At 34.3% G+C, this 72,089-nt stretch overlaps 4 protein-coding genes across 5 annotated transcripts; 2 read left to right on the top strand and 2 right to left on the bottom strand.

The window, feature by feature from the left end:
* Positions 1 to 6,559: 6,559 nt before the first annotated feature.
* On the bottom strand, positions 6,560 to 16,521 carry eEF1gamma (elongation factor 1-gamma). Its single transcript, XM_088265163.1, has 9 exons — positions 16,485 to 16,521; positions 16,212 to 16,361; positions 16,022 to 16,088; positions 14,215 to 14,357; positions 12,915 to 13,055; positions 10,122 to 10,283; positions 8,647 to 8,774; positions 7,750 to 7,919; positions 6,560 to 7,146 (listed from the first exon to the last, which is right to left on the bottom strand). Exons 1-9 carry the CDS (start codon positions 16,494 to 16,496, stop codon positions 6,866 to 6,868), a joined length of 1,254 nt encoding a protein of 417 aa, XP_088121289.1. The 5' UTR covers positions 16,497 to 16,521; the 3' UTR covers positions 6,560 to 6,865.
* A 1,275-nt stretch (positions 16,522 to 17,796) lies between these two features.
* On the top strand, positions 17,797 to 40,259 carry LOC148306403 (calcineurin subunit B type 2). Of its 2 annotated transcripts, XM_088265036.1 has the most exons (5): positions 17,837 to 18,173; positions 18,420 to 18,459; positions 18,916 to 18,951; positions 31,629 to 31,927; positions 36,054 to 36,369. In XM_088265036.1, exons 1-5 carry the CDS (start codon positions 18,171 to 18,173, stop codon positions 36,222 to 36,224), a joined length of 549 nt encoding a protein of 182 aa, XP_088121162.1. In that variant the 5' UTR covers positions 17,837 to 18,170; the 3' UTR covers positions 36,225 to 36,369. The 2 variants fall into 2 exon arrangements, with proteins under 2 accessions (XP_088121163.1, XP_088121162.1); XM_088265037.1 differs by lacking the exon at positions 18,916 to 18,951 and having other exon boundaries at positions 17,797 to 18,173; positions 36,054 to 40,259.
* Positions 40,260 to 40,904: 645 nt separating this feature from the next.
* Positions 40,905 to 42,404, bottom strand: mRpL14 (mitochondrial ribosomal protein L14). Its single transcript, XM_088265039.1, has 3 exons — positions 42,288 to 42,404; positions 41,913 to 42,107; positions 40,905 to 41,245 (listed from the first exon to the last, which is right to left on the bottom strand). The coding sequence occupies exons 2-3, from the start codon at positions 42,103 to 42,105 to the stop codon at positions 40,977 to 40,979; spliced, it is 462 nt and encodes a 153-aa protein (XP_088121165.1). The 5' UTR covers positions 42,106 to 42,107; positions 42,288 to 42,404; the 3' UTR covers positions 40,905 to 40,976.
* Positions 42,405 to 44,473: 2,069 nt separating this feature from the next.
* Positions 44,474 to 58,495, top strand: Sym (symplekin scaffold protein). Its single transcript, XM_088265124.1, has 13 exons — positions 44,474 to 44,674; positions 44,798 to 44,991; positions 46,228 to 46,423; positions 46,657 to 46,850; positions 46,928 to 48,429; positions 49,391 to 49,642; positions 50,654 to 50,845; positions 51,651 to 51,757; positions 51,853 to 51,958; positions 52,948 to 53,066; positions 53,151 to 53,297; positions 55,226 to 55,444; positions 58,143 to 58,495. Exons 1-13 carry the CDS (start codon positions 44,624 to 44,626, stop codon positions 58,236 to 58,238), a joined length of 3,375 nt encoding a protein of 1,124 aa, XP_088121250.1. The 5' UTR covers positions 44,474 to 44,623; the 3' UTR covers positions 58,239 to 58,495.
* Positions 58,496 to 72,089: the final 13,594 nt, after the last annotated feature.

The following is a 72,089-nucleotide window of genomic DNA, read 5'->3' as shown; positions in this document are numbered from 1 at the left end:
TTAAAAAAAATAATTAAACATTACCTTTTCTTCAAAATCGCACTTTCTGCCCTATAGTGGGTAGTTATTAAGTTAAAAATTTGCCGTTTTTGCTGGGATATAGTACATTTTCTGGGTATTCCGAAAACACGCACAACTGAAAATGGACGATTTTTGATTTATGACGTTCTTAAAAGGAATGAGCGATATATAAAACACAGAAGCACATCAAACAAAACTTGACACTTACCTCTTTTGGTAAAAATAACTTTGATTATTGTGCAATAAAGTTATACAGCTCTTTATTTTTAAAAGAAAGCTGATGTCTGATTTTTCATGAAGTTTCAGGAATTAATTCTTCTCAACTTTTTTTCTTCAAAGCTTTTAAAAATGGCTGAAACTCATTTGCATATGTATATGATGACAGGCGCTGTATCGTAGGTAGGTAGACAGACGCTCGACTGCGAAACTGGCGTCGCGGGTTCGATTCCAATCAATATTTATTTTCAATTAGTCTGGGTTTTTGTGATGTGTCTTTTCACATCTACCTTCCCTATCGTTACTATCCAACCTGCTTTTTACTTATAACCCTTATCCGCACCCAAGGGTGCATAGGGCACTGCATCGAATTGACGCAGTGTTTTCTTGATCATTACTTACATGAAGGTAAGATGATCACTCTTGCGCTTCAGGAACCAGTCCAGGGTAATATTAAATAAATATTACAGTGTAAAAATCACTAATATTTATTTTCACCCCCCTGGGAATCGAACCCGGGACCTCGACCACGGTAGCTAAACACGATGACCATTACACCACGGAGGCGGACATCCGACCTGCAGACAAGCTTTAAAATAGATGCTTTGCGGGTGCCTTGAAAAAACCTGAATGTACGAACGAACAGATTGGAGTATGAAAGGTAGCTTTCAATATCCGAAAACGTTGGTATGTGTAGGACTGACTTAAGGGGTAATTTTCCAAATTTCGTTTCACACTACGCCCATGAGAGTTCAATGCACCGGCGCGCACGCGCGCTCCCTACAACCGCCCTTCCGCGCCCGCGGGGCGCTACAGGTCCAACCAACCAACCCTTGCGAGCTGTAGTCGGAGCTGCGACCCGAGAAGGCCAAATCATATTTATTGTAACTGCAGACAGTTGGTAGAATTCCACATTGAATTGTTGGGTAATATATCCAAAATAAAACACGGTTTTTGTTGGATTGAATTCTACATTTATTTATGTATATTTTAATACGTGACGCGTTTCGTCTTCTTAGGGCATTATCAAACACTCCTAAGTTTGACAATGTCCTAAGAAGACGAAACGCGTCACGTGTTAAAATATACATACTTAAATAAATGTAGAATTCAATCCAACAAAAACCGTGTTTTATTTTGGATATATTACCCAACAAGGCCAAATCAGACGTCACAACTCATCATCACTCACTATTGAAAGCTTTTAAATGTAAATTCACAGTAAAATCAGGATACAATTTTATATTGTTTCACATTTTCAATATTTTTTGCAACTTAGTTTTAAAAAAATGCTTAGCAGGAGCAGATCTATCAGGAAGCCTAGATGCTTCTGTATCAGATCTGGGCATGCGGTGGGACAGCTTTCAATATATCATCACTCACTCAGAGATCCAATCCACCTCATTAGCTATGCAAGACGGAGCACGACCATTTTGCTCAAATTAATGTACAAATCCACCTCCGCCTTCGTAGTGGTCAGTGCGCTCGGCTACCGTACTGGAGGTCCAGGGTTCGATTCCCAGGGGGGTCAAATAAATATAAGTGATTTTTTCACTGTAATATTTATTCAATATTACCCTGGACTGATACCTGAAACGGAGGACTGATCACCTTTCCTTCATGTGTTAACGATCAAGATAACCGTATGCTACCGTGTTTTGTTTCGAATGGCATTTTTTTGTTAAAATAAATCTTAAATTACGATTTAAAAAAACTCTCGAAATCAACTAATATTAAGCGTTTATTTTATTAAATATTGAAAACATGGATTATTTTTTGGTAATTTATTTTAACTTATATGTATTATATTTAATTATTTTTAGTCTTTGATGATGCGTACAAAGTCGAGGCGATTCTTTTAACTCAAACTTTCGTTCAATCATTGTGACATTATTTTTTAAATATCGACAGCCCTCAACTCACTTTTTGCAGGTTAATGGTATATTTCTTTCAGGTTTTTTCCGAAACTTTGAAGTTTTATAGAATTCTCTATGATTACAGGTGAAAGAATTGGCGCTATTCCATTTTTCAGGATTTTCAAAACGCTCTTTTAAAGCTTTTGGCGACAAAGAAAGATATTACATTATTTCCAAGTTTTCAAAAGTAGTAAGTTGGAACACTTCCATTCTCGTGTAGGATGGACACCTTTAACCCACTTGTGGGACGCACGACCTTTTACATGTTATGTTAGACCTCGTTTAACGCTGTTTCATATCACGCGATATAATTGGGATTCCTCAAAATCATGCACGATTTGTTGCTTTAATACTCGCATGCAGACTTGCAGCGCGTTAAGGTGGAGACTGACCGGAGCATTTCGTCGTAGCATAACACGTTACGATGCGAGCATTCAGGCAGTCAGTACTCCTAGATATGTTGATCAATCTCGTGACACAGAACATAAGAGTTTACAATAGTGATCTATGTTGGATTGAGGAAAGCTTTTATTTAGCAGAGACCCATTTATTTGTATGCAAGATCCGAACCCGGATGATATTCACATACTGAGAAACGCCTGATAACATAATATTTTTTATATAGCTTATAATTAACCAGTTATTTTTATTTTTTATAATTAACCAGACTATGGCAGGTATTAAGCCCTGTAAATACTGAAACTTCCATTTTGTTTTTCATCTTCTTTTCAAGAATTAAACAATAAATATGGGAGTCGAACACTGCAATATATCGTTCCGAACATTTTTTATTTGTTGCCGACGGATGCTGAGGTCAAAATAAAATATGGAACAAAGGCAAAATAAAGGAATGGGTGAATGAATGATCAAAAGTTAATTTTACGAAAATTGTAAAATTTTTATATTCTAAATTTTTCTCTTTTTTGTGTATATTAGGTTAAAATGGTTAAAAACAATGAAAAATGTATTCAAAAAGAACTCCACCGACAAGACACACAATGTGGCTTGGTGGGTCTCTGCAATTTTTTTTAAATATCGTAGTCATAGAGGAGAAAGTGACCAAGTGCATTTCTTACAAAAACGTGATCATTGACTATTTGATATCTTACTAGTTTAATATTGCCCTGAAAAAAATCCCAAAGGATTTTAAACTTGAAAGTATAATATGTTGACTTGTTAAAAATGACTAACTGCCTTGATGTTTATTTTCTTGCCAAGCAAAAGTGACTTAAATGAACATTTTACGTTTTGTTAGTTGGTCACTTTCTCCTGTACGACTACGATATGTTTAAAATTGTGATTTAAATAAATGTATACAATTTGTGTTAATAAAAAAAAAAAAAATCTATGTTAACATGTCAAAATGTAAAAATAACTTCTGATAAATAATGTGGAGAAAATCAAGATTTGTGAACAAGTATTTGGACACACTCAACACGTTGTAAATATATTTTTGCACTTGCATCTGTGACGTAACAACCGTTGTCTCGCATACGCGTTTCGCAAAAGTATTCTACAATCGAGGGTACCCTTTCGAACGCATTGGATATTTAAAGCTGTTCGATTCTTATGATGCTATAATCAAATACGAAACGACTTTTAGTTAAATAATTTGAAAACTGACGAAACAATCATTATCTGTCGCCACCGCGTTCCGTGTTTCGCCCTCTCGCCCTTTGTTGAGAGACTGCTAACTAAAAGAGACGATAAGCTCCTACTTAAAAAAGTGGTATGACTTCGTCAGGAATGACGATGTGAGGAAGAATAACTCAACATCCCCTCATACTGGAAGTCCTGAAGAGGAGAAGGTGGACATGATTGGGACATGTCCTTAGAATGCCACCTGAGAGCATCAACCCCTCATGTCTCTTCTTCCAACCCCGAGGATTCCGGCGCCCCGGAAGGCCGCTGACGACCATTCACCGACTATACTCAGCAAAACTTCGAAACGCCGGACTGACCTGGGAGGAAGCCAAGGAGATGGCGCGTGACAGAGTGACTTGGAGACGTCTCGTGTTGTAAATATGCTCTACCTAGGGAGCGAACATGGAAAGAAGAAGAAGAATAAAAACAAGTCTGTATGTATGATACATATTTTAAAAGGAATAACCCGCAAAGCCTTTACATTTAGAGGCTTTGCGGCTTGTCTGCAGGTAGGATCATAAGGATTGGAAAGTAAATGTGAAAAATATATCACACCCAGAACAATTACTTTAGCGACGTCCTTCAAATCCTTTGTCGCATTTACCTTAATTATCAGGAATCGTATCCAATCTTCTTTCTTTCAAAGGTCTTGAATTTGGGGAATAAGAAGAAGTCAAAAGGAGCCAGATCAAGTGAGTAGGGTGGGTGAGGAAAAACAGTGAAGAAGCGTTGTTGTTTCATCAGCTTAAGCTCAGGTTCAGCTTCGGTTTCAGAACAGGAGTTTTTGGCAAAATACTTGGGGTAGGATCCTTTGTTTAATATTTTGCTATTGTCGATAAGACTTCCGCCTCCGTAGTGTAATGGTCAGCACGCTCGGCTATCGTTCTGGAGGTCCCGGGTTCGATTCGCAGGGGGGGTCGAATAAATATAATTGATTTTTTCACTCTAATATTTATTCAATATCACCCTGGACTGGTACCTGAAGCGGAGGGCTGATCACCTTTTCTTTGTGTGTTAACAATCAAGATACCACTGTGTTTGTATAATGCAGTGCCCTATGCACTATTGGGGTGAATAGCACGGATAAGGGTTTGAATTGAAAATTGAAATTGTCGATAATGTCCCGCCAGCTAGGCAGTTAGCAGTGATACTTTTCATTTCTGGTTTTTGGTCAAATACATCCAAGTTGCGGAAATGAATCTCGGTCTGTCATACGTCATGTCGTTACGTGTTTTCATTACTTTTGTTTACAATTATTCATGGCGGTTCATGGTGAATTGAACTTTCTATAACCCTTTCCACTCGGACCATTTTTTCTCATAACTGATCAGCTACTCCGATAAAACAAATGCGACGTTTTTCTACCATTAAAATAAATATTTCGGTTCCCTAATTTTGGGACACTCTGTCTGGCAATTCGTATGACCATGTTAATTAAGATAACTGTATTTATCTGAAATATTTTTTGGTAGAATATAGAATATATTTTTTGGGTGATAGAGAAATCAGTGATTAAAGTTATACCTGCTCCGGGTCAGACATTGTGGCCCACGGAGCTGCCTACTAGAATCATACGTGCCAGAATGTCTGGCCTACAGAGTGGTAAGAGTTAATGTCAACAGGTTAGCAATTCTCGCTATATCTATGATCGTCAGGTTGCCATTTTCCATTTTCTCATTGTTTGGGAGAAATGCTTAACCGGTTAACTGCCAAAAGCGTCTTAAGACGCATAATTTTCTGTGATCGGAGCACCGCTCATAGAAAAATTATGTCTTAAGACGCGCCGTTTTAAATGAGCTTTTACTAAAGAAAATCAATTATTTAAAATGTACAAATATATTGAATGCATAGTGACATCTATTGAGAATATCTTAGCATACTTAGAATTGAAACAGAATTTGTTTTTACCACTTTTAACGTAAATTAAAGAGAACTTTGTCGTCGGATCAACTAATGGCGCTCAGGGTTGTCCAATAATCCCCGTCACTGCCGAATCTGATGACAGTGATTTTAGTGTCGATTCTGATAATTTTCAATTTTTTAAAATCATAGTGTGTGTGTATACTTTTAATATTAAACTAACATAAACAATTACTTTTGACATAGAATTTAGATTTCTTATTATCTATGACAAATTTTGTGACAACCCTGCACCATGAGCAATTAATTTTATGATTACGGATAAATGACTGCACGACTGACTCTTCATTTATTTGGTAAGTTTTATAAATAAACGTTATTACACTTTCAATAACGATATGTTTAGAAGGTTTTATTTTTGTGGTAAAATTCGCGCCTGGCTACCGCCATACATGTACCTACCGGCAGTTAACGGGTTAAAAGCGTCTTTTACATAGTGTTGGTAAAGAGCGAGACGCTTATAAGCGTTCTATTTTCTTACACCTCCGCCTACATAGTGTAATGGACAGCATGCTCGGTTACCGTTCTGGGGCTTATATGATGCAGTGCCCTATGCACCATCGGGTGCGGATTAGGGTTTGGAGATAAAGATTTGCTTACTTTCGGTAAAGCGCAAGAGACCCCAAAAACTTGTACAGATTGAAATTGGGTTTGTGGTTACCTGTGATTAGCATACCACCTTTATTAGTGAACTTATTAGGATCCGGCTTGATAAAAAAACTGCCTGACAACAATGTGTTAAAATACCGGGGGTCAGTCATGTGCATTTGTGAAGAGATTTGTGTGTCTGCACCTAGTATAAATCTTTCGTCACAAGAACAAGTCAATAAAATAAAACACAATTTAAGAAAACATTTTTATTTAATAATAATTTGAATAAATGAACAATTCAAAGTTAGAAAGAATAAAAAATATTTTCTCATTAAAGCAAATCGTTAGTAAAAAAACGTAAACTACATTGAAAGTGTTATAGATCCGGCCGTATTGACGTATTGAGTGAAATCGGGATGAAATAAACGTTCGTCTTAAATATGGGAAGGGAGAGATGATGAAAAAATGCTCGACAATGAGAATTGAGAGTTAAATTAAAAATTTCAATACAGAAAAACCTATAACTTCAAATGTAGAGAAAGTGCGTGTGACGATGTTTACTTGAAGATTTTCCCCTGGTTGAACTTCCTGCCCTGCTTGTCGGTGCCGAGCCAGGAGAAGTACTGCTCCACCAGCTTCTTGGTCTCCGGCTTGGAGAAGTCCATCTTGGTCCACTGGTAGGACTCGTAGTCGGTCTGCCAGTCGGGGCTGAGGCTGAAGGCCAGCTCCTGCCCGCGCCACACCCACACGCCCGAGATGGAGTTGTTGTTGTCCTCGCCGAATATGCAGCAGGATGCGAACGCGTTCTTGTTCAGTTTCTCCAGGCGTTGGAACATTCCTGCATTCACACAAATCACAATTATATACTAAAAACGCATGTCTAATGCGCAAAGGCAAATAGCCGCAACTTAAAAACAGTAGTTTTGAGATACACAATTTTATTCTTCCTTCCCTTCTAACCTTTATTTGCACCCAATAGTGCATAAGGCACTGCATCGTATAGAAGCAGTGTTATCTCGATCATTAAATACACAAAGGAAAGGTGATCAGCCTTCCAATCCAGGGTAATATTAAATAAAATTCAGAGTGAAAAATCACTTACATTTATTTGACTCCCCCTGGGAATCGAACACTACGGAGGCGGACAAACTAGTATAAACGATTTTATAGTTAACATAAAATTATGCTTTTTGCCAAAACATATAAAATTAATACAATTTTGCAGCTATTATATATAATGAATATCTCGGTAAAGGAAAGAGATAGAGCAAAATCTGTGATTGTATATGATAGAGGCCAGCTATAAGAATGCTTTGAGCCGTGTTACACCAAACATCCACAAGTTGTGTTACGGCTAGTTGAATACTGGGCTTTTTTAGAGGTCTTTTTTTAATACTGGGCGCTAAAAGAAGGCTGAAGAAGATGTAGTAATGTAATTTACCTGAAACCAGGTTACAGCTCATGAAGACCTTGGCAAGCTCGTCGTTGTATTTGTATTCAGCGAACCAGATGGAGAAATTTTCTGGGTCAAACTTCTCAAAGAAATACGGGATGGAGACTGTCTCTGCTTCGTTGGAGTAAACCTTCTTGAAATCATCCATGACAAAGGTTCTGTAAATAAGTACAAACTTGATTAGTTACAACTTATTTGAATAAATAAAATAAAAGCTTTTTAATGAGAATAACACACACATTGATGGCAAATCCCAAACCTACCCTGCCAGTTATTTGGCAGAAAAGGCACAATCTATTTCTTAACTCGGTAGTGTAAAGGCAAAGGGGCATATCTGTCTCAGATCAAATTTTACAGGAGAGCAAAAACAAACTTGCGAAATTAAATAACTCGTTTGATTATGAAATACACCATTTTAGACATTTTGTGTAACAAACTTAGAAAATGAAAAATTTGACAGATATACCCCTTTGCCATTACACTATCGAACTATTATAAATACTTGTTTATTTCACTGACTATATGAAAGCAAGGTCATCACTTGTGCGTTTCAGGTGAGTGTTAAATAAATATTAGAGTGAAAATTCTAATTCAGTATAAGCAAACCTTTTTAAAGCTGTATTTTTACGAGGAAATTTTGCAAATGCCATGGTTCTATAAACAAATTATGCAAAATAAAGAGTAAAATGATTGGTTTTTCTTATTTTTATAAACACAAATAGAATCCTAAAAATCTTTAAATTATATCGCTCACTCCTTTCAAGAACATCATAAATCAAAAAACTTGATTTTTCAGGAGAACGTTTTTAAAGTTTAAAAATATAATACAATGTTTTCAAAATAAATATCAAGCCACTATTTTTATGGAAAATAATTTAAAATTACCCCTTGGGTAAGTGGCTGAAGGGATCCTTTGTTGGTGGCTCGGCGGCGAGGGCTTCTTCACTGGCGTCCATGGGTTCAGGTTCAGGTTTTTCTTCTTTCTTGACTGCGGGTGCCTTTTCCTTCTTTTCCTGTGAAAAAAAAACATAATTATGTGCTAACTAAACATTTTAAAATAATATAATTTATATTTGAAGCACTAACATTGTGATTTTCCATTTTATGATTAAAATGTAACTTTGTTTTGAAATCACTATAAAATATATATTTATAGTGATTTTAAAATCAATTACATTTTAATTATATATATTTTAAAATAAGTTATAAATTAAAAGTTTTGTTTTAAACTTTCATATCATATTATTATAAATGCCATTAAACTAATACATTTACTCACGCATCAAATATGTATAAAACTTGATAAATACAACAATGAAAAAATTCAAATACTTCTTCTTCTCCTAACCATTATCCGCACCCAATGGTGCATAGGGCACTGCATCGTATAGAAGTAGTGTTATCTTGATCGTTAAATACACAAAGAAAAGGTGATCAGCCTTCTGCTTCGGGTACCAGTCCAGAGCCATATTAAATAAATATTAGACTGAAAAATCACTATTATTTATTTTGACCCTCTTGGGAATCGAACCATGGACCTCCAGCATGGTAACCTAGCGTGCTGACGATTACACTATGGAGGCGGTGAAGTAAATATCAAATATGTACTTAACTGGAAATAAAAATACATTTTCTTCGGCTACCCAACAATATAACTTTCAAACAGTATAGCAGAGTGCTTGCGATGATTTTAAAGCTCTCAAACTATGAAATCGGTTGGCAAAATAACTTTTTATTACACCAATATTAATTTCAAATATCCATGAGGTCAATTCATATGAGCGAAAATGTGTAAGTTGCTATTTATACTTTCTAATACAAAAATACTGAGCGAAAATGGGCATGATATTGAATATGCATCAGTTGGCATTATGGGGTATTCCTACTCTATAAAAAGACTCGACTATTCTCTATTCATTCCTCCAATTTATTTTCTGATATACAAAGCTGGTTTTTGAAAGAAACCGTTAAAATTACTTGCTGGCATTTTTTGTGCACAGTAATACATACATTAAAATCTCTATATAACGGACTAAGGACGCTTGTCCACTACCCAGAATTCCGTGTAATAGTACCGTCCGGTTAGCGGTAGCGTTTTAAAACGACGATTAACTTGGATTGGCTTGTGCTTTTGTCCATCTTTCTTCGGATCGGAGCTCTTGATCGGTGCGTGATCACGGTGCGCGTAAATTACATCACGCTAAACTGTCGTAATCGCTTTTATTTTGTAAAAAAAACGACTGCTGGACGGTAAAATTCTATGTAGTGCATAAGCGCTCTTGCTAGGTAAGTTTATTAACCAAAAATATCCTTAATAGGTCAACGAGGTCATTAGTTCATCGTGAGACAGGAATACAAACCTTCTTGGGCTTGGCTGCTGCGGACGGTGTGCAGACGATGGCCTTCTCGCAGAGCTTGGCGTCCTTTCCCAAGACGGCGCGGAACTGTGGCTGGTTTAGTAGCGTCACAAACCACCTGTTGACGTTGGTGAATGGCTGCCTCGCAGATGGTTCCATAACATTCTTTAAAAAAAATAAAATGCAATTAAAAAAATACATTATCTTCAAATCAATTTCAATTCAATTCAATTTATTTATTTCAATTAATGTATACATTACCAACTATAAAAAATTTAAATCGTATACATTAAAATAAAATATATGCGAGAACTATTGCTAAAGGTGTAGAAGAATCCCGCTTCGGAAAACTCCTTCAGACATGGAACAGATCAATATCCAATGAGATATTGTTCAACATAGCGGTAGCTCTTCCTACAGGCATAACCAACGCCAGGTTGGTCCGGTGTATAGGAATGTGAAACAATCTATGTCGACGCTGTCTTAGGTAACTATCGGGAACATACAGACCAATGTTCCCGATAATTTCAGGATTATCGATCATGCCGCGCAACAATCTTCTAGTCTCTGAACTATTGTAGCCAAGCATACTCTGAAGAAACTCGGTCAGGTAGAGCCAAGGATAATAGCCGTACTCTCTCATGTAGAGATACCTCAGAAACTTCTTTTGGACTTTCTCTACCATAAGAGAGTACTTAAGCTCGTGTGGCCCCCAAATCATCGAGCCACTCTCGAGTCTACTTCGCACCAAGGAGTTATAAAGAGTTCTCAGCACGCGGGTATTTTGGAAAACCCTGGCAGTACGCTGAACAAATCCTAGCATTTTCAATGCATTACCACTGACTGCCTCTATGTGATCGTGAAATGTCAGGGTGCTCACAAACCTAACGCCCAGGTCCCTAACATTCTTAACATCTTCTCCTTCCCATGCCACTCCTATCAAAGGTTGGTGACCATTTCCTTAACTCTATCCACGCGGCTCGCATAACCGTTTGTGTTTTTACAAAACATTCCCCACACGCGGCTGACATAACCGTTTGTGTTTTCACTTAGGTCCAAGTTTCGAACCTCAGTTCAACTTGGAGGGATTTTTTCATGGTGTGGAACTTTGGATAAAATAATACGTCAATCCTTGGCCTTATGACATCTGTTGAAATATCTGACTAATAATTTGTAGCATCGCAAGGATAAATAAAATAACAGATCCCTGATTTTTCTTGCGGTCGGTCGGTATATAGTCCGCGCCATAATCATGCCCCATATCTGTCTCACTCTCGACGCTACGCATCGCCAGTGGGTAAGAGTGACACACAATGCGTGCTTTGATTTATTTATGTTCTTATTTGTTTATATTACGATATATTTCAAGAATAATGTGACACAAGTGTATTATAGAGTACCAAAAAGGCACAATGAATCCCATTGAACGTTTTTGTTTAGGAAAATAAATCGTTTCTTAACTAAATACATGATAAAAGTAATCATTTTAAAAACGGCTAAATACCGCCGCGTACGGGCGTCTCTCAGGAACAAAGTTGACGCAGTTAAAAGGTTAAACTCTATATGATCCTGGGCAAGCCTGATGAGGGTTGCTGCCTCCGGTATTCCAAACCACTGTCAAATATTTTTGACCCATGATGTTCTTTTATGTCCCAAGCCCCATCTGCCCTCTACCTTTCCCTCTACTAAAAGCTGTGGAAGGGCGTATTTTTCTCCATGGAATATGTGGCCCAATTATGTGATTTTTCATTTTTTGACAGTGGTTAGGAGTTCACAGATCTTAGCAGATCTCATCATCACTAACACCATCATACATTATCACTAACACCAAAATGGCAGATCTGAATCACAAATAACTCTTTACCTACGGTTAGCAGTCTTTGGCATCTTTAAATTAGCATTACCCCAACATGGGTTTGGTACGCAGTTTGTGCAGCATAAAGCGCGGCACCCTTATTTCAAAATTCAATTTCTCAGAACCTAGTCTCGATATTTTAATGTTTTATGGCTTAAAACTGCTTATTTTTCATACTATTACCATGTGCGGATATAGTTTAAAAAAAAATATCTTTTCATCCGGTTACATGATAAAATGGGGCTATGTTGATCTTGGCTCTCTGACGTAATTCTACAAAATATATCTGCATCTCACTCGCGTCACATATAATAGTAACCTGAGCGCTTGTGTTTGAGAGTGAGAGATGCAAGACGTATATTTTTATATTGTTTCACATTTTCAATAAATTTCGCAACTTAGTTTTAAAAAAAATTGCTTAGCAAGAGCAGATCTGTCAGAAAGCCTAGATGCTTCTGTATCAGATCTAGGCTTGCGGTGGGACAGCTTTCGATATAGATGCAAGACATAGATGAAGAATAGTATGGAAGTCTCGTTGTTTACTGAGCTTATGACATGTCATAGGTTGGTTAAATGATCACTTTATACACATGTAACATGTTGAAATGTTAAAATATGAAAATAACTAATAAATAAGTGGAGAAACTGAGATTTGTGAACAAGGATTCGGACATACCCAAAAAAATATCATAATTATTTATTATTATTAAATATGTCATACTTCATTATCAAAAAGGTTTATTATTCATTTACAAATCAATAATTACAATAAAAAATTAGGCTCTTTGGAAAAGATTTAATAATTGGAAATGCAAACTGATTTAAATGTGACAAACAGGTTATTTGTAGTACATTATATTCATGAACCATACCAAATGAATGATCTAAGCTAGATGAGGGTAGGAAGGATTTCATGAATCCCTTATAGGATATGAACCAACCTGGCAAACATGAAGAAGGGTGCAGAAGACGCTGATGTCAGCGAGGGTGATCCTCTCTCCCACCAGGAAGGTGCGGGTCAGCAGATGCTTGTTCAGGTACTTCAGGGCAGTGGTGATGTCTTGCTTTGCCCTCTCCACGGCCTGTCCGCATACAATATAAACCAAAATTAATAAAACATAGTACATAACTAACGTATACTAATGTGTAAAGGCAACTAGCCATAACTTAAGTTGCGGCTGCTTGGCGTAACACGGCCCAAAGCATTCTTATATAACTAGCCTCTATCATATACAATCAAAGATTTTGCTGTATCTCTTTCCTTTACCGAGATATTCACTATCCAAATAGCCGCAACATTGTGTTAATTTGATACATGCGTTGGTAAAAACAGTAGAAAATAGCAGAATACCGCCTGCGCAAAGCGCCCGGGTGGCATACCGGAGGTCCCGGGTTCGATTCCCAGGGGATTCCAAATAAATAAAAGTGATTTTTTTCACTGTAAAATTTATTCAATACTACCCTGGACTGGTACCTGAAGCGAAAGGCTGATCACCTTTCCCTCATGTGTTAACGATCAAGATAACACTGCATTTATATTATGCAGTGCCCTATGCACCATTGGGTGCAGATAAGGGTTTGAAGAAGTTGGCAAAACTTAAGTTAACTTTAAACATCACTTGAAGTTAACTTTAAACTCGTTTATCTCAAAACTACTGTTTTTAACTTGCGGTTATTTGCCTTTGCACATTAGTATAGTCATCTTTAGTATCTTATGACAGTAATGATGCATATCTTCTTCTTTAGCTTTTCGTCCCCAACTGCTGGAAATAGGAGTCCTCCTTAATCCTTCCATTTTTTCGGTCTGCTAATTTCTACCCCCACAGTGGCTATGTAATCGAACCATCTTTTTTTGAGATCTTCAGACGCCTCTATTATTCTCCCTTATACAGGCTTCGACATATCCCACCTTGTGGGATCCTGTCTTGCAACATGTCCCATCCATTGCCACTTGAGTCTTGCTATGCCATCCGTGATATCCTCTATTCAGATTCTGTTACTAATTTATTATTTTATCTCCCAGGCTTAAACCAAGCATGGGTTTTTCTATGGATTGCTGTGCACATTTGAGTTTTAATGCCTGTAGGAACACAAATATACTGAGAGGTGAATACCGATTGTGCTTTTGTGAGTTTTCTGCTAGGAAAGAGACCCTTTACGTGACGCAGATCCCAACTAGGATACGAGTACTTAGAGCAGCATGGAGAAAAAGGTGATTTTAAAGTAAATGAGTTAACTTACGTCCTTGTTGAACGGCATGATGCCGAGAAGTGGAAAGACCCACGCGCAGGAGGCGGGCAGGACCTCTCCGTCGGCCCAGCCCATCCACTGCAGGACCTGCGCACTGCTGAGAGCATCCGTGCCCCGCAGAGCCGCATTGCTCACTGATCAACAAAACATCGTCATATTACAACCATTCTCATCGTTGGTCAGATGAGGAAAAGTTACTTTCTACACAAATTTATCAATAGATGGAGTGCTAACTGAGATACAAAAGCTGTTGTTTATATAAACCAGTGATTCCCAAAGTGGTCTATATCGACCCCCAGGGGTCTATGACAACTTGCAAGGGGTCTATGTTTTAATTTGAATTTAAAATATAAATGTATAAAACCTAACATGTGTGGTTCAAAGTGAGTAACACTACATATACCGGCTGTCAAAAATACATTTGAAGTTAATGAATTTGATAAAAATCAATATCAGGTAAGGCAAGGGGTCTACGAGATAAAAGAGTTTGGGAACCTCTGATATAAACTAAAGGAATAAGAATTTAGGCAAAATGGGTATTCAATAATTTCATTTTAATTAAGTTTAAATTAGTAAATACCACTATTTATTAAAATCTACTGTGACACGTGTTTCGATGCATTGCGCATCATTTTCAAACACCGTATGTGAAGCTAATTCAAAATTTTAGAGTTGGGTCCTTGGGACGTTGAAGATTGAAGAGGGGGTAGGAGCTCTTTCTTATTACTATTTATTTAATTTTTATTATTATTTTTTATTTCTTATCGGTGGAAATATAGATAATACGGGGGAGAGGCTTTAGTCGTAGTAAAATGGATATTCAATAATGGACAGAGTGGTGAATGTTAACTTTCCGAGAGTACAATAATTGATATCTGACTTTCTATAGGGAATGGGTTCATTTTACATGAAAATAATACAACGCTTATTTGCATTGTATTTGCTCACTTTAGGTAGAGCTCGAAAGACACCAAAAAACATTGTGCGGATCGGAATTGGGTTTGCAGTTACTTGTGATTGGTATACTGAGGGTCGGGCGGCAGACTGTCCGAGTATAATTAGGGTCGGGGTTGATGAAAAAATTGCCCGACAACAATGTATAAATATCCTGAATAACCGAATTGTAAATGGGTGAAACACAGGAAAGGCACCGTAGAACGGGGCTACTTGAACTTTGATGTGTTACTTGAGCCCAGTACAAAAATAAATATTTAGATTGTTATCGATCGAAGTATCGTGACAATAAGTGTCACCTGTCAGGGAAACAATGAATCACGTCAATACGTTCATTATTGTAGACCAAATACACATTTCATTTCTTTTTTGTACTGGGCTCAAGTAACACTTCAAAGTTCAAGTAGCCCCGTTCTACGGTATGTCATGTTTAAAATTAGACTGGCTATAAAATATCCATTAGAAGATACCAACACACAGTGGGAACCACAATTGTAAAAACAATAATGTAACAACAAAAACGTAGGTACAAATTCATAATATTGTCGGGTCCGCAGCATACAAACACACAACACTTTTGTTTTTTAAGAAAATATGTGGGGTGTAAGTATGTAAATAACATTGAATTAGCCATCAAAATAAAAAGAGGTATTGATGCATAAATACACTGTAGAATTGTATTTATTTAATTATTTTCGGTGAGTGAGTAATAGATACAACAGGTAACGAGATAACGTAACATAAAATAAAAGCCAGAAGACTGGCTTTCAGGTGATTTGACAGCTAGTCGTTCTTGCACTGGTAAAGTCGATAGATAAATGTCAAACTGACAAAAATAACTCACCGTAATAGGCAATAGCATTGCTCTCCGTCAACAGAACTTTCCCGTCGGCGGATTCAAAAGCTGGGACCTGAAATAAATCACACGTCACATGAGTACCCTCCAGATGTCAAAATAAATAACCTTAAACCGACCGGCGACAATTGCGCAATAAATTCCAAACAAGCGCCTTAAAAAAATATACGAATCTCACCTTTCCTGTCGGGAATTTTTTGAGGAAAGCGTCAGTCTTGTTTGTTTTCCCAAAGACGAAATCCGGCTGGACTTTTACGTTGGCTCCGGCATACTGTGCGGCGATCAGTGCCTTGAATGCACGGAAATTGTCCGGGTACGTGTATAAAGTCTAGAAAAATACGGATATCATATTAAAGAAAAACTTTAGAGTTATAAAAAATTACCTACGAATTTAAGAAAATTATATCGATTATAAGGATAAATCGAGAAAATTTAAACAAATATCACTCACTCCAGCCGCCATTATCGGATTTTTACGTGGAAGAGAGACAGAAACGTCAAAAACTATACCATACGTAAAAAATCACCAGCTGTAATTTTTAAAGTTTTTATTCAATACAATAAGTATCTACACATACCTTCAACTTATTTTTGGAGAAGTTTGAAATTTTCATCAGGAATCGGGAAGTTTAAGCTCATGAGCCATTTTTAATGAGTGGATGTAAATTTGTTTGAAATTTTATATTGACAAAATGCATGCTTTACTGATATTATTACCACCAGTCACATCATTTATATATAATTTCATCGCTAGACGAAAAAAAGATAAGTTTAGTTTAAATTAATGTAATGTTTAAAAATTATTGTACATTGTAGGTATAAGTACTAAGCTTTCTTAGTAAACAGTAAAGAGATTCGAAATCGGATTTTATTGCTTTGTTTTTTAAATGTGATAGGTATAATAATAACATATTCAAATATCATGTCTTAAGTTCCAGGTTTATCGTCATTCTTATTTTTCTTCTTCTAAACCTTATCCGCATCTAACAGGGCATAGGGCAATGCATCGTATTGACGCTGTGTTATCTTCATCGTTACTTACATGAAGGGAAGGTGATTACTCATGCGCTTTAGAGATCAGTCCAGGGTAATATCAAATAAATATTATAATGTAAAATTACTAATATTCATTTTTACCCACCCCTGGGGATCGAACCCGGGGATCCAGCACCATATCTAAACGCGCTAACCATTACACCACGGAGGCAGACATTGTTATAGGTGATTATAATATTTTTTGATTTTGATCTATAACTGTTGGTGGTTTTTATGATTTAATCCAATGTAACTCATATTTTTAAAAAAAATAGGCAGGTTACAAAAAATAAAGCTTTGAGAACGTAAAACCTGTTCTATTTGAAAAACATATTGTCAAATGTTGTATTGAAGGCTGTCTCAAGTATAATTTTAAACCTACCAATATTATAACAATCTTTGAAAAGCAATAAATTCTAAAAACCAAAAACGTTTTTCAATAAACAGAAAGGATAATTAAAAGTGACGACAATCGAATTATGTTTTTAAATGCGAGTATAAAAATCAAAACCTTTGATTCGTAGCTCGAAACAAAGGAATCACAATAGATTTTTGTAACAATTTATGTTATTTTAATACCTACGCACATACCAAGTACTTTCTGCTTTAAATCACTGGGTAGGCACTCAAACAATTTTTGTAAGTGTGTTATTTTATTTTTATCATTCTATTTGGACCCAATTCCGGGGCTACTTAGCTTGCTATCTCTTGTTTTGCAAAGTATTTCCAATGTAAAAGAAAGAGACAAAACTTCTACTTCTGATAACAGGTTTTGATATGGCCAGTGCTATTTCAATGTTCATCGCTGCGAATGAATTTACTTTTAGTAATTTGTATGATTTTCTTCTGATTTTAAAGGTTGATTCGTTATATTGACCATAATAATCGGAGATTTTATTAAAAGTGTAGTGTATCATCATTGGCAAGACGCTATTGTTTTAATTTTGTTGAGCAATAAACTCAGATCAACATATTTTATCGATTACTTTGAGTGCACCCAGTTGTATTTCGGCGAAGACCCATAAAATTATTTTGACATTCATGATCTAAATTAGTGTTTGCCCCAGGTGATATTTCGAAAGCCCGCATTGAAAAATAAAACATGGTAAATATGTACTTTTCACGTATCCCTGAATCAAATATGTTTTACAAGGCGTTCAAATATAAAAACTTTGTAAAATTTTGAAGTTTACGGCCCATCTGGGCCATGTAAATATGATTGTTGCTGCCAGGCTGCTTGTCTATTTTAAAATTGGATTCGAGCGTGCAGTAATAATCATTTTTACCCGAAAATATCTCTTTATTACATTAGTAATTCATTAGTGACGATCATTCCTACTTTATTTTTCAGGGCAATGAGACATCAATTCCTATGGAGTTATGCTCCAATTGTACGTATTCACTGTTTTTATTAATCAAATTATATATTTTAAGATTTTACTCTATATTTTGTGATACTTTCATCCAGTTCCGTTTTATGACATTCAAGGTCTTAGACACCTTTCAGAAGAGCTAATGTAAAATAGGGCAGACCCTGCCTTCCTAACATAATAAATACTTACCTACCTGGTAATGACTTTATGAAATGTTCGTTTTTACCCTTTTTAGACTCTTTTTGACTTACTAATGCACAATGCTGCATCTGCTATAATAAGTATTGCACTTGATCTTCTTTTGGTGATTAATCAACTGCCCCTTCCCATGTTCCACTTCTCTACAACTGTTTGAATCCATTTTTTGATGTTGCCTAACCGGCCCTTGTTAATAATGATTTTTGAAATATAATATGTGTTTTTTCAAGTTATTTTTACTGAAAAACAAATGTGATTGGATTATTTGTTTTTCAGCAAGACTGAATTGCATTGATTTGAAAGCGGAGAACTGTAAGTGGCAGTGACTGCTATTAAAATATACATGAATGTTAGTTGTGTATGGCTTTTGTTTGGGAAAACATCATGATTTTATACTTCTTGTCTCCAATTCCTCTGATTACACCGCCCCACTAATTACAGTGATAAAATATTATAAAAATCAAATTAATATGAGTATAATTTTTCGGTCATTCAATTTTAAAATACCGTAATCAAAATATAATCATCGAGTCGTTATTTTTGTGGTTTTTGTAACATAATATCTTTAAAATATCAGTTTTACAAAATCTAAATGGAAGCATTTTCTTCTTGATTTTTTACCAATCCGTAACTTTCTGTGAAACATGCGAAAAATATTTGTTTTTATCAATATCTCAACAGAGACGAAGGAGTCCTTGAGATAGGAATACGAAAGTCTTAACATTCCCTTGTAGGGTTGAATTCAGTATTATGTACAAAGATTTGAACGCATTTTAAATGTCGATTTTAGCTCGACATTATTTTGCACAGTTAAAAAAATTAAAAACAAAAAGAAATTAAATACTCTACAATGTTTTAATTTGGAACTAATATTAGGCACCTTTTTGTTTCTTTTGTAAATCAATTAAGCAATTGGTAAGATGTAAAAAATAATAATTAAGGAATGGGTTTATTTTGTTCATGGAATTATAACCCAAAGTTATCATCATTGTAATTTTTTTATTGAAATTAATTTAAAAAAAAAAATATTGAAAAAATTTGTTCAAACCACACAAGTATTAGTAATTGATGACTGGTACGGGAACGATTACTACACATTATACCCTACACAAAGTTAAACATATGTAAATCGTATTATTAAAGGGTCATAGTGTAAACAGTATGTTTGAATTCCGTATATTAGCCTCTCTGCTCTATCGGTGTATAAAATCATGGTGCGTTCTGACATGGCCTTAGATTGCATATTGATGCATCTTACATTAGATGTCACCTAACCCACCTCCCGTGTGTCAATGTACATAATATATATCAATGTTTAGTAGTACCACACACTATGTGAATAATTAGGAGATCGTGTACATAAGTGTCCCATATTATGTAGTGTTTCCGTGCTCGTAGTAGTGTTAGCTGGACTGCTTATGAGGACATTAAGCCCTACATAACCATAGACAAATCCTTGCACTTATACATGATGTCAATATATTATATTACCCTAGGAATATGCTTGAATATTATTTGAATTGCAAATAATATGGGTGTGCTTAGACTTAATGCTCCGGCTAGCGAAAAATATGTGTTAATATATTGTAATTTAGTTATTATCTTCGTTGAGGATCAGAAGCCCCTGAAATCTTTAATTTTATACATTGGTGTTTGAGGTCTATTAATATATTGTATCCTCCATTTGACGAACTTAAGATTAGAGGTACTTACTTTACTTTACTTTGAGTGTGGCGCTGGCTTCTTCTTCACCCATGTGGGTTGTCTTATGGTATTATAGTCTTGGCTCCAGTGTTGCTAGCCAGTCCACTGCTTTCGGAGTCGCCTCATTGATATCCCCAAGGTCACCAACAAAACCTTTGAGCCGGCATTCCTGCACCATGTGTCTTATGGTCTGCTCATCTCCACATTAAATGGGGATTGAAGGTCATAGCCCATCAAACGGCGCGGCATCCTCACTGCTCAGGAATTACATCTTTCTGGCACGTTGATTTTCGATTCTTCTTCTTCTTATCAGCATCTAATGGTGCATAGGCCACTGCATCAGATTGACGCAATGTCAACTTGATCTTTGATTATAGAAAGGTAATGTGATCAATCCTGCGCTGAAGGGTGATATTGAATAAGGACTAGAGCAACAAAATCTCTTATATTTGATGTCAAATCAAGGAATTTCGGGAATCGAACCCGGGACATAAGCGTTCTGTATGCTGTTCATTAGCTTGTTGCAAGGCGAAAAGGGTGATATGGGTGCGTTGTTATACAAAAGTATGTAAAAAGACATATGTTTTTATACGGAAATAGGAAATGAAGCCATTAATCACACAATACTAAAGTTTATTTTGATTAAAAAAAAAACAAAAAATCTTTTTGCTTGAAAATAATATAAATGTAGATATATTTTGTATTAAAATGGTACATTACCTACGAAAACCACAATTTGTGGTGCAAAGTGCCGCAAGCGATGCTCGTCCTAAAGCATTAAGTGGTTAATGGACTGGTGATTTAATGGATTTCAGATTTAATGTATTTTGAGTTTAACGAACAAGGTTTCCCGTCCGTGGAAATGAAAACTCTTAATTGAGTATTTAATAAAAATAGATTTTTAAGAAAAAAATAAATTCTTTTTTTTTTAACAAAAATAGGTTGATTGTTTTGTTTAATTGAAGCGCATTGTTTCACTGATGAATTGCCAACATAGCTTTTTTTGCAAAATGAGGATTTTCTTGATATATCGCAGGATTTGTTAAAAATGTTAAATCTTAAATACATACTTTTTTTTGGAGAAATCATTTTCAATATTTGATATTCAGATAGTGGATGTTGTTTTGGTATAAAAATAGGGATCGAAACCACAAGAAAAGATAAAAATATAAAATATTTTGAAAGACTATTCAAATTAAAAATAAAAGACAAACACTTATGTATAAAATTTGGTTTTGAGGTTTTATCGTCGCCATTATAACGAAAGGTATTATATAATTAGAAATGTCAACATATTTTTTTTGTATATTTAATATAAATAAATAATCGACTTAAATTTATATTATACCATGGTAAATTAACAGTATGGATCCAAGATGCAAAGAAATTAAAAAAGAAGTATGAACATAATATATTTTTGTTGAAGAAATCTTTCATATTTAATTATACCATAATGTGTATAGTAAGAAAGTTTACATGTTTACGGTTTCTTTAATTTATGTTCTTGTCGTAAAATTTTCCAGTTTTAAATGTTTTTATATGACCGAGTTTGTAAATTTATTTTATTAATAATTTGTAAACATAATTGAATTTAAAACTTCATAAATTCATGTTCTTGGGGCTGTGGTTCCAAAAAAGGGAAAAAGATGTGTTCAAGTTATTATAATATTTTCGTCGCTCCTAGACTTTTGGGTGATAAATCATATTACATATTTGTTTGAAAATGAAGATCTAAACTAGAAAAAGAGGCATTCTTTTTTGCTTACTTAATAGAGAATACTTAAACAAGTTTTTGTTGTCTATATCAAAGTACATAATGATGCATAAACAGCTAAAATTTTCCATTGTATTTTTTTTATTTTTACAATTTTCTATATAATTTTTTCCTTTAAAAACAAAATGGTCTTTGGCTTGTTCAATGTAAAAAAGAATAGTAACGGAACGCAACTTTTTGTATTTTTTGTAAGCCACTGTATGCCTGAAGGTTGGAGTACCTCTTAGGATCCATTCACAGTCCGAATTTAGAAACGATCTATGTGACATTTGGGTCTAGGCCTTCTATTGATATTGTCCCATGTGTATAAACATATGACATGTAATGTACAACTGAATAACTCCTAACTGCATACATTAACTGTCTCTTGTCACCTGATCCAATACTCGGTTCACAATCCAATTGGCAAAGTCAACAACATTATCTCATTAAAATATGACATATAAATTTTGCATAAAAATTGAAGCAATGCTAATTTTTTTTGGAATACATACATGTTTTTTTACATTGTTGTATACAGTTAAAAGAATTTCTTTGTATTGCATTTTAGTAAGAAAAATATATACATATGAAATTAGATTATGAATAGAATAAGTGTTTTAATTATTTTTTAAAATAATTTTCTGCTGTATTAATTGATTAATAATAATAGAGTTAAAATTACCATAAGACAACAGTTGTACTATTTTATAGCCTTACCAATAATCTAGTCAGCTAAATCACTGATTAAATTATAAAGAAGTATTGGGAAATCAATTTATTTATATAAAATTTACATATTCAAATTAGAATTATACTGTAAATTTGGTAATTAAATAATAATCATATTCTATTCTTGTTTTATATGTAAGGTCTAGCAGTGTTTAAAATTTATTTTAGTCTCGAAGAAGTTTATAAATAGGCATTGTTTCGTATAACAAATGTATATCAGCCGGCTAGAAAAAACATGTCGTCTTTTAATTAATTGTATCTTTGTTATTTTTCTCTCGTTGGGAAATCTGCTCTGCGGATAATTTATTTCAATCTGTTTATCGAGAAACGCATATTCCCGGATAGTAAAATTTGCGCTAGAACATCCCGGTTGTTACATTTCTAAATTTACGGTTACCGACTCATCCGGCAAAAATGTACAAGAACACAAATGTAGCGGGTGTAACATTATCACAGAGCACGTTTGCAAGTCGCTTGGACCGGTTTCTTAGAAGCCTCTAGATGGTTTTGTGGTTCCTAGCGATGTACCATTCTACATATCTCACCAAAATGTCACTGTGTGTCCATCCAGATCAGATTCATAAAACTGCTTTATAATGCACGGTTGTCACAATTAAACACATAAGCAAGCGTACAAATTTATTTTGACTGGGTGAATCGAGATTGTATTCTGTTAATTTTGTATCGCTCGGCATTATCGAATGTTTACTTAGACCATAAATGTTCTTTACTATTTGGATTTACAAACGAAACGTCATTTTCTTTAGATTTTGCGAAAAGATATCTTGATTCACCCCGTCAGGTAGATTTTCATTACAGAAGGGTTGTCGATAAAACTTGCATGTAATAATCATTCTCATAGAAATGTACTTCTATCGACCTGACGACGGCTATAGGAAACATATTAGAGATTGCGCACTCTTATATCGACGATGAAAGGTAACGTTTCAATGATCTTTGTTTAAATAATTCTGTTTTCGCAAAGTGCCATTAGTTCCTTATCTTTTGTAATACGTACAATGATTTTTTAGACCGAGTGTTACAATATTGTGGAAGTAGTCATGTGTGTGAGTTCTTATTGCCTAAATGAGTTATTATCAGTAAGAATTACTTAGTAATAGTTTGGTGCATTATAATCATTTAGTGGCATCTTTAGTTTTATAGATGCATTTATAAATTAGTGTATTTTATTCAGGCACAACGAGCAACACTGAAGGCCATTTTACGTGGCCCGATTAAATCAGTATTTCGTAAATGAGTTACCTTTCTAAGTAATATAATTCGTAATCCCTCCCCCCTAGATGAATTATTTGTATGATGCTTATTACTCATTTTTATTTTGAGAAAAGATTTTCTAATTGACTTAATATGTATGTATATTTTTTTATTTATAAGTTTGCAGAATAATATTGTTAGATGAACCAATTTAGCGCCATACTGATCATAGAATATTCAAACACGATACGTCGTGAATTCATAGTTATTATGTAGATGTATCAATCGCAGTCGATTCTGTTTAAGAGGGACACACCAGAGGATGACCAAATTAAACAAAGCGAGTGAGATATTCATACCTCGCCCGCTAACTGTAGAAAACCATTGATATAGCGCTTTTTCCATGCCTGGATCTTTTGCTGGGTTAAATCTCGCATTGATGGATTCACATGTTTTTTGGGATTGCTCAAAAAACACATCTTATCTGCAAGGCAGCGTAACGGAAACTGAATGCGATATACAATACATGGGAGTTATGCTGTTAGGCTATGCACCTTTGCACCAAACATTTTGCGTTGTTAGATGATTGGAATTTTGTTCCAATTTACATTTTTTTTTTATACATATTCACGCTTAAATTCACTTATATTAAAATATTAAAAAGAAATAAATAATTGTTCCAGAGTGAGCAGTTATATTTTTTCTGATACAGTGATTTGAAATCATTTCTTCCATTTATAATTTGTTGAACATTGTTTCAACTAACCAAAGTAATAACCATTATTATTACTTCCTTGGTTTTGTTACCCGGCAATTAAACGGTGTCCTTATTAGGGGGAATCGACTGTCATGAAAAATAATTATTTTTCTTTAATTTTGTTTTGATAATAACATTTTAAAATGTTGTGAAAATTGGATTTCACAATTTATTTTAAGAATTTAAAATAATTGTGAAAATTCAGTATTGATCCGTTTTACTGCTAGAATCGGATTAGTCATATTGATAAATGACTTTGAATCTGAGGTCTTGGGTTTGATTCCCCACTCTACCAAAACTTAATTCCTATTTTCTAGCCCAGTGTGCCATTTTAAAAAATAGCGCACAACCTTAATATCTGCGTTTTACAATGATAAATATAATGATTCCAGATAAGACATTAATTAAATCATCAGACTAGAAAATTGTTCTTCATATTAGTATGTTGATACATTCGCAAACCATTAAATAATTTTATAAAAATTTACAATTTATATGCAGAAACTGTGTACATTAGTGCACTCGTGGTGAAATTTTTCATTTCAGCTTCTCTGTAATGCAACACCAAATTTAAATCAACATTTGGATTATTCCGCAAATATGTTTGCAGAATTTGCCGAGTAAATACGGTACCTACTTGAATTTTTCACTAAAATGTTTGCCGAATAATACATCAAAGAAAACTAAAATAATAATATCGTCTATGCTAACAGACGTACAGTTCAAACATCCTTTATAAATTCATACCTCGTTGCCCATGAATATTTATGACAATTCTTAAATAAACATTGTTGTTGCTAAATATTGAGATCTGAAAAATATGTTGCTACTTTCTGCAACATTATAATTTACTACAAAATTATGTTATCTTCTTCTTCTTCAAACGCTTTCTGCATCCCAATGGTGCATAGGGCACTGCATCATATAAACGCAGTGTTGTCTTGATCGTTGATCACATGAATTAAAGGTGATCAGGCCTCCGCTTCAGGTACCAATCAAGGGTTTTATTGAATAATATTGAAACGATTTTATATTTAACAAAATTTATTACCACATTTTTTTGTAGTTTATTTTTTAATATAATGAAAATATTTATTATCCATAGCAAAAAGTCGTAAGCATAGAAAATCGCCTGATGAATAATATTTTAAATACAGTTTTATCAGCATGTCACGCTTCTGAATGGAATTTTTCCATTTAAGATTAGAAGTTTAAATTTTTTTACTGCCGTCCTTGGCGGAACTTCACTTTGTAAAAGAATAAAACAACGACTAAATTGCTTTTTATATTTTTACATTATTTGTTTTGACTACGTCAGACTAGGAGGCTAGATCAAAAAAAATATTATATGCAAAAAATAGGAGTTGAGAACCTTGATTTTATAATTTTTTTGTCTAAATGAAATTGAATAATATAAGCAGGGTAGTGTAATAAAAATTACATAAAAAATATGGTAATACAATTGTATTATGGAAATTAATTTTTATGGCTGAATTTAAACAATGTAAGAATAAATTCAGAACCGCTGTTTGACAGCTTCGTCTATATTCATTTTATCACGAAAATAGATGACACTCACTAGAAGATTGGAAAAATGTTTATGCGTCGGTGGGAAGAACATATTGAATCTCCAATACGTCTGTGATATGATATTACTAGTAACAAAATAATTACTATGAAGAACTACTAAACAGCATTAAGAGAATCACCATTGAATGTGGTTTAAAGATGAATAAACCAAAAAATAAATTATTGCAATTTATTACTACAGCGATGTTTCACAAAATAACTGAGATTGCTGACTATTAAGTATTCCAATCATACGTTTTTCCTGGATCATTAGTCACTAATGACGGAGGCCCAGAAGTTGAGATCGAATGGTGTATTGAAAGCAAGAAAACATGGACCATAAAGTAGAGGAAACAGCAGAGAATACGACATTGGAGATATGTGCATTATCTGGCACTGGAGAAGGATTCTGCGTATATCATGGACTAAACACCCCACAAATGCCTCTGCTCTGGAGGGACTCCACATTCACTGATCCCATGATTGACTCCGCAAGACTATTGTCTGTCGTAGTGTGGTGAGAGAATGAAATGTTTTATTTGTCCCGGGCAAAGTTGCAAGCGCCCCATGATAGACCATATGAAAAACCATCAAGTTATGATCTCTCAGCGTAACAAATGGCATGAAATAATCCGACATCTCAAGTAATGTTTGGACGCCATCACTCTAACAAGAGCGAATGATTAAAAAAATATGATATTCATAGTAGAAGTAGGTTATCATATTGGCAGGTGTGAGGTAAAGAAAAAGAAGGTTCAGGAGAGATCTCTGCCAGTTTTTAGAAAGTAATAGAATTTATTGAAACATTATTTACTAACAAGCTAACATTTCAATAATAAAGTTATTCCTTTAAATATATATATATTTTTAAATAATATAATAATGTTATTCAATTACTGGCAGTGAAAATTGTTTAAAAAAATCCCCAATTTGCTTTTCCTGAACATTTAACATTTATTTATTTATGATTTTATGCATCTGCTGATATCATGGACAATATACACAAATTTAATTACAACAGATAATACCTATTTATCTTATAAATAAATGCTATTGCAACTGCTAATCTATTTTTAAGTATGTAATGCATACGGAAATCAGTAATTGAATATACTGCTTCAAAAAGGCAGCAATTTTTTTATATCACTTGTTAATTTATTATTATCTAGATCTCTTCAATAATAATGTTGTAACAGATTTGAGATTGTTTCCTGAGATTAATTATTATTTATATTTTTCTGATTAATTATAAATATGTGTGTAGACTGAAAACATATGCCTTGATAATTCTCTTGAATTTATTGTACGTATTTCAATCAGAAGTGAAGACTTTTTTTGTTCATTTGACGTGCATATTACAATACTTTTATGAATTTAAATATTACACACATAATAAAAATAAAGATTTTGTTAAAGCTAGAAGCATCTTAGTATATAATTTATTTTTAGATGAAAAATTTAGGAGCTATTTTTTTATCTTTCTTCCAACCCTTATCCGCACCCAATGATGCATAGGGCACTGCATCGTATAGAAGCAGTGTTATCTTGATTGTTAAATACACAAAATAAAGGCGATCAGCCTTCCGCTTCAGGTACCAGTCCAGGGTCATATTAAATAAATATTTGACTGATAAATCACAAATATTTATTTTGATCCTCTTGGGAATCGAACTCGAGACCTCCAGCATGGTAGCCTAGTGCGCTAGCCACTACACTATGGAGGCGGACTTTTTTTATCTTTACGAATGATTGATATGTAATTATTTATCTGGTTGCCTATTTTTACTTCGTAAAATTATTTTTCAATTATTAAATCGTTATGTAAACAATGGTCTGTCTTTTCAGAAATGTTTTTTTGTTGATTGGTTTATCTCACAGTGATAAGTTGAAACAGGAATTGTAATAAACGTCTCTTCTTTATTTTTAATTACCCAGAATCATGCAACAGCTTGATTTATCTCGTTATGTAGCTGCAGAATTGTCGTAATTAATGCCGCAACAACAATGTTTTGCGTAATAAAGTATGTTCAATCTTTTAATAATTGTACATACTTCAGAATAAACGCAAGGAAAATTATTTAACTTGCGTTTTAATTGATGCAATCTTAAGATTAGTTTAAAACTAGATTTTCTAGTGTATATTTTTGTATCATCTCCATTCGAGCATAAATCACTAACTTTTCTAATAAATTATGCAGTGACTCATATCTTATCTCTAATCTACTGCTACTGACCCTATCCGCATCCAATGGTGCATAGGGCACTGTATCAAATTGATGCGATGTTGATTTGATCATTAATTATAAGAAGGCAAGGTGATCAGTCCTGCACTTCAGTCACCAGTCCAGATAAATATTGAATAAATATTACAGTGAAAAATGATTTTTTTTTATATTTATTTCCCCCCCTGGGAATCGAACCCCGGATATCCAGCATAGCCAAATGTGATAACCACTAAACTATGCAGCAGAATACTTAAATTTTAACTTAATTTTTTGGATGATGGATGATAGTAAGATAATATTTTTATGGACAAAAAAGTCACCATAGTACTTGTTAGTTGGTAACATAACATCCACTTTAATCAAAAATAATTGTAGTGACTAAATACTTAAAATTTAAATCGTGGATTTATGTCCAATAGAACATAATTAAATCTTGAGCGATACTGTAATAGAATTTGAGAAATATATTCACGTTTTTTACCATTTATATGGGCTTATTCAAAATTACACGGATTCACTCGGACACTTCACACAGTTTGCCCACAATATGATTAAAATTACATTAATAATTTGACTCAAGTATATATTTGAAATGCTTGATTGTGGCTCATAGTTTATTTTATTTTTTTAAGGCATAATTTAATACCATCATTTTGGTTAGCTCAGGCTAGGTTAGGTAGGTTCCATAAGATCTCAATATTTGAAAAAAAATAATTCAATAAATATTTATATTTAGGTTTGCATAATGATTTTTTAGATTATGGTTTTTGAAAGAGAAGAATACAGATCTGAATGTGAAATATTGGTAAACGGAGAGATTTTGGAACAGGTAGATGATTTCGTGTATTTGGGTAGTATGTTTTCTAGGGATGGAAAAATTGATAAAGACATAGAAAGGAGAGTGAATGCTGGGAACAAAGTGAATGGTGCACTGAAATCAGTTATAGCAAATAAAAACCTATCAGCGGAAGCTAAACTGGCAGTGCACAACGGAGTCCTGGTTCCAACTCTAATGTATGGAAGTGAAACATGGAGTTGGCAAAAGAAGGATGAAAGTAGACTGAATGCAGTCGAAATGCGATCTCTCAGAAGAATGTGCGACAAAACGATGTATGATAGAAGTACGAATAGTGAAATAAGGAAGGAATGCAAAGCTGAGATAAGCATTATCGATAAAATTAAGAAAGGTGTGTTGAGATGGTTTGGACATGTAGAACGAATGAGTGAGGAAAGAACGGTAAAACAAATTTATGAGGCGAATGTTAGCGGGAAAAGAAGCGGAGGAAGACCGAGAAAAACATGGCACGATCAGGTATGCCAAATACTTGAAAGTGGTCAGGTTAGGAGTCGTAACAATCGGCGGGTATGTATGAGGAGATGCATGAACGTGGAAGAGGCGAAGAATGTTTGCAGGGACAGAGTGGTGTGGCGCTCTATTCTCTCTGCCTACCCCTGCGGTGAAGCGGCGTGATGGTTAGTTAGTTTGTTAGTTAGTTACAATGATTTTTTTTTAAATATTAGATTTATACAAAGTTATTTATTAGTTTATTCTCTTAAGATCAATTTTAAAAGTGTATAAAAAAAGACCTCATAATCAAATATTGCTAATAAATAATAATTAATAATTAATAAATCATACCCAATCTTACATTTTGCATTATCATGTTCCAGTACCTTAAAATCTTGAATGACATGATAGTTATGTCAATTTCAGAGACTAGTTATCCAGATAGTAATTTTTTTTTACTTATACCCAAAAATATCTTTCAAAATAAGTATGTATACCTAACTCAAAATTATACAAAACAGTTTTAAGGAGCTTTGAATTTTATTTTATTTTTTTAAACCCTTATCCGCACCCAATGGTGCATAGGGCACTGCGTCATATAAACGCAGTGTTATCTTGATCGTTTACACATGAAGGAAAGGTGATCAGCCTTCCGCTTCAGGTACCAGTCCAGGGTAATATTGAATAAATATTATAGTGAAAAAATCACTTATATTTATTTTACCCCCCTTGGGAATCGAACCCGAGACCTCCAGAATGGTAGCCGAGCGTGCTGACCATTACACTACGGCTTTGAAATTAACCAACTTTATTGGTTTATCTTAGACAAATTCGGAATAAAGGATAATTTTTAAGTAATGTTTATCTTAGACAAATTCGGAATAAAGGATAATTTTTAAGTAATGTTTATCTATAGTCCCCTTCAATTGTAAATTCATTTGGCAAAGTATAAGTGATACTGTGCATGATACAAGTGTATTGGTACATTAACACATTGACTGTCTGGTGTCAGTCGCCGGTGACACAAGGCAGTTAAATTGCGTCTCGTACACTTATCTAACATAAAGTCAATATGAGGTACAAAGTGTCAGCCTCCGGGGGCCGACTGGACGCAATTGAAATGCCTCGTGTCTGTCACCGGTGGCTGACACTGGCAGTCTATGTGTTAAGTGTAGCGACCATTAGCAGTAGCTAATATTGCCCTATCGACTGTTATTTGGCAGCTCACTAATACATTGATACTCCGCATAATACAAGTGTGTTGATGCAATCAATTTAATGCTAATTTTGCCTGGTCGACTGTTATTTGGTAGCACACTAAAACATTGATACTGCGCATAGTACAAGTGTATTGATGCGTTCAGTGTAGTGACCATTGGCAGTAGCTAATATAGCCTGATCGACTGTTATTTGGTAGCACACTAATACACTGATACTGCGCATAATACAAGAGTATTTGTGCATTCAGTGTAGCGACCATTGGCAGTAGCTAATATTGTTATTTAGTAGAGCACTAATACATTGGTACCGCTCATAATATAAGTGTATTAGTGCGTTCAGTGTGGCGATCATTAGAAGCAGCTAATATTGCCCAATCTACTGTTTGTAGAGCACTTATACACTGATGCATAGTTTCACTTGTACTGTTGAGTTCCTTGTTTAGTTAGAATGTAGGCTGGCTACCTTTGATCGCCGACAGCCGGAGATAGGGTCAGGTCGCTAACTTGCTTTGTGGATGTTGCGCAGTCGATGCGGATGAGATCCGGCGTCTGGGCAAGAGGTTCAGGAAGCTGGACCTGGACAACTCGGGCGCCCTGTCCATCGACGAGTTCATGTCGCTGCCGGAACTGCAGCAGAATCCGCTGGTGCAGCGCGTCATCGACATCTTCGACGCGGACGGCAACGGGGAGGTGGACTTCAAGGAGTTCATCCAGGGGGTCTCGCAGTTCAGCGTCAAGGGGGACAAGCTCTCCAAGCTGAGGTTCGCCTTCCGAATCTACGACATGGACAACGACGGCTACATCTCCAACGGCGAACTGTTTCAGGTGACCCTTACTTTCATCATGTCGCTCACTCCTTTCAACAACGTCATATCGTAGTCGTACAGGAGAAAGTGACCAACTAACAAAACGTAAAATGTTCAGGAGGGCCATTTAAGTCACTTTTGCTTGGCAAGAAAACAAACATCAATGCATTAAGTCATTTTTAACAAGTCAATATATTATACTTCCAAGTTTCAAATCCTTTGGGATTTTTTTCAGGACAATATTAAGCTATTAAGATATCAAATATTCACTGATCACGTTTTTGTAAAAAATGCACTTGGTCACTTTCTCTAATTCTTTTCTTTAATTATGATATATCAAAAATCATCAATTTTCAGTTGTGGATGTTTTTGGAATGCCCAGAAAATGTACTATATCCCAGCAAAAGCGGCATATTTTTAACTTAATATTTACCCGCTACAGGGCGGAAATTGTTGTTTTTGCATTTTGAAGAAAAGGTATTGTTCAATTATTTTTAAAAATATTTTTCAAATGGAGAAAAAACATTCAGGTTTTACCTTAAAAGTTCGTTGCACAGTAAAAAGTTCAATAAATGGCTTGATATTTATTTTTAATGCATTGTATTATATTTTTAAACTTTAAAAACGTTCTCCTGAAAAATCAAGTTTTTTGATATATGACGCTGTTGAAAGGAGTGAGCGATATCGCATTATTTAATCATATATATTATCCGCGCAATTACGTACAGTTAAAGCTCCATGATTCAATCAGGGATAAATTCCCAATAATATTAGATTCCTGTCATAAATGTCTACACTCTTCCAATATAGTTTTTGATTCAAATGCCTATTTCTTAAAGGGTACGTTAAACACGGTTAATCAAATAAAAAAATGTTTTAAAAAAAATTGTTATTCTACTTGGTTTTTTGGTTTGATCATTTAAAGCTAAATGCGCCAATCAGCACATAAAAATTTAGTGGCGTAATTCTAACTTTTAATATATATGACATTTTATCATCTAATTGACGAAAAAGTGACAAATTCAATAGTGCTATCACCACATTTCGAATGTTTCAATCTTTGTGGTAGCTTGGTAAGAGCCCAAAGTTCCGCCATAGAGAAGTGCTGAAACTATGTAGCGCCGTACAATTCTCACAGACAGGCGCCGTGGCGTAGTTGGGTAGACGCTCAACTGCGAAACTGGCATCGCGGGTTCGATTCTCGCCAGAAAGATTTATTTTCAATTGGTCTGGGTGTTTGCGATGTATTTTTCATATTTAACTTCCCTTTCCTTACTATCCTACCTGCAGACAAGCCTCTAAAAGTTATTTTGAGACTTTGCGGGTTATTCATTAAAAAAAATAATACACAGATTGAAATCCCGACTTTCATCTCTTGCGAATGGACTTACTTGTCACCGATGACTTGATAACAAAGTTATACTGTAGCTTACAACTGTTTGTTTCTTATCAAGTCATCATTTTATATAAATTCCTTTAACAAATAAAAAAAAAGTAACTAACTAACCATCACGCTGCTTCCCCGTTGAGATAGGCAGGGAGAATAGAACGCTACACCAATCTGTCCTTGCACACAATCTTCACCTCTTTCACATTCATACATCTTATCATACATACATGCCGACTCCGACCTGACCACTTTCAAGTATTAGAAATACTCGATCATGCCAAGTTTTCCTCGGGCTTCTTCTGCTTTATTCTATCACTAGCTTGAATGCTATAAGCAATAATAACTGATCTTATACGCTCACATTCTTCACCTAGAAAATTAGAATGATTTAAACATTTCTATATTAAAATTATACAATATAACCATAGTAAATTTTTCCCATAATTGGTCTTGCAAAGTTACACATCGTAGTCGTACAGGAGAAAGTGACCAACTGACAAAACGTAAAATGTTCAGGAGGGCCATTTAAGTCACTTTTGCTTGGCAAGAAAATAAACATCAATGCAGTTAGTCATTTTTAACAAGTCGATATATTATACTTCCAAGTTTAAAATCCTTTGGGATGGTTTCAGGGCAATATTAAGCTAGTAAGATATCAAATAGTCAATGATTACGTTTTTGTAAACAAATGCACTTGGTCACTTTCTCCTGTATGACTACGATATATTTATTTATTTATTGAACGGCTAATGCCTTTAACATAATACATATATATAGTATCTAATATAAAAATACACTAATAGAGAAACAAATGTCTTAAACATAAAATAATAATAAAATAACAAATAGTAAGCACTGGTAAATACACGTCTCCTTCACACACTATCAGCGAGCAGCGAGAGAGAGTGAAACACAACGTTTAAATTTATCCATTATATTATGTGGGGTTATTGGTCCGCTGCAGTTTGACTGTGAAGATATTATGTTCCTTTGTTTAATTATATCCTTTGTTGTCCGTGCATAATGTGTGACATAAAAACAGACAATTACTTAGCATGTAAAATAACCTTTATGCTAACACAAAAAGATGTTTGGTATTATTATATCAGACGCTTTAAATAGTAATAACAATAGCCGTAATAACTTGCCTTTGTGTTGGACATTGCTATTTTTCTACAACAGTACATTTCGTCGGCTCAAACCAAGCTGTCACGCTCTTAATTTAACCACTTTATGCTTGAGATTTTTTCAAAGAAATTTTCCGAAACTAATCAATTTAAGGAAAATGCATTTCATTAAGACATAGATTTTTTTATCTATTGTTAAAAAAAAAGATTTTTAAATGAATGAAATTCAATATATGCGGCGCCTACTTTCAAAATCCGCCAGATCCAATTTTATAAGATTTTAAAATATATACTCTATCGGAATGCCAATTGTGGGTTTTATTGTTTAAAATATTTATATTTTGAAAATCCTGCTAAAAATACTTAAAAACAGCATTGTATTTCAAATTCCGCTATATTCATGGAACTTTCCTTCTGACCCATATCGGCCAATCAGAGAGCGGGGATAGGTCAAAATTATAGATGACGTCATTATCGGTTTGTGTCGCGTATTTTTTTTTTAAATACTAAAAAAAAAAAAAAACGGAAAATTCTCTATTTCATAATATTTTAAGTAAAGATAGACAAATCTTTGAAGCATAAATGATTTAATGGATCTGGCAGATTTTTAAAGTAGGCGACGCATATGTACATATATATTTATAAATAAGTCTATTTTTATTTTCCAATTTTGATTCTGCAAATCTCTTCTAATCTTATCCTCCTTCGTTTTCTTCCCCACGTAGCCACCTTAAACTACTTTACTTTTACACAACAAGAAAAAAGTTATATCTATTACAGATTTTAGAAACATATTTTTTTAAGAGTTTATAGAGTTTTTCATTTTATTTTTATTTAAATAATTACAACAAATCAATGTTTTATTTATTGTTTCGGCATTTACTTTGCAGTAAGACATGTTGAAATTATTAGAGAAAACACTTGTTTTTTTACCACTTGAGTTTATTTTATGACGACTAGTTTCGGAAGCTAAGCTTCCATCTTCAGTTTACATTTAGACCTGAATCAAATCAATGCGTTAATTTTTTTATTTAAACACTTATATTTGTACATATTGAGAAAAATAGTAGTATTCTGCCCTCTAAAACAATCCGCATGTAATATATTACCCCATTTTATATATTGATACATATATGAGTTTTATTCTGATATTTCTCAGTGGTACTTCATTTTATATAATAAACCAACAATTAAATAGCTTTTACCACTTCTATAAAAAAATTGGCAAAAATTGTTTTATTATGTTGTATGGAATATATTGATAAATATAAAATACTGGGTTACCATTCAGTACATGATAAGTTTTACCTTTAAACTGATTGTGTAGGTTTTAAAATATTGCAATTTAGCATTAGCAAGTAACTACCCGTGGTAGCTATCAGCGTCTCATTACGTTATTTGGTTTAAAGCTGCGTGAAATGTGGTTAGGTTAATCAAAAAACCATTTGAGATAAGGATCTTTACAATACCCGTAATGTGTGCCGAGCAAACAATCATTTCACGTTTCCGTTTAAGTACCAGAAGAGAGAGCAAATATGTTTATAGCGATAACTGCGTCGTTACGGATTCCATTGGGAATGCGCGGTTTGTAATATTGCGTGGCCTGATGGTGTCGTTGTGTTTTGCAGGTACTCAAGATGATGGTGGGTAATAACCTGAAGGACACGCAGCTGCAGCAGATCGTGGACAAGACGATCCTGTTTGCGGATAAGGACGAAGACGGGAAGATATCCTTCGACGAGTTCTGTTCGGTGGTCGGGAACACAGATATCCACAAGAAAATGGTGGTGGATGTTTAATTCTACCAGTCTTGGTCAATTGTTTTTTTGTATATTTTTTAAACGATATCTCTAACTAATAAGTATATATAAAGTTGTTATCTAGTCATTGGCACTGTGGGGTAAATAGCGGTAAAAGATGCCATCTCTTTATGTTTTATGTTTAAGAATCGTTACAATACTCTTTACTTAAATATTTAGTGTGATCCCTGTGTTAGGTTTATTTAGTTGTATTGCGCGGGCCCGACCGTACGCTGTTTATCCCGCACGGCCAATAGACTCGTTGGATCTTCGGCTTCACTTTCCCCGTCGGTCACCGAGTGCCGCGACGCCCACATTCGATCCATTGTGCCATGATTGCGATAAATCCAGCAAACTTCTAAATCAAATTTTTAATAACTTTTAATTGAATAGTACCTACTATATAATATTCTAAGATATTTAGATTACGAGAATCTGCACATTACAAATAATTGCAAATAAAGCGATACTTTTCTACTTTAGCGAGTATTCGTACGACACTCTCGACCTTATCCCCATATACGGGTCCGCTGCAGTAGTCTCCGGGGCTTCCCTTGTACATAATGCCGGCAGTCCTCGCGGCCATCCCACGGCCTTACCGGAACCCCCACAGCCCGTGTACATACTGCCTGTCGCCCTCCGCCCCCGTCCTACGACCAATAACTCGAATGCCTTCTTAACTCTCTATAAGTCTATGTTAGCTCCCACTCGGAGGAGATTCATTCTCGTCCGTGTTCGCATATTGTCCGGCATTTCGGCCTCTCGAAGAACGGAGATGTTCATCCGCCGAACGAGGTCACTCTTAGCTTTACCCGTTTCTGCCGTTCTGTACGTTGTTATATTGTGAATATTATAATATAAACTATACCGGAACGAGTTGAAATGGCTTTCACTTTACTATTATTTGTAATGCGGCAGAAATGATCCCTTCCTCTACACTTAGCTTAACTTCTCGATACCGGCGGAATCAGCTTGCATACTCCTCAGTTTACATCGCATTCCCGCGCCACACGGTTGCGGGATGAGCTAGTGCATTATTGTAATATAATTACGTTATTGCTGGTTCAATAACATCAATTTATTCCATCAATAAAATCATACTAGCTTACTTATCCGAATCTCTTGAGCTGCACGATATCGTAAAATATAGTTAATTCTTTAAAAGGCATTGAAAATTATCATCACGATTCACATTCACTGTTTTTACACCTTTTGCGCAATTAAAAAAAATGTAACATAATAAAAGTCAAAAGGAATGTTACAATATTTTAAGCATAGCATATTTCTACTCACATCTGTCGTCATATTGACAATTTTACGCAAATTATTCCTGAAATACAGATACCTGAAATTCTCGTAACAGATCACATGTAGCATTTTTGAAAGTATACCACCATTCCCGCACGTAAAATATAATATATCTTTACATATCAGATTATATTTAAATGAAAAGTCGAATGTACACGCATCAATAGAGGTTCCAAAGAGTTATGCAAGTGACTTCCTCCGGTACTAACGCAAAGATCTGTTGCATGATATGTGATGTATATGAAGTTTCTTGTTTTTATGGTTTGAATTAATTAATATTTCAATGAAGAAGAAAACTTGTAAATTTTAGTGAATTGTGTACGTCCTTTTTCTAAAGATTGTTGTAATATCCAGTTTTACAAGTGTTCCTTGATTGGATAATCATTATGTAGAATGACGGGTGTTCAGGCTCGCTATTGCTCTTTTCTTTACTTCTCCCTTATCGCGTTGTATGTCCTCCTACTCCTACTAAATCTCTCGTGTCCGCTTCGAGGCCTCCCTCGAAATGAACCTAATGATAAATAATGTACTTAAAGACAGTAGGTAAACTTAATGATTATATCACAATTTTTAAAGAATCGCTTAGCATCTTTAGTTTGAAAGGATATAGTGTTCGCTTCAAATATAAAATATTAAAACTTATTGATATAATTATAAGATAAGTAAGTTGTGGCTATTCAATGATATATTTTTGGATGCTATGCACAAAAGTCTTTATGGGTACATTTAGCACCCCGTAATTCTGTTCAAATTATTGTAGATAAAATGAATTGTCTATTTGCCTTCGGCGACTGTGAAACCCCATGTTGTAGCGCTACCACTCGACCACGACTCGCGCGGAGTCGGTGGTTCCTCTACCTTACCTCACCTCCTATGTACAATGTATCGTAATACAACATCTCACTTAGTTACCCATATTTTGCGATTAGCCAAACAATTTGCCATGACTTATGCTTTAAATACCACACCACCTTTTTACCTTAGTTTGTAAATTAATTACCATCTACGTATGTAATACCGACACGGCTTTTTGCAAATACGTTGTGTAAATGGCATTTTATTTCCCTAATTTATTGCGCTTACTTACTTAAGTAGAATCTAAGAGGACTTGAAATTATCTCGCAGAAGTCGGAGTCATATTTTGTCAACAAGTTGTCATTACTAATTGTTTTAGTGGATATAGCACGGTGACGATATTGCGCGTCGTGTTGTTGAGTTGCTTTCTCAAAATATCCTTGATATTTATACTGTATTAACAGTCTAGTTTTGTTGTGTACTAACAAATTATGAGGATATTTGATTGTGAATGTCTTAACACTTTGTTTTTCTCCTACTTATTGCCATTCAACCAGACCTTTTCTCCGGGAATGTGATTCCCCATTACTTACTATACAATAACATGCCATGTAAATCAGTAGATTTAAACATTATACTTGTCCATACATATTACGAGAGATAGAAACCCGAGTTGATTTGTTATTATTTTAATAGAGTTTATTTGAGTAATCGATACGTACTATAATTTTCAGGCTCCAGTACAAACATGGGGTCACTTATTGCAATATTTCCAGATACATTTGTGCGTTTTAATATTCTCACATTATAGCGTTAAGTACTAAATAGATGATCCCGTTTCTTTCTGAATAAATGGATTGGTATTTGGATGAAGGTAAATATCGGATAGAAGGAAGGTGGGAAAGAGACATCGGTAGGGATTTGTTTATTATAGATAGGAATATAGTCAGAACACTGCAAAATATGATAAAGTACAAGTATCCCAGATACACTGTTGAATGAAGTAAGCTGTCTGCACTTGATGCTAATAGTATTGTATTGATGTGCTTAGGTTTCTACGGAACGCTTTGGGGTGTATTCTGCGTTTGGTTTTGTGTATATTTGGTGTGTTGAGTTTTACTTTCCGAGATAGAGCGATAATGAAGTAAAGTACAAGTGGTATGTAGATAGAAACTAGCGACCCGCAGTTCCGAGTGCTGGCGGTGAGCGCAGCGCTGCCCACCCGACCACTAGGAGTAGCTCCCGCAATGGCAGGCTGTACAGAGTTGTTATATTGTTACCTAGAAGCATATTTATGTACACTTTAAGAAAGACTGTCACCATTTGTTAATGTAATCACGTCTCGTGTAACTCGGCTTGTACCATTTCCTCATCTCGAGATACTGTTTATGTGCTTATGTTTCGGGAATGTATGCGTAATTGCAAATGGCGCGTGAAGCCAGCTTTTCCGTTACCACGTTTCGGGCGAGAATGCATTATTAAAAATATGGAAAATTTATTATCTTGTTCAATTGGCCCTTGGTAATTTTTCTAAGCGAAGACTATGAAGATTTATTAATGGTCAATTCATTATGATATGACACAGCTACCCTGTGACTGACACATCTCGCTTCCGTTCTATACTTTGCAATTCCTATTTATTATCACCGTAGTACAGTTAGTACTTTATATGAAATACATGTGTCAGCTTGTATTGTGTCAGAATCATCCTGCTTATTTGTCGAGGATGCATTTTTCTGGAATGTTTTAGCTAGTAATAATTGTCTTTCAGGAAAGTGCATCAGCGCATTTAGTGAATTTCCCTCGTATATATATTCAAAGATGATTTTAATGAGAAAATATTCTTTATTTCATTAAATTTTACCTTCTACTGTACAATTTTCCATTTTTGCATGTAAAAATCTTAATAAATGACTACATAATTATAATATACACAGTTCTTTATATTTCTTACCCCCTTTTACCTCCAAAAACCAACAACGTTCATTCAATTGGTAACTATCAAGAGATTTGGTCACACATAATATTATCTACTTTTAGATTTTTCTTGAACAGCTTATCATCTTTTCACATACATCCAAACTACAATGCATACCTGAATTATTACCTCATCTTTCATAATAATTGCATTAGAGAAGACATGAGATTTGATCTGACATTTTAGCTACATTACACTGGGAAGTTTTACACAAAAGTTTTTGTTTGACAAATCTTGTCGACTTGTCGGGTTGTTGTCCCGTGGTTATTGCCCCGGACTCTTGAGTCAGAGTATCTTGGTTCGAGCCCACTCTACCACATTTTGATACCTATTTCTTATAATGAGACGCTTAGGCTCACAGAAATATGTTGTATGAAATTGAAGTATTTTTGTAAATAATAAAAACACAAATATGTATTTCTCTTTTTTAAAAAAGAAATAAAGAAAAAGAATCCAATGAAGCCGAGTGCATTTAATGCAAAATAATGTATAAATAATCGCTTCATATATACGTCTAAGCGTTGTTTTAATTCTTTTCACTTTTCAGCAGCTAAACTCTAAATTTGTGTCTGGATTGATACGCAATGAAAAGAAGCCACCATTTTTTATTTATTTTATTAAACAATACATAGTATCAACTAATAAATCTACGATAACATAAAATAAGGTAATTATATAAATCTACTGCTGATGGCTAGCACTTTGGTGTAGTCTGCCCCTTTCGCAAAAGTCTTTTCTTTGAGGATGGTTCTTAACAGGGACGGTATAGGAACATGGATGCGTGTGCCTATTGGAGTTCCGTTATCATCAATGAGGACCACATTGTTGCTGTCGAACTTGGGAACGCTCGGATGCTGTATCTGCTTCAAGCCGACGAGGATACCTTTCTTCTTCTGTCCTTTGATGGCAACCAAGACTTTATCACCGAGGTAACCCACCCCTAGTAAAAAAAAACATTACGTTGGAAGCTATAGAAAGTTATATGAGACAAGAGAAAGTAAAAAAGAGAAAATAGGCATATCTGTATAGCTGATGCCCATACAAGAACCTGCTTCAAACCCTTATCCCTGCATCCCAATGGTGCATAGGGCACTGCATTAAATAAATGTGTTATCGTGATTGTTAACACATGAAGGAAAGGTGATCAGCCCTCCGCTTCAGGTACCAGTCCAGGGTAATATTGAATAAATATTCGAGTGAAAACTGACTTGTATTTATTTGACTCCCCCTGGGAATCAAACCCAGGACCCTCCAGAACGGTAGCCGAGCGTGCTGACCATTAGACTTTTCATTAATTTTCTTGCATGGTGGCCATCTTTGTCTTATTCAATGGTGGTAGAATAGTAAAGGAGAATAGTGGCAATGGCTAGGGGATTACGGTAACTATAACGTTTTTTTTAAACCGCCATCTGCACTCGATGTTACATAGGGGACTGCATCATATAAACGCAGTGTTATTTTGATCATTAACACATGAAGAAAAGGTGATCAGCCTTTCGCTTCGGACAATGTTGTGATTCCAGGGTAATATTGAACAAATATTATAGTGAAAAAATCACTTATACTTGTAATATAGTATTAGAATTGATATATATATTTTTACTCACTTGTTTTGTTGTATACATGAATGCATTTGGGCGGTTTGCCTTCAGCCATAGCTCTTTTGCCGATTTCTGAATTGTCTACTACCCTTAACCTGGATAGCAATCGAATTTCGTTGCAAATAGTCGTAGTATGAAAATATGAAGTCGAACATTTTAAGGGTGCTGATAGTCTTGCAAAAACAGATGTAAAAGCCATTTCTGTAAGTAAACAACAAACATTTTTTTTTTATTTACGCATACAAGCTACTCGAAAAACTTCGATTGTGATATGGATACAAAAAATACCAATTATAACCTCAACATTGTATTTTTTTTAAGTAACGAAAACACAAAAAAATAATGTGGCGTGAATTCATTAGAAATTTATATATAGGCTACCTGATGATTCTATACAATTATAAACAACTTAAAAGCCGCTAGTATATGTTCTTTTACAAGTTTTTTTGGTTATGTGCACAAAATTTGTATGACAGTCGAACCACAGACTAACTAATTTATATAAAGACCGCCAACTACCTCGATTTTTTATGGCTGGAAGTGATATTCGCCAGCGGCCGGAAGTGACGTAAACGGCTAGAAGTACTAAGCTCCCGGCTGGGCGTGACTTCGCCGCGGCTGAATATCAAATCCACCCGCCGAAATATTTATCATTCATTTTTCAGGTTAAATGGTATTTATATTGAAATTTGTTGTATTACATATTTTAAAAATTATAATATTAATATTACAAAGAAGATATTTCACTATCTAAATTTATTTATTTCAGTGTAAACAAAAATAGAAAGGTCACGGCTAAAACGCGACATTTATAAAAAGAGTTCAGGCGATTAATAATGGTTAATCAACTCAGCCTTACAATGGTAAATGGTAATGGTAACTTTTTTGAAATTATTATCTCAAACTATGTATAAATATAAGGCTTTTCAACAAAAACAAAAACGATAGAATTTTCAAATTACTATATTATATTTTAAATTCTAGAAAATACAATATTTTAAAAGGGCGGAAGGAGTGCCCACCACTTTCTGAAGTTATGTTTCTTAACGGGGGTGCCAGCACCCCTTTGTGGGCGTTTTGGAAGTCTGGCTAGGCGTTTTTAAATTTTTTGCATTTGGGGGGTGCTGCAGAAGTTCAAGGGAGCGTCGTGTCAAGTAAGAAAAACTACACTTTCATACGCAAAATTTAACTTTAACTTTGACATAATACTCAATATTATCAAGTTCTTCATATACGGATTTCTATTTTTCTATCGATAATTGTCTATAACCATAGTTTGGCTATATTTATTTGAAATATTTGAACAACTTGTTTATATCTCGTATTTTTCGTTCCCGTTTTGGTGTTTTTGTTAGTGTATTAGTGTGTCTCGTCATTTCTGGTCGTTTTTTGAACAATCTGACGTTTACGAGTCGACCCCCCCTGAGTCGAACCCAGAGTTACCAGTTGTAAAAATGATTAAATAAATGATGAACAGCTTCAATGTTTTAAAAAAATATAATGTGTTGAGATGGTTTGGACATGTGGAACGAATGAGCGACGAAAGAACGGAGGTAAACGTAGTTGGAAAAAGGAGCAGAGGAAGACCGAGGAAGGCATGGCTTGATTAAGTATGTTCAATACTTAAAAGCAATTGGGCCAGGAGTCGAAATAATCGGCAGATATGGATTAGAAGGTGCATGAATTTGAAAGAGGCGAAGAATGTTTGCAAAGACAGTGATATGACATTCTTATCATTCTACCTATCCTTGCAGGGAAGCAGTGTGGTAGTTAGGTAGTTTTTAGTTATTTATAAAGTTTGTAATCCATTTTAAAATCATTTATACAATACCATAATTGACTAAAAATGATTTTAAATTAGATTTTAATGTACAACATTTTTAGTGTGTCCAAATACTTGTTTACGAAATCTAGATTATCTCCAATTACAGGATTTATTTCGTTTATTTTCATCTCACCAATAGATGTCTCTAGTGAAGTTCTGGTGATTCACGAATAATGTTTCAAAATTGGTTCACATAAATAAAACTTCCAAGAATTTGAGTAGTGTGGTTGTCAATAATGGGTAGAATTGGTGAATGTTACACGTGTGCAAAGTGATAACTTAAACCAGGCTATGACGGTCGTCAGCCCTGTAAATGCCTAGACTTCCATATTCTTCTTCATCTTCGATGAGATGTCAAAAATAATATTGATTTTTATACTTTATTTTAAATATGTACGCATCGTCTGAATTGCTACTCTACGAAACGATTTATTTAACACAATTTATAATTTACCTACTTTGTTCCCCTCGAGGAAAGGGATCAGGAATAATGGTTGGAAAAGGAAAATAGCAATAATGACTGGGGAATCATTAGCAGTAAATATGTTACACAATCTAGTGTGGTACAGGTATACAACCCCGAGATCACTAGTCATTACTGCTATCATATTATTACAGCATGGCGAAATAAGGCCATTTGTTTTTTTTCCAACGGTAAATTGTCTATTAATTATTAAAAATTGTAGGTAGGTATAATGGTATAATCTAAATACTTTCTAGGTTTTTCATTCATATTCTCTATGGGCAATCGTAATCTGTCAAATTTCGTAAATAACGGGGAGCTCGATTGCCGCGTTATTATTGTAATTATATTTGCAATATAAACTAAAACCTAAACCCTTTATGGAATGCAGGATTTAAATTCAACGTTTCCGTATTATCATAAATAAATATGTCCGGCAGAAGTATTGACGGAGGAGTTTCTTCCGAAACAGAAAGTCAGGTTAAGCAAAATGTCAAAACATTTTTCTTTGAATTCATTGTTTATTTATTATTTTGCTAAAATATAATAATCATATTAAGTTTAGGCATAAGTATTTCAATAAATTCAAATGTATTTATTTAGGTCATTACGTGGATAAATGAGCTCGGTTTCGCTGACAATTCGGGGAAACAAGCCCTTTTGAGGAAACTTCAGGAGACTTTGATTTACCAAGGCCCACAACTCCTTCCGAAATACTTGGAAAATGTGTTGCTCTACAGCTCGGACAAGAACCAGGATACCAGGAAATTGGTGGTCGGCTTTATCGAAGAAACATGGTAAAGTTTAATCACTTGTATTATTGTGATTTTGTAAAATTCCGAGCTTCCCCAAGAAGTTTAATTTTTAAAGACAGGTGCCGTGACGTAGTTAGGTAGTCATTCGACTGCAAAACTGCCATTGCGGGCTCGATTCCCGTCAATTGCAAAATTAATTAGAGAAATATTTTTTTTTCAATTAGTCTGGCGTTTGTGATGTATGTTTTACATCTACCTACCCTTTCCTTTCTATACTACCCGCAAACTTTTGAGGTTTTGTGAGTTTCAATGAATTAACGGCTCTATGTAATTAATGACGTGATGTAAAATACACATTCATATTTATTGTTTATAATAATTAAAGTTTTTTGACAAATTGGATTTATTTCTTCTTCTGTTTGTGTCATGTCAGGTCCCCCTAATGTCGACTATCACTTGAGAGTAATTGTCCTTGTCTTGGGCAGCTCCAAACAGCACCTCGACGATCCTGATCCCCGTCCAATCTCTTATATTCCGGAGCCAGGAGATCTGTCTTCTGCCCACACCTCGTCGACCCTCTATTTTGCCTTTTGTGATTAGGTGCAATAGCTCGTACTTGTCTCCTCTCAGCACATGCCCCAAATAGGACTCCTTCCGGACCTTGATATCAGTTAGCAACTGTCTCCCTGCTCTTGCTCTTTGGAGCACATTTCGCTCACTCCTTTCAAGAACGTCATAAATCAAAAATTGTCAATTTTCAGTTGTGCATGTTTTCGGAATGCCCAGAAAATGTACTATATCCCAGCAAAAGCGGCATATTTTAAACTTAATATTTACCCGCTACAGGGCATAAAATGTTGTTTTTGCATTTTGAAGAAAAGGTAGTGTTTTATTATTTTTTTAAATAAACTAAATATTTTTCAAATGGAGAAAAAACATTAAGGTTTTACCTAAAAAGATCTGTGGCATAGTAAAAAGTTCAATAAGTGGCTTGATATTTATTTTTAATACATTGTGTTATATTTTTAAACTTAAAAAACGTTCTCCTGAAAAATCAAGTTTTTTGATTTATGACGTTCTTAAAAGGAGTGAGCGATTTGTGTTGCTGACCATGTCAGTCCATGGAGTGCGCAGCATTCTTCGATGTAGCCACATTTCGAATGCCTTTAGTCAGTTCATAGTGCTGACTTTGAGGGCCCACGATTCACGATTAGGTGTTATGATTGAGAGTTATTTACAATTAGGAGTTATTTACGATACGCATTTTTGCATTTCCAGCAAAATAAGGCCGATGCTGTTACCGCAGTTGATCCACCCGCTGAGATTACTCATCATGGATTCCAGTGTTGTTGTGCAAAAGAGAGTCATACAGGCCGCTAACATTGTTCACAAGAATGCTCTCATTTGGATATGCACCTCCAAAGTCACCACCGAGGACATGGAAAATACTTGGACGTTGTTGAACGATTTAAAAGTAAATAATTCTAAATTTGAAACATTAGGTTTGGATAAGGGTTTAAAAATAACAATAGTTGTTTTACTGTCATGAGCTGTAATTTGTTAAATATTTCCCGAGTGCAAGTCTGTCTTGGAGCTTTTATAGTATTAGTATTATTTTCACAATCGATTTTTGCGCAATATCGACAGTATTTAATAATAAAAATGTCAACTAAGATTGATGACATACCATTTTTCTTTAAATTTCAGTTGCAAATATTGAATATGGTCGACAGTGATAACGAAGGAATCCGAACAAATTCCATAAAGTTTTTAGCGGGAATTGTCATTATGCAGTCATATGCCGACGAAAATGCGGAAAAAATAGTTGATGACTTTTCTTTGAACGACGTTCCTGTTTCTTTAAAATTTGCGCATCGTAAGAATTTGGAAGATGAATCCATGTGAGCATAATCAATTTATAATTTACACTATGTTTATATAAATGTAATATTTTAATTACGTTTTTCATCTCTTTCAGGCATATTTTTAATTTGTTGTTGAAGTTTCACAATTCCCAGCACATATCGGGAGTGAACTTGATGGCTTGCATGACCGCACTGTGCGACATCGCCAAAACCCGACCCGTATTCTTACCTAAAGTCATTCAAGCCCTCGAAGAACTTCACAACACCCTCCCCCCTACGCTTTCCCAATCGCAAGTCAACTCTGTCAGAAAGCATTTGAAAATGCAGATCTTCATTCTCATCAAACACCCGTCGTCCAACGAGATGCTGCCGCAGCTGGCGCACATGCTGCTCGACTTGGGCATGACTCCTCAGGAAATCGCCAAGGTCATTCCGAGGGAAAAGAGAAACAAGCGCTTGTTAGATCTCAAAAATCCGGACTTTTCCGCCAAACGAGCGAGGATCGATTCGCCGCAAAGCAACAGTCAGGGAAGCGACCGGAGCGACGCGTCGGCTTATACGGATCCCACACCGGAACCCGAGGCGGACCGGGCCGCTCTATCCGAGAAACATTTGCTAGATGGCTTGCAAAACATCGACTCGGTTATCAACTTGGTCGTCGTGACGATGAGTAATCTCCCCGACAAGATGCCGGCGGAGTTCACCAAGCTGTACGAACCCATTTCCAAGTCCGGCAGCATCCTGCAGATACCCGCTCTGGGTAAACTATTACTAGCGATAATTCGAGAGGATGCCGCGAAAGAAGCGCCCGTCGCTCCCGATCCGAAAGAAGAACAGAGCCTCAAGAACGCCCTCGCGAAGATCGCCACCAAGAAACGGATGGAGAGCGCCGTTTCCAAGCTGATGGAAGAAACGAGAAACGAGGATATGGCGCAAGAGGCCGCCAGGGAACGAGAGATACTGAACAATGCCGAGAAGGAGAAGCTCTTGTGTCCCCCGACTCCCACCATACCCAAGCTGAAGCAGAGAGTCAAAACTATTAAACTTCAAGAAGTCACCAAACCTCTTCCGAGAGAAGTGAAAGAGAGACTTTTGATCGGAGCCGTCGAGAGGATACTGAACGCCGAGCGCGCGGCCTCCGACGGCGGCCAAGTTCATATCAGGGAAAAGGTCATCGCGACCTTTGCGGCTTCGTACGGGCCGCAAGTACGCGAGACCATTCTCACATTTATACTGGACGATATCGTCACGAGAATAGATCTAGCCCTTTCCTGGTTATACGAGGAATACACTTTCGTCCAAGGCTTCAACCGGTCCCTGATGAGCACGGGAAAATACACCGACAAATCCGGCGTCAATTACAACAATTTGATTTGCGCTCTGATCACTAACATCGTAGAGTTGAATGACCCCTCGCAAGAGATATTGAGGGAGTCGTTGTTGAAGAAGGTGTACTTGGAAGCGCCCCTTATAACCGAGGACGCCATCTTGTTTTTGAAACATACGTGCACCGAAGAAGGCAAAACTCTACTCGGTCTGAATTTATTGAGAGACTTGGTCATATTTCAGCCTCCCAAAGCCACAAAGTACATTGCGGCTCTGTTACCACTGACCAGTAAGTATTGTTTACATTTTCTAAGTATTTAATTATGACAAAAATAATAATTATACCTTTTCACTGCTCATTGTAAGCAAATACTAATACTATTTCTTAAAATTCACATTCATATAGAGCGACAAAGGGCAATTCTTTTAATGAATTTTTGATATTTCGGGTTTGTATAAGAATATAAAAGGATTTATGTATTAATTTTTTAAAAACACAGATTTTTTGAGTCTACTAAGTTGTATTTTATTAACAAAAACACATAAAAATTATATTGTGACAATTGTTTCGCCTAGTTAGGGCATTATCAAACGAAATATAAATAAATAATATAAAAGGAATCTTAAAAACCCTTTAATATGTAGAGCATGCGTGTTTGTGCACTACACGGAATTTTACCGTCCGGCACGTCAGTCAGTATATAAAACTGATGATTGGCTTGGATTGGCTCGTGCTTTTGTCCATCTTTCTTCGGATCGGTGCTCTTTATCGGTGCGTGAACACGTTGCACGTAAATTCCATCACGCTAAACTGTCGTAGTCGCTTTGATTTTTTTAAACCGGACTGCCGGACGGTAAAATTCCGTGTAGTGCACTGTTATATTGATTCTGACATTCCTGATGGGTGAAAACATCCCAAATAATTTTTTTTAAATAAGACTTATATAAGACCACTTATTAGTTTATTCGTTTAAACATGACTAGTTTCGAGAACTACAGATTTTCTCAGCAGCAAGTTAAAATATAAATTATATATCTGAAAATATAACTTTTATTTTTATACTTAAATTGCCATTTATTCCACAATGTTAATGCCAAATCATTAAAGAAATATTCCAACGCCACACTGGTATTCATTGGTTAATGATATTTCTTGAAGAGAGAAAATGTGGTTTTCAATTACAGAAAAATTCACATATTTCAATTAAACTTTTCCTTGTTGGAGATTTAATATCGTTTGTTTTTTGCAGTTCATGATAATTCAGTGATTAGAGAGGCGGCTATCGAACGGGCTCTTTATTTATACCGTCAGAACAACGAGTCTGTAAAGAAGGCCATAGACAAGCATGCGAATCTGTACCTCGGTTTCATAGCCCTGCCGGAGCCGCCGAAAGATCTCTTTGACGGTGAAATTGGAAGACCGGAAAACAGTCCGGCTTGGAACGACGACTTGTACAAAGTGTGCCTGCAACTTTACCTGTCATTGTTGCCATATAACGAAGGTAAATAAATAAGACCTTGCTTTAAAATACCATAAATTTAACTTCAATGTACAAAGATTTAAATTATATATAAAATACTTGGTTTTTTACCACTTAAGTATTATATTTTAATGACTAGTTTCAAAAGCTTCCATCTATGGGTTTCAATATAAACGGTTTATATTCAAACCCGTAGATGGAAGTATATGTAGCTTCAGAAACTAGTTGTCAAAATACAAAACTCAAGTGGTAAAAAACAAGTATAATTTAATCATGTCTTACCACAAAGCGAATGCCAAAATCATAAATACAAAGATTTAAATTGGAAACAGAATGTGCGAAATAAGGTATGCAGTTGACAAAAATTGTTGAGGTAATAGGGCATAAAGATCTATCAGGTTTAGTGGTCTGTTATTTAGAAAACTTGACAAGAAGAATTGATGTAAAGGTGAGATAAGCATTATCAACGAAATTAAGAAAGGTGTGTCGAGATGGTTTGGACACGTGGAACGAATGAGTGAGGAAAGAACGGTAAAACAAATATATGAGGCGAATGTAGTTGGAAAAAAGAGCAGAGGACGACTGAGAAAAAATCAGGTTTGTCAAATACTTGAAAGCGGTCAGGTTAGGACTTAAAATAATTGGCGGGTATGTATAAGGAGATTGCATGAACGTGGAATAGGCGAAGAATGTTTGCAAAGACAGAGTGGTGTGTGGTTCTATTCTCTCTGCCTACCTTTGTGGAGCGGCGCGATGGTTATTTACTAAGCGTAGACAAGAAATAAGTGTATTGACTAGACATCTGTACTTAAAAAAGAAAGATTTGAATTGGAAACAGAATGTGCGAAAGAGAGTATGCAGTTGTCAAAAATTTATAAGGCCAAAGGACGTAAAGATCTATCGGATTTAGTGATGTCCTCTTTAGAAAATGAACTATGTGACAAATCATGATTGATATAAAATTCTTGAATCTATTGTGTTTCTTGAATTTTTGTAATATGTATTTGTAATGAATCTGTAATATATTTTCAGAGCTGTTGAATGATCTCTGTCGGGCCTATTCCGGGGCGAGCGCGGAAGGCAAGCGCTGCGTCCTGAGGCTTCTGGAGGGTCCCATCCACATCCTGGGCCCGGAGAATCCGACTCTACTGGCCTTCATCGAGGAGTGTCCCAAGGGCGTGGAAACCCTGGTCACCAGAATTATACACCTGCTGACCGAAAAGAGTAAGTTGGTTTTTGCCGCAAGTAAGAAACTGATAGAATAGGTAGTGTCAGGTTGTGGCTCCGTGGTTAGCGTCGCGTACTCTTGAGTCAGAGTTTCTGGGTTCGAACCCACCCTACCACAGTTTGATACCTATTTGTAATTATTTTTTGACATCTCAACATAGATGAAGAAGAATATGGAAGTCGGGGCATTTACGGGACTAACAAGCCTATGACAGTCGTAAGCCCTGTAAATTCACAGACTTATTCTTCTTCATCTATGTTGAGATGTCAAAAATGTATAAGATAACTCCTACGCGATAATCCAGATTTGTGAACAAGTATTTGGACACACCCAAAATGTTGTAAATAAATATATAACTGTAAATACTCACCATTTTGTTGTTGTTTTTTTTTCACATGACTTTTTTTTTGTCTGCCTCCGTAGTGTAATGGTCAGCGCGCTCAGCTACTGTTCTGGAGGTCCCGGGTTCGATTCCCAGAGGGGGGTCTAATTAATAAAAGTGATTTTTTCACTCTAATATTTATTCAATATTACCCTGGAGTGGTACCTGAAGCGGAGGACCTTTCCTTCGTGTGTTAGCGATCAAAATGACACTGTGTTTATATGATGCAGTGCCCTATGCACCATTGGGGTGCGGATAAGGGTTCGAATGAATTACTTTCGCACACATTTTCAGGGTCAATTAATTGCGAAATTCGAGGGCCGCCTGCTACTGAAAATTTGACACTCAATTAGGCATATGTCTATATTATTGTATGAAATTGAATCTCAAATGATGTATGTTTTGATTTATCATTTTAGCTGCTCCCTCCCAACATTTGGTCAACAAAGTAAGGGACCTGTACGCCAAGAGGGTGTCCGATGTCCGATTCCTCATTCCTGTCATCAATGGTCTCACTAAACATGAGGTAACATTATGGGTTTTAAGGCTACTTATGGGTTTACTTAAATATTATTATTGTTTGTCCAGTTAATACATATGTGCACTTTTGTCGCATTCTAGGTACTGTCTGCCTTGCCCAAACTAATAAAGTTGAATCCGATAGTTGTTAAAGAAGTTTTTAACAAATTATTAGGAATCCACAATGATGATAAACATCTTTTACCTGGTAAGTATTATACACAATATTTCTGGTATTTTGATAAACCATTCAGTTATAACGAAGCTAAAGCAAAGGTCAATGTTAAAAAAATGATGCTAGATGATATTTGCCGTGAAAAATTGTAATGGAACTAATGGCAACATATTAGATGTCGATAAAACATACCAAAAAAGTACTTACTTAAGTGATATTCATAGATAACATTTGAACATAATCATTGCATAACTTGCTAGTCTTGCATCTGTATTAAGGTGCTGAATTGCGTTAATACAATATATTATCCCAATATAGCACTGCATCGGATCAACACACTGTTAATTTGATTGCTAATTATATAGAAAGGAGAGTGAATGGTAGGAAATGGCTCATTGACACTAGTTGTAGCAAACAAAAGCCTAACAGCGGAAGTTAAAAAAGCAATGCACAACGGAGTCCTAGTGTATGGAAGAGTACTATTCATCACTTCGCTCACTCCTTTCAACGTCATATATAAATAAAAGTTGATTTTTCAGGAGATCGTTTTTAAAGTTTAAAAATATATTCAAATGAATTAAAAATAAATATGAAGCCACTTATTAAACTTTTCACTGTTCAACAGATCTTTTTAGGTAACACCTGAATGTTTTTTCTCCATTTGAAAAATATTTAGTATATTTAAAAAAATAATCAAACAATACCTTTTCTTCAAAATGCGAAAACAACACTTTCTGCCCTGTAGCGGGTAAATATTAAGTTAAAAATAATCAGTGAGTGGTTATATACTAATATTATGAACATTTTTGTAAAAAAAAATAAGTAAAAACATGCTGCTTTTGCTGGGATATAGTATACTTTCTGGGCATTCCGAAAACATGCACAACTGAAAATTGACGATTTTTGATATATGACGTTGTTGAAAGGAGTGAGCGACTTGTTTGTGTTTTACAGAGTGACTGCCGAATCAATTAATGACGTTATTAAATTTTAGATTTTCATTTTGGTGACTCTTTTTACAGTGACGCCGGCCGAGTTGCTGATCGCCCTCCATCTTATTGATCCGGCAAAAGCGGAGCTGAAATTCGTTATCAAAGCCACCTCCTTGTGCTTTTCGGAAAAGCAGGTTTATTCGCACGACGTGAGTACATCTTTACACCGCGTACTAGAAGAATTTTCTCTCTCTATTCTCTCTAAAAATCTGTTAAATATTTTGTTTGTCCAGGTGTTGGAATCAGTCCTTCAGCAGCTGGTGGAGCAACCCCAACTTCCTGTGCTCCTGATGAGATCAGTTCTGCAAGCCCTGACCCTGCACCCAACCAAGCTGACGTCCCTCGTCATCAACATTCTGCATGTCCTCATTTCAAGACAGGTAAAACAAACTATTTTTTAAAAACAATAATTTATTTGCAGTTTTATTGTTATTATAGATATATTAACCTCATCGTGCGTACCACCCCAAACATGGGGCCATAAAATCCCAGGTCAGTTATCATACAGTTTTACGTTTTGGGTGAAGTCATTATTTCAAATTGACAATATTTATTGATTATGTGCGTGGCATATGTTATACAAATGTTGATGAATAATTTAAAAATTTATATTATTTATTGATTCGACATTAACTTTGTGGAATGACATTTATTAACCACTCATTTGACTCTCATACACTTAAATTATTACACTCTGTTACAAATAAAGGTCAAGTCATGAATAAAAATTTAAATTCAGATAAAACATTAATTAATAATATACTGTTTCAAAATACGTCACCATTATTATCAATGTTTCCTTTTACAAAAAACCTTGTTCTTTAACCCCCCTCCCTTCCCTTTATTAATTAACCTATATATACACTTAAATATATTTTTTGTTCGTTAGTTTTAATTTGTACCAGAAGATGAAAACATCTGTCGTTTTCAAAACTTTATATCAGCCCGTTGAGGTCCACTGCTGGACAAAGGCCTCCCCCTTCCGCCTCCCTAGTCGAAACTAGTCGTATATATAAATAAAACTCATTAAAGTGGTATATTCAAGTGTTTTAATACAATTGAAAAATTTAGTTTTAAAATTTAATATTCATATAAAAAAACACTCACTCTGCAGGGTACAACCTTTTCATCAATATGTTAGTAATATAGAGGTTAATAAAAAATGCAGTTCCACCAAGAAATGTCAGTACAAAACTTAAATACCGTAGAACGGGGCTACTTGAACATTGATACGTTACTTGAGCCCAGTACAAAAAAATATTTAGATCTGGGTATCGATCGAAGTATCGTGACAATAAGTGTCACCTGTCAGGGAAACGATGAATCATGTCGATACGTTCATTATTGTAAACCAAATACAGATTTAATTTTTTTTGTACTGGGCTCAAGTAACACATCAAAGTTCAAGTAGCCCCGTTCTACGGTACTGTACTAGATTAAGTGGTTCCAACTTATATGAATATAAAAAAAAAAACACCAACCATACATATTTTTCCACATAGTTTATTCTCTAACTGTAATTTGATCTGACTATGATAATTTAACCGGTTAACTGCCGGTAGGTATATGTATAGCGGTACCCAGCACGCTGCGAAATTTACGACAAAAATAAAGCCTTCTAAACATATCGTTATTGAAAGTGTAATAACATTTATTTATAAAACTTACCAAACAAATGAAGAGTGCGTCAGTCATGCAGTCATTTATCCATAATCATAAAATTAATTCTTCATGATGCAGGGTTGTCACAAAATTTGTCATAGATAATATGAAATCTAAATTATATGTCAAAAGTAATTGTTTATGTTAGTTTAACATTAAAAGTATACACACACACACACACACACACACACACACACACTATGATTTAAAAAAATTAAAAATGAAAAATTATCAGAATCGACACTAAAATCATTGTCATCAGATTCGGCAGTGACGGCAACTCGGGGATTATTGGAAAACCCTGAGCGCCATTAGTCGATCCGACGACAAAGCTCTCTTTAATTTACGTTAAAAGTGGTAAAAACAAATTCTGTTTCAATTCTAAGTATGCAAAGATATTCTCAATAGATGTCATTATGCGTTCAATATATTTGTACATTTTAAATAATTGATTTTCTTTAGTAAAAGCTCATTTAAAACGGCGCATCTTAAGACGTAATTTTTGCATAAGCGGCGCTCCGTTCACCGAAAATTATGCGTCTTAACACGCTTTTGGCAGTTAACCGGTTAAATGACAAGACCTTGCTGTATCATAATGCGTTTGCTTGTCACGGCATCCTATTGACTGGTGTCTGTATGGGCGCAGGTTTGGGAGCAGAAGGTGGTCTGGGAGGGGTTCGTGAAGTGCTGCCAGCGCCTGAAGCCGCAGTCGTGCGGCGTGCTGTGCCGCCTGCCGCCCGCGCCCCTGCGTGCTGCGCTGGAGACCTGCCCCGACCTGGTGCAGGCCCTGCAGCGCGCGCTGCCCGCCCTGCCCGAGGCCCTGCCCCACGTGTCCGCCATCCTGGCTGACTTTGTCACAACGGAGGTCAGCCACCTGACCTAACCTGATCTTAACCCTTTGTACTCCATAGAATATATTATAACAGCTCCGATGGGGCTGCAGCGGTGACATAAATAATAGGTTTACATCATGTCGGACCACGGAAGGGCGGCAAAAGAGGATAAAAGTGAAGTCCACAAAGACGAGGAGCTCAACAAGCTGCCCTCCAACGTGACGACTATCGCTAAGGAAGGCGTCCTGCCCAACACCTTGGCCATCTCCAGCCCATGGGATCAAGAGGAAGGCGTTTTAATTTGTCAATAATTGACGACATTTTAATCCATTTATTTTTTTGTATATCATTATCATCATCACCCTATTATAATTATTATTATCCATGTCTTTATAAGCACCCTTGAGGTAGTATTATACGAAAATGGCGCTATACAAATTATCCAAATTATTATTACTATTATTTACATTCATCAAGAAAGTCGCTGAAATGGTGGCGTAAAATCTGTTTTTTGGGGGATGAAGATATGATATTATTTTTTGAAATCTCATCAAAGATAAAGAAGAATATGGAAGTCTGGGCATTTACGGGGCTGACCACCGTCATAGGCTGCTTTAAGTGATCACTTTACACACATGTAACATTCACCAATTTTACCCATTATTGACAACCACACTACTCATATTCTTGGAAGTTCTATATATATATGAACCAATTTTTGAAACATTGTTCTTGAATCACTAGAACTTCACTAGAGACATCTATTGGTGAAATGAAAAGAAGCTTTTTATTGAGCAGAAACTCTTTTATTAGTATGTGAGGTCCGAATTCTGGATTGTAATCACACACATGAGAAACGCCAGAAAATATCATTTTCATTTTTATCATTTAAGCTTATAATTTGACCAGATAATTTATATACAACATTTTGAGTGTGTCCAAATACTCAGCCTTGTAAATGCCCAGACTTCCGTATTCTTCTTCATCTTTGATGAAATGTCAAAAAATAATATGAAAAATACTCCTATAATTGGAGATAATCCAGATTTGTGAACAAGTATTTGGACACACTCAAAATGTTGTAGATAGAGATATATTCCATTAAAACATTTCAGACAGGTTTTTTTTACGCCTGCGGACCGCTGGCGACGGGATTTGATAATTGTGTACATATAGTTTAGATTGGTACACAATATTCATATAAAAACTTATAACAATTCCTTCTTTGACTTTGAAATGAGGCCGGCGCAGAAGGTAAAAATACTCTTCCCGTCCTTAAGCATCAATTGACCCAACGGGTAGACATACCTTTCCAGTCCAAAGTGTGTTAACACATTGTTGTCGGGCTGTTTTTTCATCAACCCGGACCCTAATTAAGGTCTTATAATAATCACAAGTAACCGCAAACCCAACTCTGATTTTACAATGTTTTTTGGTGTCTCACGCTCTACCAAAAGTAAGCAAATAGAATGCTTATAAGCGTCACTATCAAAACAGTGTGTAAAAAAAGCTTTTGAGCATTTACCGCAAATAATGAACCCTTTTTAATATTTTCAGAATCACCCGCACCTTACACAACTGAAATCCTTTCCATCTCCTTTACCGACATCCGCTATTTCCCCAAATATGAGGTTAAAATTTAACAAACTGGTAAATTATTTGTTATTACTTCTGCTGATCCTTGTCTGCATCCAATGGTGCACAGGGCACTGCATCAAATTGATTCAATGTTAATTTAATGGTTTATCGCACCATGGCAAGGTCCTTAATATATAATAATTGATTTGAAGTTTGATTTGTAGAGCTCCATAATTTATATTTTAAATATTAAAATCAAACTCTGATTTTTTGGGTCTACTAAGTTGTATATTTTTATTTTTAAAATCACATAAAAATGAAATTCGTGACAATTGCTTTGCTTTGTTGGGGCATTATTAAACTACTAACAGCAGTTTGAAAATGCCCTAACAATAAAGAGTAAGTAGTTTGATAAAGTTTGACTACTAATACGTCCGCTTCCGTAGTGTAATGGTCAGCACGTTCGGCTACCGTTCTGGAGGTCCCGGGTTCGATCCCCAGGGGGGTCAAATAGATATAAGTGATTAATTCACCCTAATATTTATTCAATATTACCCTTGACTGGTTCCTGAAGCGGAGGGCTGATCACCTTTCCTTCATGCGTTAACAACGATCAAGATAACACTGTGTTTATGATGCAGTGCCCTATGCACCATTAGGGTGCGGATAAGGGTTTGAATGAACTAATATGTAGTAGTTTGATAAAGAACTTTTTAAAGTATTTTTAAAAATAAAAATATACAACCAAGTAGTCCCTAAAAATCAGTCCCTAGTGATTAGTAGATAGTATAACAAAGTTATAATATTATAATTAATGTTTTAATTTTTTCAAATTGAATTTCTTAAGGCCCAGATCTCAAGCGTTCAAATCAGAATGCGCAGAGCCCCGATCAGGGCTTGACATGTTCAAGAATTTATATTGGATACTTTTTTTTAAAGAATATATATAGGTTTTTATTTTTTTAAATTCCTTGCTTTATAATAACTCTTTTCTCTTCAAAACCGTATAATTATTTCGAAGAAAAACTTATTTTTTCAATGCAATGTTTTAAGAAAAAAATCATTTACGTAAAATGTTTAGAGAAAATAAAGTTGCGATTTAACAGATACTTGGCTTTAATTATTTTTTTAATATTTGTATTTTTTTTCCAGAGTAAAATTCCGACTGGAGTCCCACCTCCGGAAAATATGGAACTCCTTCCGGAAAACCTCAATTTCATGGAACCGCTACCTCCGGGGATGGAATAGCTGAAACTTAAAGATAGCCGAATTGAATTTGACATTGTTTTATATGCATCGACTGTTTTAGTGCCGAAGAGCGCGATTGCCCTTCTAGATAATTCTATCCCAAATATATGGCACTAAAAGAGTCGATTCTAATTATCATGGATTACGTTGTATTACGTTTGACGTAAATGAATGATTTATGTAATTTATTATCAATCGTTTCGATCGTTTTATTTGTTTTATTTTTATAAGATAAAATAAACAGCAAAAAATACAAATGTGTTTTTTATTTCAGTCAAACTGGGTAAATTTGAACTCCTGAGTCATTAAGAAAAATAGAAATATTTAATTCAACAATTTCTGTCTCCCCAAAATATTTTTTTTTATGAGGAAGTGAAAATTCGTTGTTGAAAGGAGTGAGCGATATGTGTATAAATGTACCTATTAAAAATGTTGCAGAATGCCTTTGCGAAGTTTAAAAAAGAAAAACATTAATTTCTTCATTAAAAATATATATTTTTTTACTGTGGAAATATTTATAGTGCAATTTTTTAATTACTTATTTCGGAAAAGTTACAATATAAAAAAAATATATATTAAGAAGTTTGAACATTCCATTTGGAGTGGCAGGCTGCATCCCATTCTCCAAATTGGGTTATTAAAAATGGCGCGTCGTTAATTGCACTTTTCGTGAGATCTCATCGCCACCGCCCCCCGCCGCGCCGGCCGCTACGTGTGTTGCCATAAGCGGGAGACACTCACAAGGCTGCGGGTGGGTACCTGTTCATTAAATGAACAATTACTACGTTTAAAAAACCCTTGGCCACTTCTTTCGTCACTCGTGGGCCGTTGTGCGACGCCTCTTGGTTATTATTTCACACTTAACCCGCGCGCGGTAGGTACTTTTCGCGATGTTGCGCTAACAAGTCTTTCGCGGGGGAGCTTTTAACCCCTTCGCCACGCACAACGCTTATAATGTCATTTAAACATAGAAATAAAATACTTGTATAAAACCACTTTTAAATGGTTTGTTACTTATTTAGAGATATGTGAGTAAGTTAAAATTTAGATGACAATTTATCTTTTAGCATGTCCAATTTTTTTCCACTAATTTTGGATTTTTATCCCTTCTAAACAGAACAAAATTAGCGTTATTCTGCCAAGCGCTTGTATAAGAGCATTTTTGTGTTTTTTTATTGTAAATATAGCGAGTGTTTTTGCCTAGAATTTTTACTCATGAAATTATAGCAATTTTAAACATGAAAAGTAAGTCTCTTGGAAGTAAGGTAATTTAAAAAAATGTTGACACGACTTATTTTGAGAACTACGGATGTGCTCATTGATAGGTATAAGCAGGAAAAGTTTGTATTTTCACTTGTTGATGAGAACATCTGTAAATCTCGAAACCAGTTGTGTTTTTATTAATAAACTCAAAAAGTGGTCTTTTATTTTCGATCGAATTGTTGTTTCATAGATTTTTAATATTTTCATAAGTGCTTTTTTTTTAAATTTACTAAAAAAAACAATTTTTAATAGTTTCACAAAGGCATTATTAAAATAAATTTCACAAGCATTGTAAATTTCAAAGCATTGCGCTGTTGCTTCATAGATTTTTAATCTTTTTTTAATTTTTTTATTAAAAAAAGAGAAATATCTGTGTTTTTTATTATTTATTTACACAAATATTTCAATTTCATACTTTATGAGAAATAGGTATTAAATTGTGTTGAGTAGGTTCGAACCGAGAAACTCTGACTTAAGAGTCCGCGATACTAACCACGGGACCACAACCCAACTTATTTTCACTGCCTCACGAGCATTGGGAAATGAAATATATTAGGAATGTGCGCTTTCATTCTTATTTATTTTCCATTTAACTACAGACACGCGTAGCTAAGTACACGTGTAATAGTGTAAATATAAATAGATATGCTAAGTATTTATACTTATGTAAATATAAATAGATGAATGGTATTTATAGCTTTAAATAAATCGATAAATAGTATTTATACTTGAATGGAGAACCATATTTTTGGAAAATGCTCGTATCTACCAACAATAAAAAACATTTAATTAAAATATATTATGGATTGTATATATATCCACAGTTGAAAGGGTTAAGGGGGGAAGACGGATTTGTATGACAATAGTCTACAGGAAAACAATGGGATGATAATGCACCCCAGTTTTTTTTGGTATAGGTACCTACTTTGAATATTTCGATCGATTATTCAAATATACGAGTATATTATGGAATGCCTTGTCTTTAAAATAAAAGAAATGTGTATGTGTTTTAGTATGAATTTTAGCACATTACGCATAGAAATACATTGTTTATTTTATAAGCATTGGCTCACCAAAATATCAATAATTGTAGTATAAAAGCATATTATGGAATGCCTTAAAATAAGAATAAGAAATACCCCGTTTATTTTATATGTATACTTATTTTAAAAAAATACTAATGTTGAAAAAATATCAAATACGAGAATTTTTGTATCTACGACAAAATATTTATCATTTTTAAATATTTTTTTCAACGGGGGGATGGAAATTATTTCATTAATTGATTCGGCAGTCACTTTGTGGTAAAACCTATCCATTTTTAATTAGAAAATTTGCTTGGTAAATACCACTATTTCCGATGCGCAATGCATCGAAACACGTATCACAGTAGATTTGTAGAAATAGTGATATTTACTAAATATATTTTTTTTAAATTTTAAATGGATGGAAATTAATTTGTATTTGATTTAATGACGTTGGCAAAAAAATTATTTTTGGAAACTTCTGATTTTAATGACTTGAATATCATTTATTATTATTTAACTCATTAAACAAAAATCCATGACCGTCTTTTTAATTTAAAATTTTCACACTTTCTGTCATTTCATGACAAATTTTAATTATTTATAGTTTAATTAAATTTCAGAATACAATTCTTTCTTATTATATTTATAACGTGGACGCACAACGAAACAACTACGAACAACTGGTTCTGATTTTTATTTTATTTATATTTACATATTTTGTCCGCCTCCGTAGTGTAATGGTCAGCACGCTCGGCTACCGTTCTGGGAGACCCGGGTTCGATTCCCAGGGGGGGTAAAAATAAATATGAGTGATTTTTTCACTGTAATATTTATTCAATATTACCCTGGACTGGTACCTGAAGCGGAGGGCTGATCACCTTTCCTTCATGTGTAAACGATCGAGATAACACTGCGTTTATATGACGCAGTGCCCTATGCACCATTGGGGTGCGGATAAGGGTTTTATTATTATTAATTATTATATTAATTATTTCAACATATTTTTTTTTATTTTTTCCACATAGGAATGAAAAATAATTACCCGATTTAATGACGTTGGCTTTCAAATTATTCTAGAAAATTACTGAGTTTAATGACTTGAATATTGATCGTTGAAATTTCACAATAATTGATCGCAATTAATTTATTCCACACACTCATATCGGAGTAATATCCCATTAAAATATACCCAGCGCCGAGGGAAATATTTTATAAATATAATTACTAAAAGTAATCCAAGTACCTTCATTAAAATCATAGTATTTTTTTAAAAAAAGATTTCCCAAATACTGAATTTTGAAATAATAATATTTTTTTATTGGTTTAAAAACTACATGAATTTATAAGTGCCAATAACATTTCATTGAGTGTTATACAAAAATATATTTTTGATAATTTCATAATCTTACATTTTTTTTTAAATTTATTGGCAAAGCACCCAATTTTGGGTGATACCTGCCATACTAGTGATTTTACTTAAACAATACATATTTTTTTTAATCTTACATTTATACACATATACAGACCCTCAAGCATATTATGGTATACATGTACATGTATATATAATATATAAAAACATATCATGCAAACTTATTTATAAAGAAAAAATAATGCCATATTTTTATTACCCTAAAATGCTATATTTTTATTATTATTTTGTAAGGGGTATAAGAATCATAAGAAGAGATATTGAGTCTAAAATAGAAAGTCTGAGCACTTACACAGCTAAGGACCGGTCATTGGCTGTTATAAATGCGCATTTTTATACACAGGGTAACATTCACTATCCTTTTCGTGGTTACTATGTGCAACAATATTACTTAAAATAAGTTTGTATTCACAACATTTTGGGTGTGTCAAAATCCTTGTTCACGAATCAAAAATAAAAGGGGCCTTGCTAAATAAAAAGCTTAATCAAATCCACCATAGACACTGACTCGAACTCACGCATGAAGCGACGTGTGAGTTAAATGATATATATTATATATGAGTTCCAAAAAATGAGTAGTGCGGTAGTCAATCATGGGTAGAGAATAGTGAATGTTACACATGTATAAAATGATCACTTAAACTAGCCTATAACAGGTCGTAAGGCCTGCAAATACCTATATGCTGATGAAATGACAACGCTCACGACAACGCCCCAACCCTTTCAGGTTTCAGACGAGAGTTTTTGGTCAAACACTCGATCACTGTTCTTCCCCTCTCACTTCTTACTCACCTGATCTCGATCCTTCTGACTTCTTATTCCCCAAACTCAAAAGACCTCTGTGTCGCCTACTTTTAAAATCCGCCAGATCCAATTTTATAAGTTTTAAAAATAAATACTCTGTAATAAAAATATCTGAATGCCAATTGTGGATTTTATTGTTTAAAATATTTATATACCTACTTGAAATTCCACTAAATTCATGGAACTTGCCTTCTGACCCATAATAAATAAAAATAAAAAAAATAAAATAATTTTCTAAAAAAATTGGAAAATTCTCTATTTCATAATTTTTTATCTTAATATAGACAAATCTTTTAAACATAAATGTCACCCGTAGAATTTGGCATTGAGTTGTAATGGATTCTGTGATGGGTCGTAAGCCCTGTAAATACGGAAACATCCAAATACTTCCTCAGTTATGTCGAGATGTCAATATTGTATTCCCCACCACATAAAGTAATGAAAGGGCTATTGAATAACTTGGACTTGAGGGATCACTCCTCCAGGAAAATTTTCCTAACCAATAAATTTTTCGCTTGATAATTTTCACGCTGATTTCCCAGTTGGAAAAAAGCGGAAATATTCAAATTGGGAGTGAAAACTCGGAGAAGTCGAATACTTTTACGAAGAAATTACGCCACCCCGGAGGGAACGGATAGCGGTCAATGGGAATCATTTTTATAATTTACATTTGAAGCACTAACTTTGTGATTTTCCATTTTATAATTTTAATGTTACAATATCTAAATATTATAGGTGTTTAACTTGAGATGAAAAATATATCGATTCAAAAGGAAAAAGATGGAAGTCTGGACATCCTAAGCGAATTTTTGGCTCATTTAAGAATTTATGAATCCTCATTTGAGAATTTATGAAGTAAATATATAGTTTTCTAAGTGAGGTGAATAATCCAATGTCTAATAGAATAAGCAAAAGTACAATGATTTTAAAAATAAATAAAAAACTAAAGTATTTTGAACTTTATAATAAATCTATTTTTTGTGTACAATTTATATTTGAAGCACTAACTGTGTGATTTTCCATTGTATAATTAAAATGTAACTTATTTTTTTAATTTTTTTTATTTATTTATTATTTTTTTTTTGACATCTCATCAAAGATGAAGAAGAATATGGAAGTCTGGGCATTTACGGGGCTTACGACCGTCATAGGCTGGTTTAAGTGATCACTTTACACACGTGTAACATTCACCAATTCTACCCATTATTGACAACCACACTACTCAAATTCTTGGAAGTTCTATATATATGAACCAATTTAGAAACCTTGTTCATGAATCACTAGAACTTCACTAGAGACATCTATTGGTGAGATGTAAAGAAGCTTTTTATTAAGCAGAAACTCTTATATTAGTATGTGAGATCCGAATCCTGGATTTTAATCACAGTATTTGGACACACTCAGAATGTTGTAAAATGTAACTTTGTTTTAAAATCACTATAAATATTTTATAGCTTAATTATAATGTCTACCGGTTTCCAAGCTAACCGCTTCTTTTTCAAGACTGATTAATACTAAAACACTATCTACTTAACAAAATTCAAAATATTTTGGCCGTTAGGCAAAAGAGATTGGGCAGATCTCAAGTGGCTTTATTTTTTTGTTGATTGGAAGTCACAGTCAAAAGGGATCAGGGATGAAGAGTGATTAGAAACATATTTAATAACGGACTTTTGGAAAAATCGTTTTATTATGTATTTATTTCTAATATTTCTAACTAGTCTAATTTAAGTCCTATGTTGCCTTATCTCTTTTGCCTAGCGCCCAAAATATTTTGAATTTTGTTAATTAGATAGTATTTTAGTATTAATCAGTCTTGAAAAAGAAGTGGTTAGCTTCGAAACCAGTACACATTATAATTAAGTTATAATAAAATATTTAATGTGATATTAAAACAAAGTTACATTTTAATTATAATTTTTTATTTTATTGGGTTTTCAAAACGACATCTCGAAGGCTGCCACTATGCTGACATATTTCTATTGAATTTTGACATTTATGTCAAGTTTTTCTAGCATATCTGTGCCTTTGTTGGCAATAACAGCACGAATATCATCCTTCAGTTGACTAAGGGTCTTTGGACGAATCGTGTAAACCAATGTTTTAAAGTAGGCTCACAGGAAATAGTGTTATGTAAAATCTAGTTAGAATCTCAGGTAGAATCACACTTTAAGATAAAATCTATTATTTTCAATTAAAAAAAAATACTTGGTAAATACCGCTATTTCTTAAAATATATTGTGACGCGTGTTTCGATGCATTCATCATCATTTTCAAAAACCATTAATGACCAAATATAGAGTTGTGTATTTTTATTAAAGTTTTACTTGGTTAATACCACTATTTGCTGTTTGCCGCGATGCTGCATGCCTCGAAACATGTGTCACAATAGAATTTAAGACAAAGTGGTATTTATCAAGTAAAATTTAAAATAAAATTGATAATTTTTTTATGTTTTTAGTCATTTCTTCCCCCTTTGAAAAATCACAGGATACTGATTGAAAAATATTACCTATTTTCCCTTCAGACGTCACCATAAAGGCATATTTTCTGTCAGATTATTAGATAAATGAATTTTCAGATATCCGCTACCCCTTCCCGACCTCCATCCCCTAGCATTCCGCCCCCGCCCTGACAGGAGGCACTGAGAGAAGGGTGGAAAGCAAATTGGATCGCTTGTTAGGTAATGAAACCTCCTTTTATTAAAGTTTTAAAGTACATAGTAGATGCATATAACATGGCGAATCTTTTAACGTGGAGAAAATACGAGTAAATTAATGGAAAACATATTTCTTCAATGTTTTTTGCCGATACTTTGTGGCACATTTTATAAACTTTATAAAATTAAACAACTTTATTTTAACCACTTTTTTATTATTAGTACACTTTAACCAACCGGTTTCGACAAGAACCTTGTCATCATCAGGGTTTATTAAATTATAAAACATTAAAATACTCATAGTTAATTACATTCCCTTACCAAAAACTTCAACACACTCTGTACACCATATGAAAATATGATTAAAAAAATGTGGAGTTTTTAAATCATATTTGTAATCATATTTTTAAAATCATATTTTCATATAGTGTACGGAGTATGTGGAAGTTTTTGGTAAGGGAATGTAATTAACTATGAGTATTTTAATGTTTTACAATTTAATAAACCCTGATGATGACAAGGTTCTTGTTGAAACCGGTTGGTTAAAGTGTACTAATAATAAAAAAGTGGTTAAAACAATGTTGTTTAATTTTATAAAGGAAAACATATTGACTCGAAAGAAAATTGAGTCAGATGGCCCTATGAAAATCAAGACATTCATATTCTCAGTATTAATATTATTTATTACATCAGACACTGGATTATTCACCCTCAGATGTCAGAGAAGGAAAGCTAGATGGTTCATTTCAAATTTTAATTTAAGTTTTACTTAATACATACCATTTTTTCTTAAAATCTACTGTGACACGTGTTTCGATGCATTCTGCATCATTTTCAAATACCGTATGTCTTTACTAAGTAAAACTTAAATTAAAAATGGATAGATTTTACCACAGTGTGACTGCCGAATCGATTAATGCTTCATATCAAGTTAAGATAGATAGCTTTAATATTTATATTTTCAATACAATAAACTTCTTCATCTTTACATTTTGACATCTCAACATACATGAAGAAGAATATGGATGTCAGGGTATTTACAGGGCGTATAGCCGGTCATAGGCTGGTTTAGTGATCACTTTACACACGTGCAACATTCACCATTCTAACATGATTTTCGAAGTCATACTTATATCTTCAATCTGATGAGATTGAAAATATGAACATATAAGTATTGACGCTTAGCATGTCGCTCACTCCTTTTTTTGTTTTCGGAATGCTCAGAAAATGTACCATATCCCAGCAAAAGCGGCATATTTTTAACTTAATATTTACCCGCTACAGGACAGAAAATGTTGTTTTTGCATTTTGAAGAAAAGGTATTGTTTAATTATTTTTTTAAACATACTTAATATTTTTCAAATGGAGAAAAAACCTGTAGGTTTTATCTGAAATGATCTGTTGCACAGTAAAAAGTTCAATAAGTGGCTTGATATTTATTTTCAAAACATCATGTTATATTTTTAAACTTTAAAAACGTTCTCCTGAAAAATCAAGTTTTTTGATTTATGACGTTCTTGAAAGGAGTGAGCGATATAAGTAATAATCACTGAGTTCACAATAGCCGCCGTATTATGGTTGGATTGAGAAAGCTTTGTAGAAAACCTGTAAAAACTCTTTTTATTGTTATGACATTTATATTTTCTTTTTATTATACTCATTTTATTATTATTACATTTATATCGGCCGGTATGTATGAGGGGATGCATGCACGTGGAAGAGGCGAAGAATGTTTGCAAAGACAGAGTGGTGTGGCGTTCTATTCTCTCTGCCCACCCCTGAGGGAAAGCGGCGTGATGGTTAGTTAGTTACATTTATATTCTTATTCATCTATAAAGAGATGTCAAAATGTAAAAAAAATACTAAATAAGTGGAGAAACAAGTATTTGGACACAATCAATATCTTGTTCTTTATCTTTGTTGAGAAATCCAACATTTGTGAACAATGATTGGAACACACCAAAATATTATTAAATTAAATTATTTATTCCATCACATACTGGATTGTTCATGCTAAGGATGATTTATCGATATTACATATAGGTGTATTGTTTATATACGAAAGAAGATGAAATTTGTACACCCAAGCGCTTTATAAAATTAATGCAATATGGATGTTCAATGATGGGTGAACGTCACACAAGAATGTTGAACTTCACACAAGTGTATAAAGTGATCACTTAAGTAACGTGGTTGTCAATTGTGAGTATTACACAGTGCTGGTCAAATAAAATTAACGTGGAAAAAACTACATACATATTTTATTATACCTACTACATATATAAAACTACATACTTATGTTATTTTATTGTATATTACACTGTATCGCTCCTGTTTTCTTATACGGCTGAGAAACATGGCACCTTACAAGGGCCCAGAGCAGCCGCGTACTGAACTTCGAGAATAGTTGTCTGTGGAGAATCTTAGGCGTGCGGTGGTTTGACTTTGTGAGGAATGAAGAGATAAGGCGTAGGACGCAGCAAATCTCAACTGTCGTTAAGAAAAGGCGATTCAGTTGGCCTGGCCATGTACTCCGCATGCCTCCCGAGAGCCTTAATCAAGCTTGCCTCTTTTACAAGGCATCAGGTTCGCGACGCCCAGTACGACCACTGCTGACAATTCATCGGCAGTTCTCGTCAGAACTTCGGGACGCGGATTTGACTTGGGAGGATGCAAAGGAGCTGACAGAAAAGCCTGTTTATAAGATAAGACAGTTTGTGGACTCTATATGCTGCACCTGCAGGGAGTGGAAATGGTTTGATATCGCTCACTCCTTTCAAGAACGTCATAAATAAAAAAACAAGGTTTTTCAGGAGAGCGTTTTCAAAGTTTGAAAATATAATGCAATGTTTTAAAAATAAATATCAGGCCACTTATTTAACTTTTTACTTTGCAACAGATCCTATGAGGTAAAGCCTGAAGATTCTCCATTTGAAAGTATTTAGTTTATTTCGAAAAATAATTAAACAATACCTTTTCTTCAAAACTGCAAAAACAACACTTTCTGCCCTGTAGCGGGCAAATATTGAGTTAAAAAGAAGCCACTTTTGCTGGTTATAGTACATTTTATGGGCATTCCGAAAACATAAGCAACTGAAAATTGTCGATTTTTGATTTATGACGTTCTTGAAAGGAGTGAGCGATATATAACAATATTACACAGTGCATCAATAAATTATTTAATCTAGTCAATGACAGTTCGTAAAATACGTAAAAGCTCAAAGGATTCCATATTTCCCTCTAACAAAATTTCTTTGTCACCGTGAGACATCTACATATAATAAATATTTATGAATCTTCATTCTGTATTCTTAAAAAGGATGAAAGTATTGTTAAAGATTGAATGAGTATACTCCTAAGTATTATTAATAATTTGTGTAGTTTAATGGTCAGCACGCTCGGCTACCGTTCTGGAGGTCCCGGATTTGATTCCTATCGGGGTCAAATAAATATAAGTGATTTTTTCACTCTCATATTTATTCAATATTACTCTGGACTGGTATCTGAAGCGGAGCGCTGATCACCTTTCCTTCATATGTTAATGATAAAAATAACACTGCGTTTATATGATGCAGTGCCCTATACACCATTAGGGTGCGGATAAAGGGCTAGATTAAGGAATCGAATTCAAGACCTCCAGTAATTAGGCAGACGCGCTAACCTTTACACTGCGTAGTCGGACAAAATGGATGCTTTTAATTTATACAACACTTAATCCTCTTTACATTTTTAAAATATCACAATTATCAATCAATCCGTTATTACAATTTATAAAGATTTAATATATTTTGACAAATAATAAAGTAAAATTAGTATTTTTCATAAAATCAGATGGCAGGCATCGTTTATAAAAAAATACCTACTATTCATCTTGATTTGTTCAACGATCATGATGGAATTATCTATTTATTTATTTATTTTTATTTTATCAGACACACTATTGCAAATTAAAAATTGCAAATTAATTTGTCATCCCTGCGTTTTTTTCCCTGCGTCACCGTACCGAGGTCACATTTGACAATATTTTTTTGATATAATTATAAAAAAGAAAATTGTTTTTGACGTGCAATCAAATAAGACATGGCCTACCCACTTACCATTTATCATATATGAATAGGTTTTTTATATTTAGTTGCTATTTTTGATGACTTTGGATAATTTATGTTTTTATTATTATTTACGTTTATCGAATTCGGTAGATTAAAAATCTTGGTGAATCATTTAAATGCTAACGTAACTAATATTTTTTTGACATCTCATCAAAGATGAAGAAGAATACGGGGCTGACGACCGTCATAGGCTGGTTTAAGTGATCACTTTACACACGTTTAACATTCACCAATTCTACCCACTATGAAAAAAAAAATATGCAAAATAACTCCTATAATTGGAGATAAACCAGATTTGTGAACAAGTATTTGGACACACTCAAAATGTTGTAACGTAACTAATATTTTCTTAATAGCCCAATATACGGTAAGTAGCCTTTCTTTCAACCCAGGCAACATTTTACGCAAATGATTGAATTTTTTGCTTAAAAAACAGTTTTTGTATTAAAAAAAAGTTTTTCATGAAATATATATATATATATATATATATATATATATATATATATATATATATATATATATATATATATATATATATATATATATATATATATATATATATATATATATATATATATTTATGGTTTAAGAGCAAAAGAGTTATTGAAGCGTAAGGAATTAAAAAAACATTTATAAAATATATTTTTTCTATATAAGTACTCATGTATGCTATAAAAAATTCGAATTCCAAAATATATTCTAAAAAAATGAGCGCGGAAAGACCCTAGCGCGACCGATTGCGTTCTATATTTTAACGTTAAGAATTGAAAGCCAAAAATTCAACAAAGTTATATATTATATTTGAAGTTTAGTTGATGTGGTTATGAAGCGCCATCTAGCGCATTTCTTGTTAATTTGAGCGATAGTACAAATTCCCGCCCATTTTTATAATTTCCTTGCCGAATATTGCGCTCTCTTTCCAGCATTCTGACTTGCAAACTGACTTACTCCCTCATCCCTAACTTATCTTTCTCTTTCTCTCGCCCATTTTCCTTGCGAGCACTATTCTTTGCCTCCCTCTCTGAATTTCTTTGCATCTGTCCCTGTTCTGTTCGCCCATTATGTCTGCCGTCTCTTTCTCGCGTTGCGCAATTTTCACCGCTTTGTTTTTACGGTTCAGTTATTAATTATGCACCCCATATGATTATTGAAGGACTGTTAAGAAAAATATTCTAGTTCCCAAAAAATATATTTTTATTTTTACAATTTATTATTATTTTTATTTACAAAAATGTTAGTCATATTAGTATATAACCATCACCACCATGGCACTATTCACACACTTAACTACACAAAAATAATAAACTCAAAATTGGTATTAAAAGAAAATCTTTTATTTTTTTTAATCATCATGTTATTTTCCACAAAGTGAATGCCAAATCTATAAATGGTAAACGTAAAAAAAGTTTTAAAAATTGTTTTGTTGTTATTATTCTTAAAACATTCCGAGTGTGTCCAAATATACTTGTTCACAAATCTGGATTATCTCCTCAATTATAGGAAATATTTTTCTTATTATTTTTTGACATCTCATCAAAGATGAAGAAGAATATGGAAGTCTAGTCTATGACGCTCGTCAGCCCCGTAAATGCCCAGACTTACATATTCTTCTTCATCTTTGATGAGATGTCAAAAAATAATGTGAAAAATAACTCCCATAATTAGAGAAAATCCAGTTTTGTGAACAAGTATTTAGACACACTCAAAATGTTGTAAATAAATTAACCGGTCAAATTAAACGCTAAAATCATAAAAATGAAAATTATATTTTTTGGCGTTTCTCATGTCGCTCACTCCTTTCAACAACGATATATATTTAAAAAAACTTGATTTTTCAAGAGATCGTTTTTAAAGTTTAAGAAAATATAATGAAATGTAATAAAAATAATTATCAAGCCACTTATTGAACTTTTTACTGTGCAAAAAATCTTTTTAGGTAAAACCTGAAGGTTTTTTCTCCATTTGAAAAATATATAGGATGTTAAAAAAAAATTAAATAATACATTTTCTTCAAAATGCAAAAACAACACATGCTGCCCTGTAGCGGGTAAATATTAAGTTTAAAATATGCCGTTTTTGCTGGGATACAGTACATTTTTTGTGCATTCCGAAAACATGCACAACTGAAAATTGACGATTTTTGATATATGACGTTGTTGAAAGGAGTAAGCGATGTATGTGATAATAATCTAGGATTCGGACCTCACATATATACACTAATAAAATAGTTTCCGCTCAATAACAAGTTTTTTTTCATCTCACCAATAGATATTTTATTTATTGTTTCGGCATTACCTTTGTGGTAAGACATGTTACAATGATTAAAGAAAACACTTATTTTTTACCAATTGAGTTTTATTATAGACTACATGTTTCAGAAGTTAAACTTCCATCATTCAGGTCTGTATAATAACTGTTATTATACAGACCTGAATGATGGAAGTTTAACTTCTGAAACATGTAGTCTATAATAAAACTCAAGTGGTAAAAAATAAGTGTTTTCTTTAATCACCAATAGATGTTATTATTCTTCATCTTTGATCTTATTTATTTTTGAAT

This window comes from Brachycentrus maculatus, unplaced genomic scaffold (assembly GCF_059751285.1).
Source record: "Brachycentrus maculatus isolate JH-2025_06_01 unplaced genomic scaffold, ASM5975128v1 h1tg000242l, whole genome shotgun sequence".
In the NCBI taxonomy this organism is placed as follows: domain Eukaryota; kingdom Metazoa; phylum Arthropoda; class Insecta; order Trichoptera; family Brachycentridae; genus Brachycentrus; species Brachycentrus maculatus.
The sequence above is the reverse complement of the archived record's forward strand: the minus strand, read 5'-3'. Positions and strand labels throughout refer to the sequence as shown.

What these genes read in the sequence shown, in the direction of transcription:
- Sym (XM_088265124.1), top strand. Translation starts at nt 44,624, where the DNA reads ATGTCCGGCAGAAGTATTGACGGAGGAGTTTCTTCCGAAACAGAAAGT. An exon ending in GGCTCTGTTACCACTGACCA is followed by an intron (nt 48,430 to 49,390) that starts GTAAGTATTGTT and finishes TGTTTTTTGCAG; the next exon opens with TTCATGATAATTCAGTGATT. An exon ending in CTGACTTTGTCACAACGGAG is followed by an intron (nt 55,445 to 58,142) that starts GTCAGCCACCTG and finishes TTTTTTTTCCAG; the next exon opens with AGTAAAATTCCGACTGGAGT.
- mRpL14 (XM_088265039.1), bottom strand. Translation starts at nt 42,105, where the DNA reads ATGGCTTTTACATCTGTTTTTGCAAGACTATCAGCACCCTTAAAATGT. An exon ending in TCATGTATACAACAAAACAA is followed by an intron (nt 41,246 to 41,912) that starts GTGAGTAAAAAT and finishes TTTTTTTACTAG; the next exon opens with GGGTGGGTTACCTCGGTGAT.
- eEF1gamma (XM_088265163.1), bottom strand. An exon ending in CAGCAGCCAAGCCCAAGAAG is followed by an intron (nt 8,775 to 10,121) that starts GTTTGTATTCCT and finishes TTTTTTTCACAG; the next exon opens with GAAAAGAAGGAAAAGGCACC. An exon ending in GAGCTGTAACCTGGTTTCAG is followed by an intron (nt 7,147 to 7,749) that starts GTAAATTACATT and finishes GTGTGAATGCAG; the next exon opens with GAATGTTCCAACGCCTGGAG.
- LOC148306403 (XM_088265036.1), top strand. An exon ending in TATGGAGTTATGCTCCAATT is followed by an intron (nt 18,460 to 18,915) that starts GTACGTATTCAC and finishes TTTGTTTTTCAG; the next exon opens with CAAGACTGAATTGCATTGAT. An exon ending in CCAACGGCGAACTGTTTCAG is followed by an intron (nt 31,928 to 36,053) that starts GTGACCCTTACT and finishes TGTGTTTTGCAG; the next exon opens with GTACTCAAGATGATGGTGGG.